Source organism: Cornus florida, unplaced genomic scaffold, assembly GCF_030987335.1.
Source record: "Cornus florida cultivar Cherokee Brave unplaced genomic scaffold, ASM3098733v1 CherokeeBrave_3.0.0_Hap2_Chr05, whole genome shotgun sequence".
In the NCBI taxonomy this organism is placed as follows: domain Eukaryota; kingdom Viridiplantae; phylum Streptophyta; class Magnoliopsida; order Cornales; family Cornaceae; genus Cornus; species Cornus florida.
In genome coordinates this window covers 115,506,011-115,568,580 of record NW_026775575.1, presented here as the reverse complement: position 1 = coordinate 115,568,580, position 62,570 = coordinate 115,506,011, and the positions used below count along the sequence as shown (strand labels likewise).

General features: G+C 33.4%; 7 protein-coding genes across 8 annotated transcripts; 3 read left to right on the top strand and 4 right to left on the bottom strand.

Annotated features, from left to right (window-relative positions):
• Positions 1 to 7,097: 7,097 nt before the first annotated feature.
• On the top strand, positions 7,098 to 12,436 carry LOC132308827 (protein NUCLEAR FUSION DEFECTIVE 4-like). The gene is made up of 3 exons (XM_059807074.1): positions 7,098 to 7,941; positions 10,085 to 11,001; positions 11,095 to 12,436. The coding sequence occupies exons 1-3, from the start codon at positions 7,501 to 7,503 to the stop codon at positions 11,558 to 11,560; spliced, it is 1,824 nt and encodes a 607-aa protein (XP_059663057.1). The 5' UTR covers positions 7,098 to 7,500; the 3' UTR covers positions 11,561 to 12,436.
• A 3,126-nt stretch (positions 12,437 to 15,562) lies between these two features.
• Positions 15,563 to 21,371, top strand: LOC132308823 (protein NUCLEAR FUSION DEFECTIVE 4-like). 2 transcript variants are annotated; one of them, XM_059807067.1, is made up of 4 exons: positions 15,863 to 15,987; positions 18,981 to 19,035; positions 19,544 to 20,469; positions 20,571 to 21,371. In XM_059807067.1, the coding sequence occupies exons 2-4, from the start codon at positions 19,024 to 19,026 to the stop codon at positions 21,040 to 21,042; spliced, it is 1,410 nt and encodes a 469-aa protein (XP_059663050.1). In that variant the 5' UTR covers positions 15,863 to 15,987; positions 18,981 to 19,023; the 3' UTR covers positions 21,043 to 21,371. The 2 variants fall into 2 exon arrangements, with proteins under 2 accessions (XP_059663049.1, XP_059663050.1); XM_059807066.1 differs by lacking the exon at positions 18,981 to 19,035 and having other exon boundaries at positions 15,563 to 15,987.
• A 255-nt stretch (positions 21,372 to 21,626) lies between these two features.
• Positions 21,627 to 24,583, bottom strand: LOC132308825 (probable serine/threonine-protein kinase PBL15). The gene is made up of 5 exons (XM_059807070.1): positions 24,082 to 24,583; positions 22,853 to 22,988; positions 22,623 to 22,759; positions 22,404 to 22,527; positions 21,627 to 22,300 (listed from the first exon to the last, which is right to left on the bottom strand). Exons 1-5 carry the CDS (start codon positions 24,493 to 24,495, stop codon positions 21,858 to 21,860), a joined length of 1,254 nt encoding a protein of 417 aa, XP_059663053.1. The 5' UTR covers positions 24,496 to 24,583; the 3' UTR covers positions 21,627 to 21,857.
• Positions 24,584 to 32,721: 8,138 nt separating this feature from the next.
• On the top strand, positions 32,722 to 33,877 carry LOC132308824 (uncharacterized). Its single transcript, XM_059807069.1, has one exon. The coding sequence runs from the start codon at positions 32,802 to 32,804 to the stop codon at positions 33,672 to 33,674; it is 873 nt and encodes a 290-aa protein (XP_059663052.1). The 5' UTR covers positions 32,722 to 32,801; the 3' UTR covers positions 33,675 to 33,877.
• Positions 33,878 to 39,894: 6,017 nt separating this feature from the next.
• On the bottom strand, positions 39,895 to 42,174 carry LOC132308822 (F-box protein At5g07610-like). The gene is made up of 2 exons (XM_059807065.1): positions 40,911 to 42,174; positions 39,895 to 40,333 (listed from the first exon to the last, which is right to left on the bottom strand). Exon 1 carries the CDS (start codon positions 42,147 to 42,149, stop codon positions 40,917 to 40,919), a length of 1,233 nt encoding a protein of 410 aa, XP_059663048.1. The 5' UTR covers positions 42,150 to 42,174; the 3' UTR covers positions 39,895 to 40,333; positions 40,911 to 40,916.
• A 5,036-nt stretch (positions 42,175 to 47,210) lies between these two features.
• LOC132310037 (F-box protein At5g07610-like) lies at positions 47,211 to 49,819 on the bottom strand. Its single transcript, XM_059808279.1, has 2 exons — positions 48,617 to 49,819; positions 47,211 to 47,432 (listed from the first exon to the last, which is right to left on the bottom strand). The coding sequence occupies exons 1-2, from the start codon at positions 49,817 to 49,819 to the stop codon at positions 47,211 to 47,213; spliced, it is 1,425 nt and encodes a 474-aa protein (XP_059664262.1).
• Positions 49,820 to 56,432: 6,613 nt separating this feature from the next.
• Positions 56,433 to 57,641, bottom strand: LOC132310036 (F-box protein At5g07610-like). Its single transcript, XM_059808278.1, has 2 exons — positions 57,484 to 57,641; positions 56,433 to 57,336 (listed from the first exon to the last, which is right to left on the bottom strand). The coding sequence occupies exons 1-2, from the start codon at positions 57,639 to 57,641 to the stop codon at positions 56,433 to 56,435; spliced, it is 1,062 nt and encodes a 353-aa protein (XP_059664261.1).
• Between the last annotated feature and the right edge of the window lie 4,929 nt (positions 57,642 to 62,570).

The window sequence follows — 62,570 nt, the reverse complement described above, 5'->3', positions numbered from 1 at the left end:
CTTAGATTTTATCCCAAAATGCCTAATACCAATTTGAGATAATACCACCATATATAAGCACTTTACATTTCCTTTACCCAAGTGATGTAGGATTGTGCAACCTATACCTCATCCAGTATGGTAGTCTATTAGTGCCTCTACACCCGCTTACGGCACACCATCCACAAGGTCGCCACATAGACACTCAAAATCACATTCACATTATTTGTCTAACCTGGCTTTATTTTTCAACTTACGTTGCATGCAAGTTTTATTCACAAGTTTTTTCAACATATGGACCAACCAATAGAAAATGAAAGGAATTAACTTGGCATTCTTAATTTTGGTTCTTAATAGAGAAAACAACAATAGAGGGAAATTGACAAAGAATAAAAGTTTATGAATCTCATAAGTCCACCACATATGTCGATTCAAGTTTTATTGTCAGATCACGTAGGCATTATGTGATTTATTCCATAGCCATCTTTATCAAAATGATATATACTTTTACCAAAATCATACCAAGGAAGGAATATATTAGTTCAGGGTGATTGGGAGGGGGTGATTTGCAACTTTTGAATAGTTTAGGGTTTGATTTGCATCCCAAGATGGTTCACGGATTTTTTTTTCCCACTCTCTTAAGGGTCATTTTGGTTAATTAATAGGAGATTATAAAAGTAATTTAATGGTTTACATGAATTAATTTAGAAGTTAAATGGTAAGTACGTATTTTTATCATAGTTGGTGGTATCTTTGTTTAGTTTACCAAACCTAGAGGAGTTACTGTTCAAAAAGTGTTTAAATTGTAGATAATTATTTTTAATCTAAACCTAAAGAGGTGTTAATGCAATTTATCCAAAGTTAATAAGACATTTTTAAAGAAAACTTAGCAAATTAAGTTAGAAAGGTGGACCAAACAATAGAAAATGAAATGATAAACTTAGCATTCTTAATTTTGGTTCTTAATAAAGAAAACAACAAGAGAGGAAAATTGACAAAGGATAAAGTTTGTGAATCTCAAAGTTCACCACATACGTCGATTCAAGTTTCTGGTCATGCAGTCATTATGTGATCTGTTCCATAACAGTCTTCGTCAAAATGATGTATACTTTTCCAAAACAAGAGGTAGGTCCACCCATCATCATAGTCCACATATTCAATTGCACAAAAAGAAAATAAAAGAAAAAGCAATGGAAAGAGAAGTAACAGATATTTTATGCATATCATATGTATAAAAGTTAAAATCCCTTCAGACTTTGAAGATTCACATATTTTAAAAAAATAAGTACAAATTTTGAAGTGATTGTAGCAATGAGTTTTATGGATGGCTTATCTAATTTATGAGTTATATGAATGGATGTATAAATAAATAAATATATATATATGTTTGTGTGTGTGCATATATATAATCATTGATATATATGTATATGTGATTTTAAATAATCAAGGATTATTAAGAAGGGTGTATACATATCTATATATTTTAAAGAATATATGTGTATATCATATATCATTTAAGATAATTAATATTATTATTCATATTTGGTATATCATGCTTTATAGGTAGTATGGTTGATTAAATCATAATAGACTAGTTATGAAATTAATGTTATGCTTTTGATATGCATTGGATGTCTATGTATGATTTCGTTTATTGTTAAGTTTTAAGTTGGTACATGGTTAAATTGTAGGTATGGATGAGTTCCAAAAACTTAAATATATGTATAAATAAATATACATATATGGAGGCATGGTTGAATTACTAATGTATAAATAAATATACTTAAGGAGGCATGGTTGAATTGCCAATATATAAATAAATATATTTATAATGGCATGATTAAATTGCCAATGCATAATTAAATTGTTATATATTAAATGATTAAAATTTTATTTATGGTTATTGTTTGTATAGGTTGGATTAAGATTAAATATTCTTAAATTAGAATAATATAGTACTTACAGGTTAGTGTATTATTTTATATATATTAATAAAATAATATTGGTGGAGACATGGATGATTTGTCAATGCATATATATTGGCTATATGATTTAAATAATTAAAATTATTATTAGATATTGGATTAAATGCAATATTCCTTTAATTATAGTTTATTGTTTAAATGATTAATTAATTGTCTATGATGGAATTGAGGTTAAGGAACTTTTCTTTAAAATAAATGGTAGATTGTTCTAGGTATGATTATTATTTAATCATTGATAATTGTTTTGGAATTAATGAACTTAGTAATAGATGTGACTGTTGTTTTTATATACGGGTGTATCACTGTATATTAAAGATAAAAACTTTAATAGGATTGTTTTGGACAGATATGATTTTTTTTATTAGCTTTCAGAGGCTTGGTAGAGAGAATTTGCTCGTGGGTCTAACCCACGATTTATTTTTCAGGTTATTAGAAGTTTCAGTCTCGAGGTTGAGGATCCGCAGCTGGGAAACTGTCATTCATCTACTCATCTTGTTTACTTTTAAGTAATATTGTTATTTATTCGATAATATTTTTTAGGGGTCTATGAATTACGGGATTCCCGAGTTGTAGTTTTGGAGAAGTATTAAATGAAATTATTATTTATTAGTTTTTTTCAGTGAGTTATTTCTTCTTCTTCTTCTTCTTTTTTTTTTTTTTTTTTTTTTTTTTTTTTGTACTCTACGTTTGTTTGGAATATTTTAATTGTTTTGATATCCTTTAATTTTGTGTGCGGATTTGATCAATCCGTATTCCGAAATTAAGGGGTATCACATCATCTTGAACCGGTTCCACTTTGCTGAACCGGTTCAAGGTCTTCAGATCTGTTTTAGTAACTTACCTTCCTGATCTATTTCGATTCATATTATGTGTAGACTTCCTTCCAAAAACCTATGTACAAATTTGACTTGGTTTATATGTATCTTTAGGTCTTTCAAACTTTTATATAATCTTTCTTTTATTTAACATTGAGGTACGACTTTTTAGAACACAATTTTATTATTTTGAGAGATATTTTTCAGAAAATTAAACCTGATTTTTCTATTTTTATTTTGAGAGCACACACATATATACATGAGTGCTTTAGTAGTGTTATTCTCTATCTCATTGAAATTGGAGCATGAAGATTCAGAAATTTCGAAAAACAGATCTATTCATTCTTCATTAAATTCAGATTTGAAGAAAATGGATAAAGCGATCATACTTTGAATGGGTCAAAGCATTCGTGGAGTATTATTTGATTTACCAGCAGTCTTTCTACAGAGGTCAAGAATAAGCCTGAGGTTGAGAGCTGTTGGATGGGGGAGTGCAAAGTCAAGGATTGTTAGCAATTGGTTTTTGATAGAACGATAGGGTGTGAGTCTGGGTAGCTACTGTTTTAAAAATAATTAATTGTAGCTAGTAACTACTAAAGATCAAGTGCATTGAAAGAGTTCTTAAGCTGCTTAATTTTTTCATCTTCTACTATTTAATAATTAATAATTTGCCATGCTTCCTTAGTCCAAATTCTTTCTTTTCCTTATGCTTAAGTGGACTAAAATTGGCAATTAAAAAGCAACATAATTTCTTCTTCTTTTTTTTTCAAATCTAATTTTTGTAAAAAAAAATTTCTTACTTCGGGAACACGAAATACCCCAAAATAATTTTTTGTGGCGAAATTGTTATAGTTGATGTATTCAAGTTAAAAACCTAAAAATATGAACACTTTAAATGTGAAAAGATATCGTTGCCCTATATTCAATTCACAAGAATCTAATTATAAAGGATATTTAAATTATTTAGTTTGAGATAAATGCATTAATCATCTCATCATATATTGTTTTGATTTGACCACCAACTACTTCAAAATTGTTTTAAATACACCACATACTGTTCGAAAATTACATACCATGTGGACGAAGTATAGGGGTAATTTCTGAGAAGGTTACTCACTCTTATTATTAAGAAGATTTTTTATTTATTTTTAATTCTTATTATTAAGATGGTGAGAAATCAAAGGAAAAATAACATTTTTTAAATACAAAAGATTTGTTCAATTACATGGATGAAATCATAAATAAATAAATAAAAAACAATAACAAAAGTAAATAAATAGAAATAAGTCATAGGTTATGTGTATAGCTGAGTATTCATGGGACCTCAATTATAGTTTACATGTGTTATATCATGTTGTCCAAACAGTGTTGAAAGATAAATTTTTAATAATTGGGTTTTTTCGATTGACTGTTAGCTTTGTATTTGAAGAAATAAGAAGACTTATTTCATGCAAGAGAGAATAAATAAATAAATTATTTGAAGAATAATATGTTAAGGGAGTAATTTTGTCCAAAAATATCCCTCAGACAACCGCTTAAACGGACATTAGTTAAAAACATACCCTGGGATAGTTGAGGGGGATTTTTTGCCAAAAATATTTATAAGGGCTTTTTTGCAACTGAGTAATAATAAAGGGTGATTTTTGGCAATTGGCCCAAAAAGAAAAAAAGAAAAAAACCACAAGTTTAAAAGGTAAAATAAGTGGGTTAGGTAAAGGTTGAGAAATATGGAATTAAGAAGACTTATTTCATGCGGAGAGAGAAGAGAGAATAAATAAATAAATTGTCTGAAGAATAATCTGTTAAGGGAGTAATTTTGTCCAAAAAGATCCCTCAGACAACCACTTAAACGGACATTAGTTAAAAATACACCCTGGGATAGTTGAGGAAGATTTTTTGCCAAAAATATTTATAAGGGCTTTTTCGCAACTGGGTAATAATAAAGGGTGATTTTTGGCAATGGGCCCAAAAAGAAAAAAAGAAAAAAACCACAAGTTTAAAAGATAAAATAAGTGGGTCAGGTAAAGGTAATAAAATAGGTAATTGCTTAATAAAATAATTTACCAAATGCCCATTTTCAATTTGTAATTGGTGTTCAGATTTTTTATACAAGGGATGTGATCAAGAATTTCAAATCATCATTAAAAATAACTATTCCCAATTAAAATAAAATAGGTAATTGTTTAATAAAATAATTTACGAAACGTCCATTTTCTCTTTGTAATTCAGATTTTTTGTACAAGGGGGGACCAAGGGGTATCAAGAATTTCAAATCATCACTAAAAATAAATAAATAAATAAATAAATAAATAAATAAATTACCATTTAAAATAAATGCTATTTATACTCTTAAAAGTTACCAATTAAAATAAATTCTATTATATCAGAATAAATCATATTATACTCTTAAAAGTTACCAATTAAAATAAATCCTATTATACTCGAAATTCTTCTTACTAAAACAATTAAAACAAGTTACCAATTAAAATAAAATAGGTAATCCTATTTTTTATGTTAGTGTTTTATGTTTGGTTGGTGACAACAATGGTTAATCTTGTAAATTTAGTTTGTATTGTGATTTATTTTTTATTATTTCAAAACTATCATGAAAGTATTTTATTTATTTTTTATTTGTATTTTACCAAAACTATATTGGCTCATTTTCTCTTTGTAATTGGTGTTGAGATTTTTCTCCCAAAGGCCGTCAATTGTCCTTCATCTGGTAAGTACTTTAGAATTATGTTTTTCTTCTTTAGTTGTTATTTTTATTTTCTCAGAAGCACCATGAAAGTGTTTTATTTTTTTATTCTTTGTTTAATGTTTGATTGTTGACAAGTGACAACAATACATGGTTGATCTTGTAAATTTAGTTTGCATTGTGATTTCTTTTTCATTTTTTCAGAAGTATCATGAAAGTACTTTATATTTTTACGTAACTTGAATTCTTTAATTTTTGATTTTTTTCTTATTTTCAATTCATTTTCTCTGTTTCGCTTTTAGAGTTGCTTTTGTTTTGTTTATAGGGTTTGCAGTAAGAATCAACAAAAAGAAGAATCATGATAGAGAAGAATAAAAAATTGTAAGTATAAAGTTATGATTTTTCTGCAAAGTTGGGATTTTTTATTTTTTAAAAAATAGTTTGTTACCTTTTCCCTGTTTTGAATTTTTTGAATAATTGATTAGCATCATTTTTTCTATTATGAGATTTTTTCAATAATTTATTAGAAACTTGACAACAAATTTGTTTTGTTTATAGGGTTTGCCGCTGAAGAAGAATCAACAGAAAGAAGAATCATGATAGAGAAGAATATAAAATCGTAAGTGTAAAGTTATGATTTTTCTGCTACTTTTTCTATTCCATAAAAAGTTGGGATTTTTTATTTTTTAAAAAATCAGTATGTTACCTTTTCCCTGTTTTGAAATTTTTGAATAATTGATTAGCAACATTTCCTCTATTATGAGACTTTTTCAATAATTTATTAGAAACATGACAACAAATTAAAATATCAGTAAATTGAATTTTTTCTTTAAAATTTTAATTTCTCTTATCTCTTTTCAATCTGGTTCAGGTTGACTAGCAAGTTGATAAATTTGGTTTCTGTTCTGCAATTTTATTTAGTTTATGGATGACAACTAATTTTATACATAAAGAAGTTACATAATTTCTATTGATTATTGTTTATTTTAATTTTCGATCACAATTATTTTATTATTAATTCTACTTGAATATTGTTTATAAAATTTATTAATAAAAGAAATACTAAACTGAACTATTATAAGTATATATTTATAATGGCTTTATAAATATTAAATATCAACTATTTAAAACAAGTTGTTAATTAGTTATTTATTAAATAAATTTTTTTTTGGTTATAAATTAACTTTTGAGTTTTGACTATTATGAAATATTGGTCTAATTTTATAAGAGATAAAAAAAAAAAAAGAAGCTCATCCTTATGAAAACTCACAAAATATGATTATTCAGAATTTCAGAAATGGTGTAATTAAGATTATATAATTATCTATAGGTAGACTAAAATATGATGCTTGTACTAGTTTTGGAGCTATGCAAAACTAGGGCAAGCATCCATTTTTATCTAATAATCAATTTTACTTGTAAGTCAAAACATTCCTTATCTTAATTTCATATAAATGTGATAACTCACACTAATTTTTATTTTTTTTTATTTTACTTTTTTATATAAGTTTTTAAAATTATTTTTAATTTCATCCCACCTCATTTTTGATTGATCGTTAATCGATCCATGCAACTATGAGCCACAATGATGAATCCGAAAGTATCAAGAAATAATGTTCATAAACGAAAGTGACAGGGAAGCCGAATTAATCATCCATGAAATTAAAAGTTATTGCAATTTGAGCATATGAATTTCAATTGCTTATGTAAAGGGAGAAGAAAGACAGAATTTTTTGAGTATATCGATTTCAATTATTTATTTGAAAATAAAGTTTTAAAAAAATCTAAAAAGAGAAAAATAAAAATTTCAAAGAATTACAAAAGATGAATAATAATTATAGTACAAGAGATTGAAAATGGTTAAAAAAATATATATAACAAGAGAAAACTAAATTTAGAAGAAAGAGGGAAAGCAAAGGGTTGTAGTTAATGAAGCATGCCATAAATATCCTAGTAGTTTAGGAGGAGCTATTTTTGGTTTTAGTGTTATCAGGAGAATGAAAACTGTGTAACGTTTTTATAAATGAGGCCACGTAGAGACGCTAATCAGAAACGGAATAACTCCCTCCACCTACAACCACAATCACGCAGATTCTGCGTTGCCACCGCCGGGAACATTCGCCACCGTAAATGGTTGCCGCCGGAGATCCTCTTCATGGCGGGTCACTCACGGAAATGGATGATTTTGGCGGTGACGATTTGGATTCAGGCGTTCACGGGCACCAACTTCGACTTCTCGGCATACTCGTCCGAGATGAAGTCCGTGCTGGGGATCTCTCAGGTCCAGCTCAACTACCTCGCGGTGGCGTCCGACCTCGGCAAGGCAGTGGGCTGGTCGTCCGGCCTCGCTTTGGCCTACCTGCCCTTGTCGGTCGTCTTGTTGGTCGCGGCCATCATGGGCTTTTTTGGGTATGGTCTTCAATGGCTTGTCCTCAGGAATTTCATTAGCTTGCCCTATTTCGTGGTTAGTTTTCTACCCTTTTCTTAATTTCTCTCTCTATATGTATATACATATATAAATATACTTTATGATTTCCATTCCTCTGCAACATGCAACTTGTGGTTTCGAATATTCAATGTTAATTTTTTTTGGCCTAATTGCAATTCACCATATAAAGCTATAACACACACATATGTGTATAGAGATGGATGTAATTTTTATCAATTCGTCCTTGATTTTTATCTCTCTGTCTTTTTAGTTTCTACTTTCTATTCTCCAAGGGTCTAGATAACCCCACTACAGTCCATACTTTTCAATGTGGCCCATTAACAATGATAGTTTCTTTATTTAAATAAAAATTGACAACCTACTATGTTGATTCTACTTATTAGACCTGCCTATCGAAGAGTACAGTTGGGTTTTCATGATTTCTTGCACTTCAATTACTCTGTTAATCTGTTCCATCATCACAACATTCTTTTAATAATATATATATATATATATATATATATATACCGTACTCATTTTAAAACAAATGCATTTTATTTCACTACAATTATTGAGAGGAACATTTTAAAAAAGTACTTTCTCTGTCTCAAAATAAGTGTCATGCTTTTTTTTTTAGTCTCAAAATAATAGTTCATTTTTTTTTTTAAATAATATATTTCACATCAATCCATATATGTTCTGTGAGTTTAAAATTTTAAATTTGAATATTCAAAACTTAAAATGGTAAGCTAGTAAATTTTTAGAGAAACAATGTATGTTCCACGTGTCCTTTTAAAAATTACTACTCCCCCAAACCAATACTTAAATTAAGACAAAAGAAATATAATACATAACATACTCATACAATTTTAAAAAGTATCATATATAACATACTTATTTCAAAACAAATGCATTTTATTCCACCACAACTTGACATTTTAGAAAAGTATCATAGAGGGGTCACTATTTGGTTCCATAGTAAAAGTTAGGATATGACAGAGAACATATTTCAGTTTTGTCCCCACTTAAAACATGTATGGTACCATGTTTTTAGAAGTGTTGTCACGCATTCCTGTTGCGTGCTGTAAATTTTTGTACATTACAAATAATTAGGTCGAGCTTGTCTTGTTTTATTTGATGAACAAACACTAACCACGCCTTTAATGAGCTGAGTCAAGCTAAACAGCTCAGCTATTCTAAATTATGTTTTTGGGGGCCTTTTGGCCTGTCATTGTCAAAATTGCTCTGTTTCAAACATAGAAAAAATGAAAACAAGACTCGAAATGCTTTTGAGGTCCCTACAACTTTAAGGTCTCTTACAACTTCAAATTCTAATCACAAGCTTTGAAATGTTGAATGCGACTAGATACAAATATTGTTATTTTTTTCGTTCAAAAATAATTGGATACTTTGAAAACTTTGTGAATCACGGTTCTCAAAGTTACTATTTTAAAACGGAAGAAATATTTATTATGCTTAATCGAAGAATCTTGAAGAGTGCAGGCAATTGTCGCTAGACACTTGCCTTCAAAGATTGATGGAATCAATCACAACCACTTTGAACTATAAACCAATCACAAGAACTGTTTTGATTGGTTTCCAAACCAAGAACTGTTTTGATTGGTTTCCAAACCAATATGGCAATATGTGAAAGCCGAGTGTCCAACTAAAGTAGCTCGATATTGCTAGCAATCATCAAGAATCTTTTTGCTTTCTAAGCAGAGCACTTAACTTGGACGCTTTAATTTTGTCAGTGTTGCATTTTACTTGAATGCTTCAACTTAAATCCTTGTGCATCACATGTGATGGAGTGATGGACTCATTAGTTCTCTTTCTTGCTTTTCCAAAATGAATTGTCAATTCTTCCGTGATATTGTGTAGGGATGGACTATATAGCTTTATTGTTTTTATTTATTTGGCATTGGTCAAAATCTTTTGGCTTTTCTTGCTTTTTTCTTCATAGTACCTGCATGATACTTACATTACAATTTTTTTTTTTTTTTTGTAGCAATTAGAATCATAATTCATTATATTACTATTGTATTATGACTTTACTGCAACAACATTGCCCTTTCAAATCTCATTTTGCACAAAAATGTTTCTACAAATTTGCATCACATCTACCTTTTAAGGCCTTTTACTAGTTTAACTGAGGTTGATTGTTTGAAACTTGTTGTAGGTATTTCTTTTGTGTGTGTTGGCTGGAGTTAGCATATGCTGGTTCAACACAGTCTGTTTCGCTCTCTGCATTCAAAATTTTCCAGATAACCAGCCTCTTGCATTATCACTAACACTGAGCTTCAATGGTGTAAGTGCAGCCTTATACACCCTAGCCGCCAATGCAATTAACCCATTGTCTGATGCATTATACCTTCTTCTCAATGCTGTCCTACCCCTTCTCACATCCATTGTAGCACTCGTACCGATTCTTCGCCAACCCCCTTTGGACCCCCTTCCCCCTGAAGCTGTTCGACGAGATTTCTTCATATTCCTCTTATTAAATGTGTTGGCCGTTGTTACTGGCATCTATCTACTATTTCTCAGATCAACAGATTTAACAACAGCTCGTATCCTTTGTGGTGGGGCTGTTGTCCTCCTCATCCTCCCCTTAGGTATCCCTAGCATCATCTATGCTCGAGATTGGTTCCCTCTTTCCATCCTCTCAAGCTTCAGCCGTGAGGGCTCAGGCTTTGTTCTCGTTGATGTGGTGGATCATGAAGAACTCATCAGCAGTAAGACAAGTAAATTAGGAAATGGAGTCTCTAAATCTGTTAATAGTGATGAATCTACGTATTCGTTTCCAACCCAAACTGCTGGAGTTAGTGAAGGGTGTTGTAAAACAATAATAGAGAAAGATCAGTTGGCAATGATTGGAGAAGAGCACACCGCACAAAGGCTTATTCGTAGGTTGGATTTTTGGCTATACTATATTGCATACTTTTGTGCGGGTACACTTGGGCTGGTGTACAGTAATAATCTAGGGCAGATTGCACAATCACTTGGACAAACTTCAATGACCTCAACCCTTATCACACTCTATTCATCCTTCTCCTTCTTTGGCCGCTTGCTTTCAGCAACCCCGGACATCTTGCGTGGGTAAGTAATCAAACGAGTTCCCAATTAGAATTATTTTCTATGGACACACACACACACACGTACTTAAAAAGGAAATGTTGATGACTTGTGCAGGAAAATCTACCTTGCAAGGACTGGTTGGTTTGCCATTGCACTTTTTCCGTTTCCATTTGCCTTCTTCTTGCTTGCTGCTTCAGGCAGTGAGATGGCACTGGTAGTAGGCACTGCCTTGGTTGGATTAACCTCAGGGTTCAGGTTTGCAGGTGCTGTTCAAGTAACATCGGAACTGTTTGGGACTAATAGTGTAGGTGTCAACCACAACTTACTCGTCACCAATATCCCAATCGGTTCATTTCTCTACGGTTACCTTGCTGCGCTGGTTTATGATGCCTATGCAACAGGAGGAGGCGTCACCAATGACATAGTAGTGTGCATGGGGAGACAATGCTATTTCTTAACCTTCGTGTGGTGGGGGTGTGTCTCTGTTGTGGGATTAGCAGCAAGTGTGCTGTTATTCCTAAGAACTCAACCTGCTTATGACCGATTTGAACATAAGCGAATATCTTCTACACCATATTAGTATTGGATTACAATCAATCAAGGAGCAGATATAGCGTTTAATTAAGTTCAATTATACAGTTGGAGAAGGTTGTAATGTATATAATTATAGATATAACATTCTTTATTTGTTTGTAATAAATATATGAATTCATTCATTCAGAGAGTGAGAGTCAACATCTTGTACATAGTTGAATTTTTTTCGAAAAGAAAAGCCAAGAGAATCAATCTCTTTGAAGTAGTTAGAATTCTGGCTTACCAATTATTGTGGACGTGGAAAGTCAATAGTTATGATGGGTTTTACTTCACAGAGGTTAGTTTGGGTTATCCCCAGCTACCTTCAATCCTCAAAGAAGCTCCGAATAATATTCCAAGATCAATTTGAAACGTTGTCTACAATTTTCTGAACAAGAGTGGAGACTTAGTTGACAAGAACTAGCTATCTGAAATTTTGTTGTCATTTCTATGTGATATACGGGATTCATGTAGTCGATTCTAAGTAGTTGAGAAAATGGTCGATGTCCTTTATTTTCTATCTTGCAAAAGGCTGGTTTATTAATCTGCAAAGCCAAGATGAATATTTTTGAGTCGCGATATGTAGAATGGATGTTGAAGTTTGTATTAAAAGGTGAATATGTTTTACTTACTCTTTTATTCAATTTTTACTTATTTTAATTTTATCGGAATAAAACTAAATCCAAACTCACAAAAAAAAAAAAAAAAAAGTACAATTAAAGTAAATAAAGTTTAAGAGATGACATTGAACTTTTGTGCGTGAAAATCCTAGTTGGAAGAAATCTGAAGCAAAGTATAGCTCACTTTGACTTACGCTCACATCATTTCACTCTATCAAGACTCAACTCGCTGAACGTCACCAGCTTTGCGACCTTCCGTCCAACAACTCATGACTTCAGGCTTATTCCTTCAATCTTGTAAAAGGATTGTTGGTAGATCAACAACAGTCTGCGCCTTGACTCCTACCATCACACTTTTCTGAATCTTTGAATCTTCAATTATGTTCCAATTCTCGTCAAATAGTGAACACCACCCTAAATTACTTTTGTGTATATATGTGTGGTCTCAAAAATCAAATTGATTTTCATATAAAAAAAAAAAAAAAAAATCTCTCAATTAAAAAAATAAAAATTTTCCAGTCCTAAAATTTTTATAGATAGAAGAACTTCCTGTTTCTACCTCACAAAATTAATTTTTAGAGATAGAATAACTTCTTGTTTCTACCTCTAAAATTTTTTTAGAGATAGTATAAATTTTCAAGTTAATTTTGTGTATGATCATTATTGCAAAAAATTATCCAAAATAGAAAGCACAAAACAGACAAGGATTGAAATTTTCTTTCCGGTTTCATTTTACCAGTGAGTTTTTGTTGTTTTGGAATGCAACGTGTGCAACTGGTTCCATGGGGAGGAACCAATTCCGTTTTACCGGTACGCAATTTAATAAAAAGTACTTTCCAAAAACACGTTGCGCAACCAGTTTCATTAGGCCGGTATTAAAATTCCAAACTATGAATTTGGGTAACAAGAATATTACTATTATCGCAGTAAAAGATAAGGTTGCTTCCCCAACATAAGGATATACCTTCTCTAATGTGATGTTCTCAACTGAATAGAATCGAAAGCATATGAGTTGCATTTATTACTTCATTACCATCGAGACACAAAAGATTGAACAAAAATTACAATTCGATGGAACAAAAACTATAATTCGATGGAACACATTTTGACATTAAAATTTATCAATGAAACCCATTTGATATATCTTCAATGTGTTCCATGCATCTAGAAGGAACAATTTTAATACAGATGAAAAACAGAGGATTTTAATACACTGTTTTTTTTTTTAAGCAAATGGATTCCCATTCCTTCGATTTCATGCCTACAGCCAACGCACAAATGGATCTGGTGGTGGAACATTTTTGGTAGTAAAATTATCTCACGCTTTTGTGCATAAAAAATTACGCTTTGAGAAGAAAGGATTAGAGATGGAACTAATTGGAAAATGTAACAAGTACAATGACTATTTATTTATTTATTTTCTACTCCCTCCATTTCATTTTAGTAGTCAGTTTTTTTTTTTAATTTTTAGCCGTTCAATAATAGTTGTTCTATTTTAAAAATTAATGTATTATATTTTTTTAAAATCAGGATTAAGTTTTTTTCCCACACAAATAACTTGTACACCCATTTCTTTCTTTCTTATTTATTTTATATATATATAAACTAAATCTTAACTTTTCATGAAAAAAAAAAAAAAAACATTGATGAGTCAGCACAAGCAATTTAAGCACATGGATTAAGCAATTTAGGCGCATAGGACTAGTAGTTGGGGACAACCACATGCATGGATTCTCCGGCAAAAGTGCTATATAACCACATGGATTAACCCACTTATAAGCACATGCATGGGTTACACTTAATTTTGTTTTCATGAACCTTGAACTTCAATGATTTGTAATTAGCTCTGTATTTTTACTATTATTATAAGCCTCATTATATGCAATTATTAGATGTAATCCTTTTTTCAACCCTCCTTTTTTTGTTACTAAACCAGGAGTAAGGTCATACTAAGATCCTTGATGAGTCAGCATATACAATTTAATATGTAGTTGTAATGTGCAAGAATTTGTGTGCCTATTCATTCTTGCTGTCGCACCTCCCTTTGTTTCTTCTCTTTTGGACAGCGCAGCCTAATGAAAGCCCAATAAAAATTGGTTGTTAATCGTACAAAAAATAGTTTAATTTTCTCAGCACTGTCCCAAATCATGAGCATTATGTTTATTTGGTAATTAATTAGTCTAAATTAGTATAATTAATTCAAATTGTTAATATAGAAATATATAAAATCTCTCTCTCTCTATATATATTAAGAATGGGTTTCAATTATAATAAAGTGGTATATGTCATTGAGGGACGGCTTTACCTCATGGACTGACCCTTCCAGAAGAATGCTCAACTTTTAAATCAAAACCAACCTCCTTTGATTTAAAAAATGTACAAAATATTTGAAGTTATACAGAAATCTAAATTCAAACCACACTTTGCACGTTCAACATTTGATTTAAAAAATGTGCTAATCTAAGAATAACATTTGAAGTTTTATAGAAATCGAAATTCAAACGACACTTTGCTACTTCAATTTTCAAACCAATTTTCAGTTGCATTTAAGGAACTGCATTTATTGTAAGCAAATGCTTTCGGTTCATGTTTCTAACAATTTTAATCCAATTAACTTCAGGTATTGTTAATTGATCCACAACCATAAGCCACTTCGTCTTATAATTGAATCCAAAATTTATATTTGTATACTTTTTAATAGACCAAATAGTTTAGCACCATTAATAAATTCTCCAAAAAATACTTCTTTAATTAAATAATTTATCTTAACTTAGAGTGATAGGGATGGCAACATGACGATTTAAGGAAAGTGCATTTCAATTTCTAAACTTTCTAATGTGTTTAGCAAAACTTTTTGTTCAAAATCGTTTATTATCGAATACTATAATTTAATAATACTCTTAAACCTATTTAAAAAACTAAATAAAATATCTTTTTCCTAACATATTTCAATAGATTCCTAAATCCCAACTTCGCTCGAAACCATTTAAATAATCTCACAATCAAGATTCAAGGTTGTGATCTGTGAACCTTCCCAAAAAAAGAAAAAATAAAATAAAATAAAATAAAATTAATGGCCTTATTTCATGTCCTATGTCCTAGTCAGTTCCTCCTTAGTGGCATCACAGTCAAGCAGTTGTCCTGTTATTGCAAACTGCTGAACACATGCTGCCACGTGAAGCAAGTTCATTAGCTTTTTAGCGGAGTACAACATTTTTATCATACAAAAACTTATTTATTTATTTATTTATAAGTGATACAAAAACTTTTTAAAAACATCTTAGCAGTAAAAAGAAAATACGGAGTAAGAGAAAATAAATACTATGCAGAAAATTACCTTTTTTTTTTGTCGTTATTTGGAGATTGGAAAGTGTGCGACTTATAAATGAGGCGAAGTAGAGACACCATGAACAAACGCAACAACTGCCTCCACCCACAACCACGCAGCTTCTGATTCGCCGGGTACATTCGCCGCCGTGGGTAGTTACCGCCGGAGATCCTCTTCATGGCGGGTCAATCGCGGAAGTGGATGATTTTAGTGGCGACTATATGGATTCAGGCGTTCACGGGCACGAACTTCGACTTCTCGGCCTACTCGTCGGAGATGAAGTCGGTGCTGGGGATCTCTCAGGTGCAGCTCAACTACCTGGCCGTGGCCTCCGACCTCGGCAAGGCGGTTGGGTGGTCGTCCGGCCTGGCGTTGATGTACCTTCCCTTGTGGCTGGTCATGTTCGTGGCGGCCGTCATGGGCTTTTTTGGGTATGGTCTTCAATGGCTCGTCATTCGGAACATCATTAGCTTGCCCTACTTCGTGGTTAGTTTTTTACTCTTATCTCTTTTTCTCTCTCTGTGTATAAACATATATATATATATATGTGTGTGTGTGAATTATATAATTTATAATTTCATTTTCTCTGCAACATGCCATGAATGGATTTTCATCGTAAGTGGCAATTGTGGCTTGGAATATTGCTAATTGCACTCCACCATATATATATATTGATATGATGAGTAAATAACTGGAGTATAAAGATTGTGTTGTTTGAGATAATTGTGAATCTTGATAATTTTTTTTGGTTGGGATAATTGTGAATCGTTACTTGATTATGAGGGGATTAACAAAGTATAAATAATTTTCCTTATTAACTCTGGTTTTTTATAGTATTTTTTTTGAGTTATTTAAATATAATATTTTTTTCAGTTATGTTCCTTTCCATCTTCAACTCAAGTCCAAACACTCCAACCAAACCAATTTCATTATTGGGTGGTTTTTAATAGCCAGACAGGCCATTCACACGTTCCAGTCACATAGTTCCTAGTGCCAGCCCACCACTGTTTGTTTGTTTGTTTAGTTAACATCAGGAACTCTCCTGGGCCCTCGGGACTCACCCTAGGTTACAAACATGGGGTGTAGAGGCTCGTTCCAAGAATACACTGAGTAAGGCAGGGGTGATAATGAGATTGGCAGGGATCGAACACTTGCCTAGTGTGAGCCACTATTGTTTCTAATAGGCAGCCAGTCCCTTTTGTAACTTCAATTCGATGTCACACGGAGTATCTTCTCCTATATTTTTTCTTCTAATTAATTTTAGTTTTGATTTTTTGTAACTAACAGTTTGGACGTTAATGCTTGACTTTCAATATATATATATATATATATTGTATAACAGGACAAAATCAGCATCATGTAAAGATGTGGTTCAGGTTAAAAAAAAGAAATAGAAAAAGATGTGGCTCAGGTTAACCAACTATTCAGAGATAAACCCACAGTTGCAATTACAGTGACCGTGCAAGTTCAGTAGACTTGTGAGTATCACAGTAGGTCTGCAGATGCAAGGACTAAAATTGTGTTACATAATTTAAAAAACATAGACTCTTCATTTAAAGATTCTCATGATAATCTAAAAAGAATCGATATTTTTCATCTAGGAGTATCACAAACATGACTCCATAATTGGATACGTTTTAAAATTTAATTATTTTATAATTTTCTTAGATACATGACATGTTTTGGACAGATTCAAAACACAGTGGGGTAGTTTGGTTATTTTCTTTTTAAAGAATGAGATTTAATGCAATTTTAAATATATTGAGTTTGAGTTAATTAAAAAATAATTTAAAATTTTAAAAGAACAGAAAAAAAAAAAAAAATCTAATTGTAAGCTCTAAATTAGTGAGAATTATAAAAAAGGAGGAGGAGGAAAGTGTAGGATTTTAACGAGGATGGATTGATGGAATGTGACTTATTTTAATTTCTTTATTTTTATAAAGATTGACAGCCTACCATGTCACTTTTACTTATTAGACCTACTTTATTAGACCAGGCATGACTTCTTCCACTTTGCTAATTATGAACAAAGTGGATCAAGAGAAAATTTTAGAAAGTGGACGGAAAAGATTGAAAACACTTTTCAAAACAAATGCTTTATATTCACCTCAACAATTGGGTGGGGATATCTTAGAAAGTACTATATAAGTGTCACTATTTGGTTCAATAATAAAAGCTAGGACATGACAGAACATATATGTATATATTTTCATATGACAAAACATATTTCAAGTTTGCCACTTTATACAAGTGTGCTAGTAGGTTCTTAGACAAGGTCGGAAAAAAAAAAAAAAAGTGTCACATAGTTTTGAAGTTTTTTTTTTTTTTCACTTCTGGCACTATACTTGTGTGGAACCAACTTTGCGTAATGGTTAAGCATATGTTACTATCATCTATAAATGGAAAAAACAAATGTTATTATCTATTATATTGTTTTTGGTTTTCACTCCTCCAATGGAGGTTCCTTACTGTACACTTGGAACTTTTATTAGCACGCCCATGCATTGCATTGGCGTAACAAAGGCTTCAAATGTCAAGGTGATCTAAGCGAAATAAAGATACTTGTTCCGTTCCAACTGTGTTGTGAGCATTAAATCTGTTTGACGATAGGATTCAACTGTCAAGGCTGTCATTGTCAAATAACTCCTATGAGAAGAAAAAAGAAGGCGTGAAGAGACCCTCCTGGCCAATCCTTGACATTCTCAGATCCTTTTTCAAACCTGCCTCTCCAGTTGCTGAGCACCAAAGTTTCAAAGACTGGTTGGTGTCTTCTACTTTGGCAGCTAGTTTCAACTTTCAAAGTCAGACATAAAAGACATAAGATTTCAGTTCCTCATTACTTTGATCATATGCATCATGGCCCTCTATTATTTGCAAAACACATAAAACTCATTTGACAATCTAACATTTACTCCAATTTTTTTCATTCTTTTTTTCGTTTTCTTCATTTGACAATGTAATTCCTTATCTAACCCATTAGGCTATAATGACAAATCACAAGGACTTAAATGTAACCACCATGCATTATTGACCAAATCCACCACAGCTTTGCAAATATATCTATGACCTAATTAGTTTGTTCGTTTCAGTATGTCCAAGGATGAGGCAACTGCCTTTCTCTGGTTTAGAAGACCAGATATACATTTTCTTATTCTTGGTTCCTCGATAAAATACAGAACTCATGGTCAACGTCTATGCAAGTTTAGCATATTATTATTTGAGCTTCAACCGGTTACTTTTGAGTATGCATACATATGATTCAGGTTCGAGCGTGTTTTGTTTTACTTAATGAACAAACACTAAACAAGCCTTTAATGAGGCGAGTCCAAGCTGTTCCTAAACAGCTCAATTATTTCACAATCATGATTTTAGGGCCATTTGGTCTGTCCTTATCAAACTTGCTCAGTTTCAAAAACAGAAAAAATGAAAATGGCACACGAAATGCGTTTGAGACAGATTTCCTTGTAAACTTGTTTCAGAGACCCGGTCCCCTACAACTTTAAATTCCAACCAAGCTCTGAAATGCTGAATGAGGTTAGTAATATTGTTATGCTGAATAAAAGAATTTTTTTGCTTTCTAAACAGAGCACTTACATTGGACGCATTGATTTTGTCAATTTAGCATTTTCTTAAATGATTCAACTTAAATCCTTGTGCATTACATGTGATAGACTCATTAGTTCTCTTTCTTGCTTTTGCAAATTGAGTCGTTAATTCTTCTAGCTTTACTGTGTATGGGATCAACTATATAGCTTTAGTTATAATTTTTATTGTTTTATATTGGGACATTGCACTAAATCTTTTGGCTTTTCTTGTTCTTTTCTTCATAATACCTGCATGATATTAAGATCACTATTTTGTTAGAATCATGATCTTCATTCTGTTTGTAAGTAATATATCAGTTTATTATTTCATTAGCGCAGTGACATTGCCACTTCAAATATCATTTTGCCCAAACATGGCACTACAAATTTGCATCACATCTACCTTTTAAACCCTTCTACTAGTTTGATTGAGATTGATTGTTTGAAACTTGTTGCAGGTATTTCTTCTGTGTTTGTTGGCTGGATGTAGCATCTGCTGGTTCAACACAGTCTGTTTCATTCTCTGCATTCGAAATTTCCCAGCTAACCAGCCTCTTGCAATAGCACTAACAGTGAGCTTCAATGGTGTAAGTGCAGCCTTATACACCCTTGCTGCCAATGCAATTAACCCATCGTCCGATGCATTATACCTTCTTCTCAATGCTGTCATACCGATTCTCACATCCATTGCAGCACTAATACCGATTCTTCGCCAACCTCCTTTGGACCCCCTTCCCCCTGATGCAGTTCGACGTGATTCCTTTATATTCCTCCTATTAAATTTCTTGGCCGTTGTCACTGGCCTCTATCTACTATTTCTCAGTTCAACGGATTTTATGACAGCTCGTATCCTCTTTAGTGGGGCCGTTTTCCTCCTCATCCTCCCCTTAGGTATCCCTGGCATGATCTATGCTCGAGATTGGTTCCGTCATGCTATCCACTCAAGCTTCCGCCTTGAAGGCTCAGGCTTCCTTCTTGTTGATGTGGATGATCTTGAGCTTCATAAAGAACTCATCACTCGGGAGACAAGTAATTTAGGAAATGGAGTCACTAACTCTGTTAATGGTGATGCATCTACTTATTTAGTTCCAAGAAAAACTAGTGGAGCTAGTGAAGGGTGTTGTGAGACAATAATAGAGAAAAATCGGTTGACAATGCTTGGAGAAGAGCACAACGCACAGATGCTTATTCGTAGGTTGGATTTTTGGCTATACTATATTGCATATTTTTGTGGAGGTACAATTGGTCTAGTCTACAGTAATAATCTAGGGCAGATTGCACAATCACTTGGACTAAATTCAATGACCTCAACCCTTATCAAAATCTATTCATCCTTCTCCTTCTTTGGCCGCTTGATTTCAGCAGCCCCGGACTTCATGCGTGCGTAAGTAATCAAACGAGTTATCAGTTAGATTTTCTATTGATGCTGACATAGCAATGAAGAAATTTATATAATGACACTAAAGAAAATGTTCACTTGTGCAGGAAGATCTACTTTGCAAGGACCGGTTGGCTAGCCATTGCACTTTTTCCGGCCCCAATTGCCTTCTTCTTGCTTGCTGCAGCAGGCAGTGAGATGGCGCTCCAAGCAGGCACTGCCTTGGTTGGATTAAGCTCAGGGTTCATATTTGCAGCTGCTGTTTCAATAACATCTGAACTGTTTGGGCCTAATAGTGTGGGTGTCAACCACAACATACTCATAACCAATATCCCAATTGGGTCACTTGTCTACGGTCTCCTTGCTGCGCTGGTTTATGATGCCAATGCGAGTTCTAGCACAGGAGGCGGTGTAATGAATGACTCAGTAGTGTGCATGGGGAGACAATGCTATTTCTTAACCTTTGTGTGGTGGGGGTGCATCTCTATTTTCGGGTTAGCAGCAAGTTTACTGTTATTCTTAAGAACTCGACATGCTTATGACCGATTTGAACAGAACCGGATATCTACACTATATTAGTGAATTGCCATCAAGGAGACCCATGGTAACAAATTAAATGGTTGGAGAAGGTTCCAATGTATAGAAATGTCAATGTTTACCTATTTTGTTTCATATATATTATATAAATTCATTTTATATAAATTCATTTTCAATGAGAGAGAGAGATCCTTGTAGTTGAAATGAAATTAACAAGAAGTAAAGCCAAAAATTTGATCTTCTTGAATTAGTCGAGTTGAGGTTTACCAATTATGGTGGACATTGAAGCTTGTGAAGGGTTTTACTTTACTGAGGTTAGTTTGAAATTTTCTGGTGATATTCAAGCACAATGTACTGTTTTTTTCTTTGTTTGTTTTGGTTTTGTTTTTGTTTTTTTTAAGCAAATGGATTTTCATTCCTTGTGATACTTCAAAACTTGACATAGATGGATCCTCCTCTGCCCGAGGTGACTCTCTCTCTCAAATCCCCCAAATTCTTGAAATTTCCATGGAAATCAATCTCAAAATAAAAATTTCTATAAACAGAGATAAATGGTCTGTGATGATTGTAGAAAAATGCAAGACTGTTTGATTTAACCATATATCAATTCCTGAGTTAATCTCTGCAAGATCAGTAGCATGAACTCGGATAAAATGTTCTTGAAGTAGAAGACACTATGAAAGGAGAATATATGTAAAAATATATGTAGTAGACATAAGCACCGTTCACATATATACTTGCACATATAGGAAGCTAGACATGCCTTAAAAATTCATGTTTGTGTTCTTCTAACACACAAAATGTACACACACTTCTTTATACTTACTTAGGCCTCCATTTGATTAATTTAGAGATCACTAGCTTGCAGCAACTGGAGAATGCTTCCTATGAATCCCAGCTGCTCCATTCTCTCTCCTTCCTTTGGCAGAATAAACTGCTTTTCTGCTAGGTTTGGGCGATGCTGGCCACTGCCCACAACTTACTGCCATGTCCTTGAGATGTTGCAAGGCTTCAAGAGTTTCGATAATGGTTGGCATTTTTGGCCTGTCTTTTGGGTTCAAACTCACACAGTGCAATGCGAGAAGAGCCATTTCTTTGGCTCCCTTGACAGAATATTGGCCAGAAAGTCTGTGGTCCATAATGCAACGTATCCTTCGGCTGCTAGTCAAGTATGGTTTCGCCCAATCAACAAGGTTTTGCTCGCTCTTTGGCCTTGTTTTATCCATTGCTCTCCTTCCTGTCAGCAATTCTAGAAGCACCACTCCAAAGCTGTAAATGTCACTTTTGGTGGTCAAGTGCCCTGCATTAGTTTGGCACACTACTTTAGCATATATTTTGGTATATATACTCTGCTGAAGCAGAGAAGTTAATAATAATATTATGGTTGATTGTTGAAACATTACCTGTGCTGACATATTCAGGTGCAGCATATCCATAGGTACCCATCACTCGAGTTGTAACATGGGTGTTTGATCCTTCAGGCCCCATCGTCGCGAGTCCAAAATCAGACAATTTGGCATTAAAATCCTGGTAAAAGAAGTAGTGAAGATTATATATATTATAAAATTTCAAACAAATAAGTGCAATGAAGCTAACAAGATGGAATTGAATTGAAAGCATACAGAATCTAACAAGACATTGGAAGTTTTGAAGTCGCGGTATATGACAGGCTTCTCAGCACCATGCAAGAAGGCAAGTCCTTTGGCTGCTCCTATGCTAATCTTCAATCTGGTGCCCCATGACAATGACACTGAAAGCCCTGCAATCATTGTCGTCATACAGTTATGAAATTGGATTAGATTATATTGTTCAGAAAATCAAAATGAATTGGAAGGCGATATTGTAAACTCACTCTTAAAAAGATGATTCTCTAAGCTGCCGCGAGGCATGAACTCATACACAAGAAGCCTTTCTTCATCCTCACAGCAATACCCGATCAGTTTAACTAAGTTTGGATGCCTAAGCTGCCCAAGAAATATCACTTCCGCCTTCATGGACAAAACAAAACTTAACATCATAATTATAAATGGTTATGATTAATAACATGCATGAGAATGAGAGTTTGACCCTATTAACATCATATTTATGTCTACGTGGGAGTTCGAACCCCACCTTCACTTTGGAAAGGTTAATTTGTACTGATTGGGCTATTGCCCATTTAATATATAAGTCCAAATATTTTTATTTTATTTTATTTTTTAAAAATTAAGTAAATTTACACATTCATATTTTCGTTGGAACCCATTTGTACCAAACATGTTAATAAGGTAATGATTTTTAGAAATGCTCTACTTTTCTTTGTTTGCCAAAGAGTCACCCTCTACTCCCATTAAAAATTAAAATAATCATAATAGGAGTTGTGGGTCGGCTGAACTCTAAGTAATTATTTTATTTTTTATTTATTTTTTTTTTTTGAAAAGAAAATATACTACTTTCCCATGTTATAGTTCATGGGTGGGCATGGGCCGAGTAGCTTGCACAGGCCAACCTTAGTCCAATCAGAGAAGCGGCTTGGACAAGCAATATTCTGCATCCTGCTGGGCTGGGCCGGGCTGGGCTTAAATATTCTCAAGGCCTAACAAATTGTCGGGGCGGTTTCTGGTTCTATTAGGTATTAATTAAATATGCTGAGATATATATATATATATATATATATAAAGATTGTTTTATTAATTATAAATCTTATAATCTTTCCAATAAGATTACATTTATAGGTTGTATTGGGGCAATAATTATTCATGCCTTGCCAATGATATAACGGAAACATGCCTAGACCTATGAAATATCTTCTTATAACAACACTTTTATGAAAAATTACTGTGTACATATCTATTTAAGTTTTAACCTTTATTACATCATATGATTTGGTGGATCATAAAGAAACTATCTAAATACAACAACATTATTTTTTTCATAAAAAATCCCATTAAAATTTTGGTGATATTATGATGAAAGGCTTTACGAAGAAAATCAATTTCTTTGTAAAATATTTCACTTTCGAAGGGGAAAAAAAACATGAAGAAGTTATTTTTTATATATATATATATTCGGAAGATAAAGAAGAAGTTATTATATTCTTACAAGCCATTCGCGATGTCCTTGCAGGCCTTCAATGTCGAGAAGCTTAACTGCAACAGCTTGAGCCTTTAAACCCTGCCTTAAATTCTCATCAAAATAACCCTTATGCACTGTCCCAAAACCACCTTCACCCAACAAGAAATTGCTCGAAAAATTCTGAGTTATACCACGTAACTCACTCAGCTGAAAATCATACAAGTCCGGCCCAAAAGACTGTGCCAAGTCCTCATTGATGCGAGTCGACGAGGAACGACTCAAATCGGAGAATGACAGGCGACGAAAGGACGGTAATGGCGCCACGTTCTTAGAAAAATCCGACCGGGAGGACCGGCACCGGCTAAAATTGCCGAAAATTGTATTGTCTTCCACTGAACAACAATTTGCTGTGAAGGGTCTCCATGGCTTAGAGTCCTTCATAATTGCAACAAAAGTTGGAGAGGTTGTGGAGGAAGAGGAATATATTGAGGATAATGGTTGATCATAGAATTAAATACAAACTACTTTTCTTATCTTAAAGCTTACATATATATATATATATATATATATATATATATACACAAATTATACATACAGACATTCTTTGTGTAACTACTCCAACCACTCTACTAAAATGAGTGCTTTGTTATAATCTTTTCTTACACCTATAAAATGTCTTCATGCAAAAGTACTAAATATAGTATACACTATATATAGGTAAAGTAATCACATTTGATATGTGTGAGAGAAGATTAGAAATAAAATCCATTATATATAGCTGTGAAAATAGCATTTACCTATATATATATATAGTATATTTGAGTCATATCCTAAATTGGGACCACCAAAAAATACCTAGGTTAATTTAATTGGTCTAAAATTTCACAATGATAATGCAGTGGGTATATGTGTGTTATTTGTCAGTATTAAGAAGATGGTAGTATAAAATTCGTTAATGGTTTTTATTTTATTTTTATTTTTATTTGTTTTATTGATTATGTTTTTACTTTTTTGGATAAAATGTCAACGTTGTGACAAGAGGGCTGGTATGACTGCCAAGAGACTTTATTCTTCATTCTTACTTAGCGTATGAACAAAAAATTTGCGATATTAGCGTGGAATAATATTTATGTACACCAAGATGTTAGCGCTTTTATTGGTTCTATTTCTTTTTAAGTTGTAAATATAATATTGTGAAGCAATAATATTGGTTAAAATTTTTAAATTAGTCTGGTGACTTGAACTTAGATAATTATTTTTTATTTATTTCAGATTGATTCACACTCAGCTAATTTTATTGGTCCATATATGTATATATTTTATAACTTATTTTCTTATTTAATGAAACTTTAAAAGCTGAATTTATTTTTCACTTCTTAATTTTTTTGGGAAGAATAAAACTATGATGACCTCGTGAAACTTCCGTTCTAACCATTGGATTGTGATGCAAAATTACGAAAAAATACTTTAATGTTCTTGAAATATTGATGACTTGGTATCAATGATAAAATTTATTAAAATAAATAAAATTATACATATTGGACAAGATATAATCAGCTATGAAATTGAAGTCGTGAAACTTCCCTTCTAACCATTGGATTGTGATGCAAAATTACGAAAAATACTTTAATGTTCTTGAAATATTGATGACTTGGTATCAATGATAAAATTTATTAAAATAAATAAAATTATACATATTTGACAAGATATAATCAGCTGTGGAATTAAAGTCGTGACAAATTTTATGAATTTATATGTGCAAAGTGGAACCCCTAAAATGGGCATGATATGGATGAGCAGCAACAAGAGATCAACCCACTTGATTGATTATATAAACTTATAATATATATATATATATATATATATATATATGAGTGTGTGTGGTGTGTGGGAGAGAGAGAGAGAGAGAGTGTGTTTGTGTTTATAAAATATCGAGGGGGAGCAGTTAGAAATGAGGTGATCGGTGACGCTTGGTCTATTAGCCCTTTCCTGCTCCAATAACAAGCACCAAAGGCTTTGGATGCTCTAATCTAAACTGTGACGCCTCTCATAGCGTCGGCAGTCTTAGGTTTTTGACTTTTTTAATTCTCGTTTTTCTCATTAAATGGTAACTTAGTGTAAACACCTATTGATTTAGGAATAATCACTTTACAGAAACTAATGTCAAATGTTAATAATGATAGTCTTTTTATTCATACTTCTAGTATTTCTCTTGACTTGTTAACTTCCATTTCTAGTGCATCGGTATATGACCTTGTCAATGACGGACCATTATATTGTGAATTGATGACGTGGCTCAAATATGAGTTACATATACACATCTGCAAGCTTCTGCGACAGAATTCTGTGGGACCACGTCTCTCTGTCTTCCCGCTTATGGGTTAAAAGAATGAGACAAGTTAAAAGGAAGTGAGAAAAATGGGGAAGGAAAGAAGAAAAGAAAGCAATCAAATGTATGCGGAAATATATATATATATATATATATATATATATATATATATATATTTTTTTTTTTTTTTCTCCTTATTGTTGAACTTTAAGTATGTTCAGTATTTATAACTCCATAACTCGACTTTGTTACTTGACTTTCCTAGGTTTAAGTTTCTGACACAAATTGTTAGTCTGGTTTTGGCAAATTCAAAGCTATAGAGCCCACCCCAATCCAATGTTGTACATCATTCACATTTTAATTTTATGGAAGATATATTAAATGTTAGGTTGTAATTGGAAAACTTGAATAAGATATTAGCTTCAGCCCATGCCCATTGGAGGCTAATTTTAGGGGTATATCATAATAGGCCTATATATAAACTTTTTTTGAAGTAAAGAAAACTTGTACAAATCGTTGAACTGATGGTAACATAAGTTTCAATGCCTACGCACTAACCCAAACTCCATCCCAACCATTCAATCTAAATCACTCTATATTTTGTCTAATACAAATCTTATAACAAGAGCGCATGGAATAAAAAATACTACTACCTTCTTGTCAAATTATATGTCTTGTTTTTAGAAATTTAACATTTTAAGATGATAAATTTTAATATTTTTTTAATTTATTATACTGATAGCGAATTAATTATCAAATATATGCACCTGATGTGATGTATTATATTTTATAAGTTTAATGTAAGAAAGTTAAATTGGTAATATTACAAAAAATAGTATTTTGACTTTTCAAATGTAATATTTATTTTGGGACAGCAAAAATTGTAAAGATGGACATTTAATTTAGAATGAGTGAGTAGTTTTCTCAAAACCACTATAATCCTTTACAATTTTAATTTCTAATTCTAATAAATAATGTATGATACATTTATTTTATTACAATTTTTGCAGCATGATTGATTAAATATTTTGATACATTGACCGATAGAAGCTGATGAAAAAAACATCATATGAGATCCACCTGAATTTATTCATGACTCATTTTTGTGTCAATGTTAAAATTTAAAGAAAAGTGGCCAATAATTGATATTATGTGAGACTCATGTGAATTTATTCTTAAATATTTTATGTGAATTTATTCTTAAGTTTTTTTTTCCTGTCATGTCGTTTGTGCAAGCTTGTTTGCGTGCAAGTTTTGACGAGCTAATTTTCTTTGTGGGTTTCTTTTGGTTGGGATGTTCAAGTGAGGATGTTGTAATATATTTCCTCTGTATTAATTCAGATGTCGTTTTCGAGAGAGTAGAAATTTTTAAAAGGATATGTGGATATGTCTTATTTTTTTTAAAAAGTTACTAATATGCCCTTCTAAATTTTAAATATTTAAATTTGAAATTTTAAAAAAACATGTATAGGAACATGTAAAATATATTATTTAAAAAATATATTGTTTGGAAATAATAAATAATTTAATTAATACGTAGTAAAAGACTATTAACTGATACATCACAATCCGTGTGAGACCCACACAATGTCTATCTCAAATATTCTGCTTACACACTTGGACAATTCAGTCATAATATTACTAAAATAAAATAAAATTTCAATCATGCTATCGAAGGAAATGAGATAGTCATTGTATGGTTTGACAAAATAAATTAAAAATTGGTAAAAAGAAAATATAGTTCTATCTATATCTATATATAAGATGTGTGTGTGTGTATATATATGTGTGTGTGTGTTTGTGTGTGTCACCGGATTTATTCACCATCATTTGATTCATCATAACACAAACCTTTGTGATTTCTTCCTCACAAACTTGACAACCTTCTTGGCTTCCTTTATAGCTATCTTCTCATCCTTGATGGCCTTCTTCACCACTCTTTCTTCTTCTTTCCCTGAAAAATTAAAAATCTTATCATCCATGCCCCAATCTCCATAGTAGCTATTTGACTCAGAAATTCCACCATTTTTGCTCTCCTCACCCTCCTTTTTCTTTGAAGATAGCCTGAGACAGCACGTCATTCTCGGCGGTGACGGCGATGACTCCATGCACCAAGTGATTAGTATGGAAAGGCAGAGAAAGAAGAAAGAACCCCACCGTATGTGAGACAAAGAAAGAATTCAGTGTGTGTGAGATGACCACATATTAGTTCTTGTAATGGTAGAACTACACTTTCAAGTTTCAATAGATTTTTAATATACTAGGAATAAATGCGACATAAATATCATATTTTTCTATAATATATGTATATAAACTCACACCAAGCTTGCTTTTTAATATATATATATATATATATATATTTATTTATTTATTTAAGTAATGCTCTTAATAGAGTTTCTTCCTGATAAGAGGCATAAATGCGATATAAATGTCTAATTTTTTAACATATAAAATAGGTTTGTAAACTCTCTTTAAATAATTTTGCCGACACGTACTCTCTCACATAAGTATGTCTTGTCTCTCAATTAGGACCTGCTTTTGTTGATTGCACGCACCATCACTATAATTAGCTTAATTTCTACACATTCATTATTTACAATAAATTTTGGTTTCACCCAACAAAATATTGACAAACTACATAAATTCAAATTGTAATACTCTTTCCTCTCCAACAAGATATCAGGTTTTGCAAAATCCAATATCTCTGTTGCAATATTTTGAAACTGTAGAAAATTTCCAAGAAAAAAGCTTTGGGAGGCTGTCCACAATAGATCCAAAATCTTAGAAAATAGACTATTTCAAAATATCTAAATTTTTTTGTCCATTCTCAGTTTTTAAAGTTACACTTATTTGCGAGTTTTTCATAGTTCAGGGACAAAATAATTTTCCAGAAGAAAAACTGCGGTGTTTTTAGCAAATAATCCTCCTAGCTTTGCATTTAGTGATCATGGGAAAGAATAATGATTTAATTTCAAAACCACCATAAACCTTTATAATTTAATTTCTAATTTTTTTATACACTTGATTTTATGACAAATTTTATAGCATGGTTGATTAAAATATCTTTACACGAAACTAAATTCAATAACCAAATTAAAAGACAAGTGACCTATAACTGTTGATGAGATGATATCATGTGAGACCCACATGAATTTATTCATTAGTCATTTTTGTGTCATGTTGCTGAATCAATTTAAATATTTTAGTTTGTGTAGGTCTCTGTGTGTATGAGCTCTATTTCAAATTTTAAAATCTTTATAGGCATATACGTGCACGATATGCCTGCCAAATGCGTGAAATTTTGGGCACGCTCTTCTTCATGCATGTGTCCATTTCAGGACAACAAAATTAATGCAAGGAAAACTAATTTGTTTATATATTTATTTTGTTTTACCATATGAGTTTCAAAAAACATGGTTTACCTATAAACAATATATCTCCAATACTCTCCATTTTAAATGCTACTAAATTTAATGCTATGTTTTTGGGATCGTTTTTCCATTTTATTTATGTTGGACCATGGGTCCCAAACAATACACGCCCTATCGCTGGACTACCACCGCACCTGCATGATATTATATTAATGGAGAATGTATATCCAACCATTTTAATTTTCTACAAATGCGATAGCATGATGGAATAACAATGCAAATGACTTGCTATTGGAAATTTTCCATCACTGGAGGTGCATAGAACAGAAAATCACTTATTTATCCTATGCAGATGGCTTGCTATTGGTGTGCCATAAATACATTATCTCAATTTTAGTTCTGAAATCTGCACTTGATCTTCTTTCTGGCTATATGTTTGCCCTTGATATCAACCTCTCAAAAAATTCAATTTACTTCTCTAGAATTGATTATCACACACAAGAGGCAATCACTTCACTACTTGGCATTCAAGTTGGCACTCTCCCAGTGATGTATCTTGGGGTCCCATCGATCACTACTAACTTAAAATCACAAGATTGTAGCTTGTTGATTAACAAAATCACCCATAGAATTTCCCATTGGACATCTAGAACCCTCTCATATGCAGGAAGACTGCAATTGATCAAAGCAGTGTTGGTCTCTATATAAAACTACTCGTGCAACATCTTCATTTTAGTAAAAGGAGTTATTAATGAACTCAACAAGATTTTCATATTTGGTTAGGACCAGAAATGAAACCTTCTGGTGCAAAAGTTGTTTGGAGTGGGGTCTGTAAACCTAAAGTCTCATATTGGCGATTCCTAATTTGGAGGTTGCAAATAGAACAAGCATTATAAGGTACATTTGGGACCTGCAATAAGATGATTCAAACGGACTTTAGATCAATTGGTGCCAATCTCACATCATCGAGTCTAGAAATCTTTGGACCCTCAACCTTGTTCTTGGAGTTAGAGGAAAATCCTTCAACTTAGGCATCATGTAAGGCTACTTATCAAACACACCATTGGCAATGGTGCTCACACATCCTTCTGGTGGGACAACTGGGCTCTAGGAGGTATTCTAAGCTCAAGATTTCCACATAATGTACTCACATATGTTGAACTAAATGATGGCAAAACAGTGGACAATTTTATTGTAAACAATACATGGTTATTCCCTGCTAGTATCATCACTGTCATACCTGAATTACTCTCCTTACCTCCGCCATACTCGTCCACAAGAGACACAAGGAAGTAGACTACGTCTCCATCTGGGTTGTACACCTTCCATTAACGATTAATCATGCCGTTAATGGTGGTTATCTACTTGGATTATTGGCTGGGTGTTGTCCCAGGACTGGGCTTTGCCCTTGTTTGCTTTTGGGCTTCTACTTTATTTTCTCTGGCCTAAGGCCCACCATTGTAAATTATCCACTTATGCATGTATTAAAGTTGCTCAGTTTTTCGGGAAAAAAAAATGATGGAATAACAATAACAGCAACATGCAGGCAACACATTGTTTGTACCATAAAGAATTAGGCCCGATGATAGTTTATAATTAATTTGTGATGAAAGGGGCGAGTTTGAACGCAGAAGCATAAAAAAAATAAAAAATATTGGAGGATAAGTACCGTAGAGAAGAGAGACCATAAAGAGGAAACGAAAGATATAAGCGAACTTATAATTTATGCTAAAAGACATATTCAAAGTTATTTTTGTCATTTCAGTTAGAGTGGAGCGTCTAAGTTTATATTAGAGTGCGAATATTAACTGTCATTTTAGTATTTTCTTAAAATAAAATAAAGTTAAATCATGGTATCAATAGAAAATAAGATAGTTATTATATGGTTTCACAAAGTAAATTAAAATTGGAAAAGGAGACAACATAGTTGTTTATCTCTATACTATGTATTCCTACACAGGACAGATATAAACTCGCTTAGATGAAAAAATCACACTCAATAATGACCTTTATATAGATGGTATTTGAAACGATTGATTTCAATATGGTAGGAATAAATGCAACATAAATATCATATTTCTCCATATATATATATAACTCACTTATTGTTTTTAATATTTTAAATAATCTTTTGTTTTAAATAAATCATGCCAATGTTCTCACACGTGAGCATGTCTTCTTTCTCAATTATGGATAAGAGCACGCTTTTTTATTTTTATTTTCTTTAACACATTTATTATTCACAATATATTTTTTTGTTTCACACGAAAATATTGATATGCTTTATAAAAGTCAAATACTAATTTCAAATTGTAATATTCTCTCTCTAACAAATTATGGGGTTCCTTTTTCAAATGTAGCATCCGTTGCGAAGGAAAATGAACTCCTATTTAGAAATAGTGAGCACAACTTGCTTATTTATTAAATCAATGATGATTGGGTAAATGAGTTCATATTAATACGTGGTCTATCATTTTTTATTTAATAATTAAAAAAAATATACATAATTATTATTAATCCACATTAATAAAATTGGTATAGAGTAAGTTTGTCTAAATTTATACTTGCCTTATTTAATTATGGCCGAATTTGTACTAGCAACCAATTTAAAATTTAAATTTATATCCGGCTCTATAATATATCGATCCCGTACTCAGGCAAGGGTGGGAAGGGATACAAATTGCCATCCCAATTGTCATTCGCGAAATGCCAAATTTCCATTTTACTTCTTAAAAAAAAAAAAAAAAAAATTTCCATATTTCCATCTTCTAATTGGTCTAAAATGTCATTTTCCTGTGTAATTTCTGAGTTCGTGTACCTAAACTTACGCATCTTTTCACTAGTGGGAGCACTGTGATGCCATATTAATCTCAGTGGGTCCCATGGTCTAAAATTGTAGGCAAAATTTTCAAGGTGATGGATGAGTTAGCCGTTAGACCATGTGTAAAGGAAGTGCTTAAGGTTGAAGAAAATCCTAAAAAGTGACCAAAAATAAAAAATCATATAAACCTCCCTTTCTCTATCTAGAATCTGATTCTCTCTGTGTCATGGCCGATTTCTCATTTCTTTCAGATAGTGATGAGAGTGCAGTTGAAGAACTCCTCTCTCAGGCACTGGACCACTCTGTTCTCGAACAGGTCGCAGCCATTAACTGCTCTGGTTTCACCTCCGACTCGGTTCTTCCATCCAACCTCGAAACTCGGTTCCAAAAACTCAAATCGTTCCCAGTCACGAAGACGCCCAAGTCTCCATCTCTCTCCACTGCCAAAAACTCTGCATCTTCAAGCTTCAATTCACAGCATCTGTCCGTCAAATCCCTCAAACCCCAATCCCATAATGAGTTGACGAAATCAGATGGGCCAAAAACTGAGTTGGACTCGCTCTCTGATGATGAAAGCATGTTCATTTCGCCTTCAAAGGAAAACCCAGTTGAGAGAAAGGGTCTGAAGCCGAAATCACAAGCTGGTTCTGTTCCTTCGCCTTCGAAATCGTCAAATTCGTCACCAGAGAAAGCAATTTTTCCGCCTTCGAAGGGAAACACAGATAGAAAAATGGGTTTGAAATCAAAAACGCGATCTGGGTCATCTCTCTCCCCTTCCAATTCATGGAATTCGTCAATGGAGTTGCAATCTCCACCTCGGAACACCGGTTGTTTCTGGTGTTCGCCGAAAAAGGTTTCAAGGAAAAAGAACAAGGAGAATTTTGGTCTTGATTGGGGAAAGAACGATGAGTTTTTGTCGGAATTGAGTACTTTCTCAGCGAAGGGGCAGCAGAAAATGCTGAAGAAGGCAATGAAGGAGGAAGAGAAGATTAATCGCGAAGCCGAGAAAATTGTAAAATGGGCTAAACAAGCTTCTGCAAGAATGGAGGTTTCTGGCCTTGAAGATGAACTGATGAGTGACAATGAGAGTACTAAATGAATGTAGTTTGGAAGATTTTCAACTTTATATTAAAGATACAGGATGTTATGGTTGTCTCTATAGGTTAATATACAGGATATACTAGATGTTCATCTTGTTGAAGTGCTTAAAATATTGATGTCTAGATGTTTGTGAAAAGAATTTTGTTGGTTGCCTAAGATTTGTGATTCTCCATGATTTCAAAAGATTTTTGTTATTGTGAAGTTTGTTTGTTTATATTTCTTAACTTTGATTTGCGTAGCTTATCACAAGAATTGAAGGGAGTTCTGAAAACCCTGTATTATATGGCCTAATTAATATGTTTTCTAGACTCTGATGATGTCCATATGGATATGATAGACCAGAGGGAATTGTGCTTTTGATTTTATTTTGCCAGTTGTAGAAAGAGAGAATTGTGTAAATAATAGCAGCATCAGTGGAGAGTGCAGTAGTATTTGGGAACCAAATATTTGCAGACTCATGCAAGTTCCCTTTAAATCTTCCTCTCGCACTGCTCAATGGATTCATCCAATGGCCCAGTTAAAGTTTTATTTCCAGTACAATAATTAGATAATCAAAAGATTGGAAAGAGGAAAATTCACTAGTTGATGGGATTGAAGCTCGAAATTTGGGGAAAATTCAAATATGTTACTAATGCTGATACACTGGAACGAGGAAAGAATGAGCTTAGGAGGGTAAAGAAGGATTAATATGAGATTAGTATGTAGGAATGGTAAGAAGATGGTTGAAACAAGCAATGACAGCAAAGGAGAAGAACAAAGACGACGAGAAAAGTTGAGGTTTACAGCTCCACAATCATCATATTCCTAGTTTTTCTGTTCCACCGTGTTTTGATCTCTGTAAGCAAATATATGTATATGTTTGCTGAGCGCTGTAGAGAAGCTATTAATAGAAAGCAGATGTTTGTTTATATATTCTGTTATCATATATAATAGTAGCAGTGTTACAAAGTTATTATATCATGTTGTTTGGTGAATTGAGTCCCAAAAGATTTTGACTACTTATTTTCTTGCAAATGTAATGTATCATAAATTGCTAATGGCATTGCTCAATGATTTTATTTTTCTTTCATTTTCTGGAAGAAATTAAATATGGTATAATATCTTTGAATTAAAACTATAAATTATTATCTAGTACTGTCATTTTCTTAAATAGGCTACACAAGGCAATTGAAGTATGAAGAATTTAAACCATACCCCAACAAAGTGGATGAAAACAAGTTTAGAGATGATATCAAGTAACATAAGCTAGATACTTAAATAGGCTCCAGCCCACTTCTTTCACTTAAATAGAAGGTAATCCCCTGCAACAATAAATTGTAAACTAGATGGAGGTTGAAATACAAAACATTGACCACCCAAGTGATTAAAAATACCTTCAAAATGGAAAGAGTGTCTGGATGTAGTTATGGACACGAAAGTGTCCATGCATCGAACGCTCTGACAAAGAAGAAGAACAACCATGGTTGGCTAAATCTCCAAGCTTCTTGAAAGTGGGATCGTTAATGTTGTAGGAGATGATTAAACCGCTGCCTATGTATAGCACCAATGACGTGGAATCATCTTCATCTTTTTAAACTGATCAACGCTATACTTTAAGAACCACTTGGAGTCTATCTGTTTCCATCTCAAATACATCGAATCTGAAACTATAATTAGAGATATACTCAACAAGATGCAAATGATCTCCAGACTCCCCAAAATGGTGAAACTTATAACGATGCGAAAATGATGGAAATGGCATTGGGCACAATCTTTCTTGATCAACATCAAAGAATGAAGAAACACTTTCATAGTAGGATATTCAATGGATGGAACCATTGGAAAAGACTCCATAAGTAGCATTGAAATACACCGGTGACAAGAAAGGATTTCTAGAGGGTTTCCAGGCATTGGTTTCGGACGAATAAATATGTATTTGATACAAGTAGTCCTCCTTACGCGCGACCTTTTAGTTTGTGAAGGTAAACAACTTTGTAGTGAAGTGATTTCAAAGGATCAAAAGCCAAATATAGAAGAAGGTGAACATGACAAGTTTGGGGAAAAGGCCAATGAAGAGCAGAGAATTGCTTGGTAGTAGGATTGTAAACGTGATAACACCTGGAAATACCAATACTAACGTGGTCCATCTTAATTGAAAAGCAGAGCAGTACCCATAATGTAATATGTATGGCCCTAATTAATTTATTTTCTAGATACTGTTAGTCCATATGGATTGACCTGAGAGAATTGTGCTTTTGATTACAATTTCGACATTCGTATTTCCATTTCTCAGCCGTAGAAATCATCATTCATAGTGCAAACAATAGCACCAAAAGTGGAGAATACTGCAGTAGAAGAAGTGAACAAATATTTGCAGTGATACTTTCGATCTAACTCATGCAACTTCACCTTAAATCTTCTTCTCACACTGCTCAATGGATTCCCCCAATGGGCCAATTCAAAATTTATTTCCACTATGATAATTACAAATGTCAAATTTTTTATTTTTTTATTTTTATTGTCCTAAACCAGATTATAAGTTTCTGTTTCTCGCGCCCTTCTAAAATTTTAATATTTAGTGTTGTAGGATGTTATATGCAATTCGACATAAAACACAATAAACAAAATCAGTAGGACATGAAACTTTTGAAGCCAAAACCAACTTAGAGTATTATTATTATTATATATAATGGAAATTAGATCGATTTTGAGAATGAATAAGTTGAAACTACTGAAGCATTGAAATAGTGACCACCCAATCAAATAGAAATGAGTGTCTCAATGTATGGATAGACATAACAATCTTTAAACCACGTAATCTCACATCTGCTTGCTACACCATGAATCTTCTTAAAGGTTTTATCCTTCAGGTTGTAAGATATGATCATATTGGTGCCTATAAATAGAACTAAAAGCACATCTCCTTCATCTTCTCCATGAATCAAACGAACAAAAGACACCTCCTCACTCAGCAAAATCATCTTCTGTGATACAAAATCAACCATGGTGCCACCCGATACTTCAATGACCACTTGGAGTAATCACTTTCCATCTCGGAGACAACCACACCAAATCTGTCATAGCACTCAGTATAGCACAACCTTTCTTCATCAACACGGAAGTATCTGGAAGGTTGAGCTGTGTACCAGGAAAGTCAATGCATCGAACCATTGCAATAAACTGAATTACACCAGTCTACTGTCAGTCCCGAGAAACAATCACCAACGAGTCTCCACTTATTGGTTTCTGACGAATAAATATGTATCTGATGAGAGTTTTTGCGAACAACGTTAAGGGACAGCGAAACAACATTGTAATGAAATGAAGTGAATTCAAAGGGTTAAAAGCCAAATTTAGTGTTGTCAAAGGAAAAGGAAGTTTCCAATTTCGAGGATGAGCAGGGTAAGTTCTAGGGTTGAGGAAAGGCCAAGGAAGAGTAGAGAATTGGTTGGTAGTAGGATTGTAAACGTTAAACATAGACTCCAATCTAAACCTAGGCGTTGAACCGCAGAGAAGAAAACCATTACAGGAATCTATGATTGTAGTATGCATATTGGGTAAGAGAGTTGTTGAAAAAGACTTGTTTTTTGTCCTCCTCCACCATTAATACAATTACCATCATCATCAATATTGACATTGAGAGGAATGTATTTGATTTCAGTTCGGCATTTAGAGCTGAAGAAAAGACCTGAGATTTTGGGATGTGGTTGTGAGTGCTCTGATTGCCAGAGGAGAGAGAAGCCACGACTGGAGAGGAGACAGCCCCATGTTTTTGAGACTGACTTCAATCCAGTGAGGAATTTCGCCGGTAGGCGCTTAAGGATCTCTGCCACCAGATCCTCGTTGCGGCCGATGATTTCAGCGGCGGAGGAGATTTGGCCGGACGACGGTCTCTGGCGGCACCTTTTCATGTCACTACCCATTCTTTCAATTACTTCTTCCGTCTCTGTCGCTAGTTATTTATGTGGTTACCAAATTCTAATAAAATCCTGAAGAAAAATAATAGGTCTTTCGATGTTAATTGTCGATTCTTTCTACGAATGTAAAGTGGTTGAATTTTATTAGAATTTTTTAAAAAAATTTCGTAAATATATCTTTCTTTTCGACTTATTCACAACCACGTTATATTCGGATTCGGAGGAGTAATCAGTAACTGAAATCGAAAGATCTATCATTTCTCAATCAGGAAATACTATTTTTGCTATAAATTTTAACCTTTTTTCATTTATTTATTTATTTTTTCCTCCTCCTCCTCCCGCAAAAAAACGAAATTTAGAATAAATAGTTGCATCAAAAATAAAATTAATCAAGGATCAAAGGAATTCAAGATGCAGTAGAATATATATTATTATTATTATTATTTTTTATCAATTTGACAAGTATATATATATATATAAATTTTCACTCTTATTTATATCAATTGTGTACATGTTTTAAGGAAACAAACTTCCATTCATGGTTTCGAAATATAGAAAGCGCAGTTTTGATCCTTCAATGAGTGAAGGATTAAATATAATTGTGAACATTGTAGCCCAAAGCCATACAATGTTAAAATTAAAAGTAGACAAACACGTTTTGATTCAATGCATACTGCTTTGGTGCTTGTTGATTGAAGTGCTTTCTAGACTTTGAGCCCTTTCTTACAATGCATTGGGTACTCATATCGACCTTAATTGATAAATATCAAATTAAAATATGAGTGGCGCTCAAATAATTTTGAGGCGGGCTAGAATATGAGGAGGATAGAATGCATTGTCTCGTTTTCATCTTCTGTACATGATTGTCCATACTAATTTGCAGTACAAACAATAGATTTTATTAACAGTGAAAAAATCACATCTTTGGAAGGGTATTTGAGAAATAAAAATTATTCACTTATAAAATGAGGATTAGAAGTGTCAATCCTTTAAAAGTGTAGTACAATAGTATAAAAAATGGAGTGCCTTCCCTTTTTATTACCCATATTGTCTGTTAATTCGATCATTATTTGACAATTAGATGTTACAACTCAAACATTATATATATGGTCACATATCAGTGAAAAAAGAAATATATTTTATTCTCTACATGAGTCTGTCTGTTACCCTCTACTTCTCGTTTTTAGATATTTTCCGGCAGCAAAACGTCGACATGGTTATCCCGTCTTCCTTCGAAAGTAATGAGAGGAGCTCTTAATGTGAGTGAAAAGGCCAGTGAATTGGTTGGTTGGTGGTAGGATAGAAGCCTTGCTTTACTTAAAACCACATAGTAGAAAACCATTACAGGAATTAATGATTCTATATAATGAATATTGGGAGAGAGCTACAGCCCTTAAAGACTGGTTTCGTGCACCATGAATGCAATTACCGGAAGAAGACTGGAAGAGGAATGTATTTGATTTCAGTTGGGGATACACTACAGCTGAAGAAAAGACCAGAGATTTTGGGATGTCTATAATTGCCGGAAGATGAGAGAGAGCCATGTTCGAGAGACTCTGACTTGAATCAAATCGGAAGACGAGAGAGAGCCATGTTCGAGAGACTCTGACTTGAATCAAACAGGGATTTCAGTGGCAGACGAAGAAGGATATCCGCCACCTGGTCCTCATTGCTGCCCGATGATTTCAGCAGCGGCGGCAGAGAGAGATTTGGCTGCCCGGCCGACAGTCTCTGCACATTCTGGTGGCAACTTTTAATGTTATAAGTCACAACTCATAAGGGACTGTGTAACCTTTGGCCACAAGGCAATTAAAGTATATGATCATCTCCAACTTTATTGATATGCGCATTGTGTTCCAAAGACGCAATAGTAGGACAGAAAATTTTCCTGTAAACTAGATAGATTTCAAGATTGAGTCAGCTAAAACTAAAAAAACATTGACCATTCAACTAGTGATTCAAATGTACCTAGAATCAAATGGAAAAAAGTGTCTCCGTGTATGGATGGACTTTCCAGTGTCTAAACCCACAAAATCTTATCCGAACCAGGACAATCTACTAGTACAATGTAAAGTAGACAGATTTGAAGATTGAGGTTGAAACTACAAAACAATAACTGCCTTCACAGTGATTAAAAATACCTTTAAACAGGAAAGACTGACTCGATGTATCTATGGACACGATAGTTTCCATTTATTGAAAACTCTCGGGTAGAATGATGGGCTAAATCTCCAAGTTTCTTGAAAGTTTTATCCTTAACGTTGTAGGAGATGATTATATGGCTGTCTAGATATAGTACCAAAGACTCTCCATCAATCAAACTAAGCACAAAGAACAATCCATTGCTGACAATCATGTTTTGAGATTTAGGACCAGCCAGGAGCCTAAGGTTAACGCAATACTTTAAGAACCACCTAGAGTAATCTCTTTCCATCTCCAACACATCAACATTATAACTGAAATTACAACCCCAAGCAACAAGATGCAAATGACCTCGAGACTGTCCAAAATGATGTTGAAATTGATAATGATTCGGTGGAGATGGCATCGTGCACAATCTTTCTTGATCAACATCAAACTATAAAGAAGGTTCTTCTGAGTGGAAGGAAATCCAATGGATGGAACCATTGCAATCAACTCTGTCATAGAAGTCCACTGTTGTTTCCAAGAAAGGATCACCGGAGGGCCTCCAAGCATTGGTTTCTGATGAATAAATATGTATTTGATACAAGTAGCCGCTGGGCACCTTATTTTGTAATCTCTGAAACAAAGCAACTTTGTGGTGACGTGATTTCAAAGGATTAAAAAGCAAATTTAGAATTTTATTTATTTATTTATTTTTGGAAAGTAAGCATGTTAGAATATTAGCAATTGTAGTAAAAATACAAACAGATTAAAGAGGGCGTACCCCTCTCCTGTACAATTATGCCACTGCAACAAAAGAAAAAGAACAACCTTATTAACCTGAAAACCAGGCCCTTTTGCTAACCCTTGGGGCAAAATTGTGGGGAATCAATTAAAGTATATAAAACATATTTGAGATGATCTCCAACTTTATTGTGAAATATGTTTCATGGTAATAAGAAGTTGTTTCTCTTTCCAATATTAACTTTTCATAACTATATAGTGTTATGCATTTCCATTGTATTGTGTTTTTATCCCCACTAAGGGGGTGCATTATAATTATATGAAATTGGACATGAAGACACAATAAACAAAATCAGTAGGAAAGTAAACTTTTCAAGTTAACCAACTTCAGTATTACTAGATATAATGAAAACTGGATAGATTGAAGTTGATACTACAAAACATTGAAATAGAGATTAAAATTCACTTACCATGAATCAAACAGGAAAGAGTGTCTCGATGTATGGATGAACATGACAACTTAATAACCCCAAAAGCTCATCCGCATTAGAATGAGGACCGGGTACTACATCATGAAGCTTCTTAAAGGTGTTATCCTTGATATTGTAGGAGATGATCATATTGGCGCCTAGAAATAGCAGCAGAAACAAATCTTTTTTTTCTTTCTTCTTTTCCCCATGGAAAGCTAGGCAATCTCCATATTCTCCATGAATTAAACTGATCACAGACAGTGCACCTTGAACAATCATATCCCGCGATACAAAATCGACCATGACCTCAAGGTTAACCCGATACTTCAATGACCACTTTGAGTAATCTCTTTCCATCTCAGAGACAGAGACTTTGAAACCAGCATTGGGATGATAAGAAAGAAAATGCAAATGACCTCGAGACTCCCCAAAATGCTGGTGCATACAACGACCGGGACATTGTGGAGATGGCATTGGGCACAATATTTCTTTATCAACATCAAAGTAGAACGAAGCTTCATTCGGACGCAAGGAAATCCAATGGATGGAACCATTACAATAAACTCCGTCCACGTCCCGGTCTAGTTCCGAGAAAGGATCAGCAAAGGGACTCGACCACGCATTTGTTTCTGACGAATAAATATACAAGCTTGTTTCCACCTTATTTTGTGACTGAAGCAAAACAACTTTGTAGTGAAGTGATTTCAAAGGATCAAAAGCCAAATTCAAACTGCGAGTAAGACAACTTTGGGGAAAAGGGCGGGGAAGAGTAGAGAATTGCTTGGTAGTAGGATTGTAAACGTGGTAAGAATCATAGCCTGGCTTAGCTAAACATAAACAGCATATCAGTAGTAGACCACTACACGAGTCTATGATTTTAGTATGCCATTCACCAGACTCACCACTTGAGAAATCCGGAAATTGGGTTAGAGACTTCTTGTTTTCGGAGTCCATGGTTGGAATATAATCGATTTCACCTACATATCCACAGCTGCAGAAAAGGCCGGAGATTTTGGGATGTCGCCGTCGTCGGTTCTGTTGTTGCCAGAGGAGGAGAGAGAAGCGACGACTGGAGATGAGAGAGAGCCATGTTTTAGAGACCGACTTCAATCGAATCAAGGATTTCGCCGGCAGACGCTGAAGGATCTCTACTACCAGCTCCTCGTTGCCGCCGATAATTTCAGAGGCGGCGGTGATATGGTCGGACGCATTGGGGCGCCGTTGAATGTTAGACGCCATTCAACTTGTCAAAGTTCGTAGGTCAAACGAAGGACTTGTTATTTGTTAAAGGAAAACCTAAATTACAGAATTATTCTACTTAGAATAAAATGACAGTATTACCCTTCCACAATTTAGATAATCCTGGCATAGATAGAATAGGGTTAAAATTATAAAACTCCTATTATTTACAAATATTGATCATAAAACTTCAACTTCTCTCAAAAAAATTCCTATGCTTTTAACAAGTGATCATATTGTCCCAATATTCATATTCGATCTAGGGTATAAAATGACACATTTAACCTTACTAAATTAAATTAAGGGTTAAGTGCAAAAAAACCTTTACTATATAAATAATGTGCAAAAACACCCTTATTAAAATAAAAATAAAAAGAAAAAAATATGCATATAACTCCATGTATTATTATCTATCTTTTGAGCAAATTGTCCCTATTGAATAAGTTAGTGATGTAATTTAAAAAAAAAAAAAATTCCAAAAGTACAATTACCCTTCCACAATTAAGTCTACCAAGGCTAATAGAAGTAACAAAGTATGCAACCCTCTGCACCCTGAAATATCCAATAAAATTAAGGTTAAAATCATAAAACTTCTATTACATTCAAATATTGATCACAAAATTTCAACTTGTTTTAAGAAAATTTTTATACTTTTAAAAAGTAATCATATTCTCCCAAAATTCGTATCCGATCTGTTAATTGAGCTATGAAATAACACATTTTACCTTACTATTCAATGTTAAATTAAAGGTTAAGTGCAAAAAAAAAAAAAACCCTTCACTATGTAAATAATGTGCAAAACACATCCTTATTAGAAGGGAAAAAAAACGCAAAAGAAATGCATACAACTCCTTGTATTATCTATCTTTTGATAAAATTGCCCATATTGAATAAATCGGTTGAAAAATAGCGGTTGGTGATGTAATTTTAAAAAAAAATTCCAAAAGTACCATTTTTGTGTAACAAGAATGCCCTGCCAATTTTTTATATATTTGAAAAGTGAATGAGTTTGTTGGGATGTACTTGAAAACCATGAAAATCTCTCTCTAATCTTTTTTTCTGTCTCTAAAATATCTCTATGTTGCCCGTTTAGCAACCTTGTTACCAAGAAGACATTCTTTTTATTTTTTATTTTATTTTTATAATACTATATTTTATTTGGTTTGGCAAATGAGATTCTCGAATCTGTACATCATTTTTAATTTTTTAGAATATTATATATATATATATATATATATATATATATATATATATATAGAAACATAATCTTTCTTGCAAATATTCTTTTCTAATTTTATATATTTTCCTTCAATTCCTATAACTCTCTTCTATAAGAAAATATAAATATATATCTCTAATATATTTTTTTTCTCTCTCTAAAATTTCTATGTGTAATCTCTCTCTAAATTTCTTTTCTCTCTCTAAAACAGAGCAAGTCCCAAGAAATTTCATAGTATCAACACAGAGCATAACCCACTCTAAAAAATCAGCAATCCAATTCCAATCTCTTCAAAAAGATCAAGAGAAAAAATTAAGAACTAGTTTCAAGTTTTCGGAATAAATAGATAAAAATCATTGAAAAAAAGGATATATGAGAAATAGAGAGAAAATTAGATAAAAAAAAATTACTTTTTGTATTCAAAGGATGCCACGTCAAAGCAATATTTGGAGCTTTGGCTCAATTCTATGAGTATTTTCATTTGTGTGAACTTGTTTATTTTTTATTTGCAAATTTTTAAACCTACGTATTCTTTATTCAAAATTTAACTTTGTGCGTCTCAAATTTTTATAAATAGTTGGATTTATTTATGGCTATGAAATAAAAAGGATAAGGTTGGTGGGTGCTTGAATAAAGTGTACATATATAAAGAAGATGTAAGACATGTGAATTGAGATTGAAGAGAGATATTGAAGAGAGACTGTATTTGTGTGTGTGTATTTAATTATATAGAGTATTGTTAAGCTATGGAAATAAAATCATATATGAATTTAAGGATAATTTTGACATTTTGTCTTTTGCCGTTTTTGTTTTTTTCATTTCTTTAACGATAAAGTAAGGTTAATTTAGCAATTTTACTGTCAAAATTATGTTTTGTCCTTATTTGCACAAATCGAAAAAGTATAGGGTTTTCCGAACAATAGGAGGGTAATTGCACATTTTGTATATTATGAAGGATTTTTTTGCACTTAACTCTTAAATTAAAAATTAAAAATTATTTTTTAAAATTTAAAAAATACCTTTTAAAATTAATACAATTATGTTTGAAAGAGACAGAGAGGGGTGAAAGTTTCATATTTATAAAAAAAAATTAATTTAATCTTAAATAATAAAATTAAATTTGACATTTCATAATACCAATATTGGGCAATGTTATCACTTTATAGAAGTGTGCGAATTTTCTGAAAAAGATTCGAATTTTACGATCAAAATTTAAAAGTAATCGGGGTCTTATGATTTTGATCCATGAACTTATGGGCGGTTTACTAACTAAATTATAATTTTTTTTTTTTTTTTTGAACACACAAATTCCAATTCTTTTCAAATGACAAAAACTATGTTAAGTCCAGTCCGATGAAAATAATGATATTTTTACATAGTGGATTTTAATAATACTTAAAAACTAATAGGAATGGTAAGAAAATAGTTGGATTTTTGTGAATTGTTTGGGTCTTCCCCGATGTGTTATTAAGGTGGGAACAATTGAAGATCAACGACTGCCTAGTATTTGAGTCCGAAATTTTCCTGGCTGGAAAAACTACAAAACAGTAATTAATGAACAAATACTCAGAATTCTGCTTGGTTGGAAAAACTACAGCCGAGTTTTCAGATAACAAAAAAAAAACAAACTGAATTTTTCAAAGATACAATCTTAAGTTGAATTCTACAAAACCAAAATAAATAATTAAGGATACCTGAATTAAGTCTCAGGCATCCATAAAACCTTCTTTGGTTTAGGCATCCTAAAGTGCTTTCAGGGACGGTGATAATGCCATTGCCTGATTGCTTTCCACCGAGGTTTTTACAACACAGAATCCAAGTGCCATACTCAGCCCACAAACTCGGTAGAAAAGCCACTGAAGATGCCATTTGCTCCCTTCAGAAAGAAATATGTGAGCGAGCGAACCAGCTTTGTGGGCTTTCAAAGTATCACCCAAGAAGAGGACCACAAGTACATGTTCAGTGTCTTTGTTGTACCACCATGTAACAACACTAAAAGAGAGGGCAATGGCAACACGTCACCCTTCTTTATTGCGGCTACTTTCTCTTTCTTCTTCAGGAAGTAGAATGCCAACAACACCACTGCCTAAAGAATGCAAAGATAGAATAGAGGTTAGGCGGAACACAGGGGACATGGATAAGAAAAAGAGAGATTCGAATCAACAGCCAAGTACTTCATCAATTCATATCACTCCTCAAACTTAATTTAACAACCGTGCAGACGAGAATACAAAGACAATCCCAACAACTCAACCAAAACACTCAGAAAACCAGGTACATGAATGGATTCCATTAAAAAATGCAGCTGAAGCTTTAGAAATAAAAGTAGAAAAATCAGCAAACCTCAATATGGGCTATATAGATCTAAGTATATAGTAGAATTTAAGTGAGTATAAGTGGCCTCTTGCATACTCTAAGACTAAGAGAACAATCCCGCCACAACCAGATAGAGCAATTAAAAAAAAAAAAAATGAATGCTCTTCTCAGCAAATTAATCAACCTCAACCCAAATCGGAATTACGAGACAGAAATAAAATGCAGCAAATCAAATTGATATCGGATTGATAACATATAATATTCTTCATGGATGTGAGAATAAAGTACGAATCTTACAGTACATGCGCGGCAGAGAGACCTGAACAAGCTTCTGACTTCTGAGCTTAGATTGATGGTCTCACCTAAACAAAAGGGCCTCTCATTAACAAAAATTTCAGCGGAGAGACAAGATGATGATGATGGGGCTCTCATTAGCAAGCTTCTGACTTCCGAGGTTAGATTGATGTTTTGGGATCTGGCAAATCAGCAGAGGGAAGGAGAACAAGGTGATGGCCCTAGAAATCATGAGCAAGAAAGGGAGATAGTGAGAAGAGAGAGAGAAAGGGAGGGAGGGGGGATAAGGAGACAGATATAAATGACGTTGCACACTGTCAATTTTTTAATGAAAGTTGGTTCTCTGTGTTTTCAATATAACAGAATTTGGATTTCGGAAAACTCTGAGATTTCCATAGTGTAGTTCTCAAAAAAGGCAACTCTCGTTACTCAATTTTTTTGAAAAGTGTTTCCACAAATAGATCCAAGCAACCTTTATATCAGTTTTTTTGTCAAAACTCTTTTCAAGAGTGACAATCCAACCAAGACCTTAGTTTTGAACATAACTTAGGGTTAGAGGGTAACCACCTTAAGTGGTGAACCTTACCCTGATCAGATATGTCTTCTGATTTATTTTATTTTCTATTTTTTTAGAAAGTAAGCATGTTAGATTAATTTGATTAACAATTGTCCTATTAACATATACATATTAAAGAGAAGCATACACCCTGTAAAAAAAATGCCAAGGGCTGAAACTATAACAAAAGAAACGAACAATCTCATTAACCAAGAAACCAGACCTTGGGAAATTAATAGCTATATTGACGTCAACAGTCATACAAAAACATATTTACATAGTTGGTGATCTTTTAACTGATGTAGAATCTTTCTAACCATTGGGGTAAAATGCAATCGTGGGAAATCAATCAAAAGTAGGAAAAAACAAATTTAAGATGATCTCCAACTTTATTGTGAACTGTTTTTCATAGTAATAAAAAGTTGTTTCTCTTTCCAATATGCATTTCCAGTGTATTGTGTTTTTCCCCGGTTAGGGCATGCATTATATGAAATTGGACATAAGGCACAATAAACAAAATCAGCAGGGCAGGAAACTTTTCAACACAACCAACTCAAGTGTTATTAAATATAATGTAAACTAAAAGATTTCAACATTGAATAAGTTGGAACCACAAAACATTACAATAATGACCACCACTCAATTAGTGATTAGAATGTACATACCATACCATGAATCAAATAGGAAAGAGTGTCTCAATGTATGAATGGACATCACAATTTTTAAACCACAAAAGCTCATCGTGGTGGGCTACATTATGAAGCTTCTTAAAGGTGTCGTGCTTGACGTTGTAAGAAATGATCATACTGGTGCCTACAAGTAGCACCATAAACACATCTCCTTCATCTTTTCCATGAATCAAACGAAGCACAGAAACCTCGTCGGGCACAATCATATCCTGCCACACAAAGTCAACCATATTGTTAAGGTCAACCTGATACTTCAGTGACTACTTGGAGTAATCACTTTCCATCTGAGACACGTGGACACTAAATTTGCTATCTTTGCTATCATAATACTCAGTAAGATATAAATGACCTCTAGACTCCCCAAAATGCCGGAATTTATGAGGAACCTGATATGGAGGAGATGGCATTGGGAAAAATCTTTCTTGATCAACATCAAAATATATGGAATTTTCTTCTGGCCAGCAGGAAAACCAATGGATGGAACCATTGCAATAGACTCCATTATTAATGTCCAGTCCTACAGGTGCAGAGAAAGGACCATGATGACCGACGGGTTTGCGCCACGCATTGGTTGCTGAGGAATATATATATATATTTGATACAACTTGCTGACCAAATTTGGTGGTGTGTCAAGTAAAACAACTTTGTAATGAAGTGATTTGAGAGGATCAAAAGCCATATACAGAAGAAGGTGAACAACACTAACACTAGTACGGAACAAAAGGCTTCTGTGAACAACACTAACACTAGTACGGAACAATGGTTTTGGTTGCTCAACTCTCCGTGCCAGAAATTTCAAGGCCACCTCAGCCTCTCAAAAGCCAATCTTTTGTTGTTCAAAATGGTCCAAGTGTACCGTATATATATATATATATATATATAGTATTACTATTCAAATATTATGTAAAAATATAACATAACTGTCCGGACCAATGACAAACAACCAGAGGGCACTAAAGGCAACAGTGATATCAACAACCCTACAAAAGCATAGCTAGTGATCTTTTAACTGCTGTAGGATGCCATGCTCGCTAACCGTTGGGGCACAAGGCAATCGGTGGAAATTAATTGAAGTACAACAACAACAAAACAATATTTAAGATTATCTCAACTTGTTGTGAAATATGGTTGGTATCTTTCAATATTTTCTTCTCATAACAATTAGTGTTATGCAAACCAGTTCCAAAACTAAGAGCAGCCATTAAGGGTATGCATTTTGTGAAATTGGACATGAGATGCAATAAACAAAATCAGTAGGACAGGAAACTTTCCAAGCCAGCAAACTTGGGTATTATTAAATATAATGTAAACTAAATAGATTTCTAGATTGAAACTAAACTACTAAATACTGACTATCCAACCCAACTAATTAAAAATGCACCATGAATCAAACATGAAAGAGGGTCTCAATGTAGCGATGGACAGGATAGGATTTCAACCACGAAAAGTTAAACGAACAAGAATCAGGATGTTGTGATACACCATGAAGCTCCTTAAAGGTGTTATTCTTAATGTTGTAGGAAATGATAATATTGGTGTCTACAAATAACACCAGAGACAAATCTCCTTCATCTTCCCCGTGAATTAAAGCAAGCACAGACCCCGCATAACGGACAATCATCTCATGCGGTACAAAATCAAACATGGGAACCCGATATTTCAATGACCATTGGGAATAATCACTTTCCAGCTCAGAGACGTCGATAATAAATCTGATATCATAATCACCGTACTCAGTAAGATGCAAATGACCTCTACACTCGGATAATTGCCGGAAATGGCATTGGCCATCGGGCACAGTCGGAAATGGTGGAGATGGCATTGGGCACAATCTTTGATTATCAACATCAAAGTACAACGAATAATTAGTCCCAGGTTTGGAAATCCAATGGATGGAACCATTACAATAGACTCCATTTGCCGTCAAGTCCAGTCCTAGTCCTAGTCCCCAAAAAACATCAGCGCATGCCAAGGGACTCCACCACCCATTGGTTTCTGACGAATAAATATATATGTGATACCAGCATCCAACATTAACATTAACTAGTGTGTAAAGCAAGACAACTTTGTAGTGATGTGATTTCAAAGGATTAAAAGCCAAATATAGAGGGTCAGAAGGATTAGTGTAGTAGGGAAAAGGCCATGGAAGAGTAGAAAATTGTTTGGTAGTAGGATTGTAAACGTGGTAACTTTTTCTGCTACACAAGTTGTTTGCTGAAGAACAGAGTAGAAAACCATTACAGGAGTCTATGATGGTAGTTTGCCAAGTATTGCCAACACTAGAGAAATCGGGAAATAGGGCTAGAGACTTGTTTTTGGAGTGGATGTCCACGGTTGGAATATATTTTATTTGAGTTGCAAATCTACAGCTGAAGAAAAGGCCGGAGATTTTGGGACTTCGTCGGCGCTGTTGCCAGAGCAGAGAGAAGCGGCGATCGGAGATGAGAGAGTGCCATGTTTTAGAGACCGACTTGAATCGAATCAAAGATTTCGCCGGCAGACACTGGAAGATCTCAACCACCAGATCGTTGTTGCCGCCGATGATTTCGGCGGCGGCGAATTGGCCCGACGGTCTCCGCTCATACCGGCCAGACATTCAACTTCTTCTCTCACTGCTTGTTGATTGATTGCATCCACAACAATACAATTGGAGGTGACTGAAGACTTACAAGAAACCCTGAATTACATAGAGCTCCAAAGTCCATTCTCCTACAATGACTCTCTTACCCTTTTAGAAGTTCCTTGCAAAGATAAGAGCAAGGGTGCAAAAATGGCCCATGGCCCGAGCTTGTAGAGGGCTGGTTCGGTCCCTATGATATGGTGGGACAGATTTTGGTGCGCGGTACAGCCCGTAAGCCCGCCCACTCTGGCCGGTATGCATTTTTATTTTAAAAAAGATGTACATATTATTGATAACACCACACATTGTCTTAATAAAAACACACACACTGAATAAAAAAATAAAAAATAAAAATAAAAAAAGTTGAATTCTGAACCTTTTATTTTAAAAGTTTAGAAAGTGTGTTAGGTTACAAAGTCCTATAATATGAATATTATCGAAAATGGTAAACATCATTTTAAATGGGATAAATTATTAAATGAGAGGGATATGAGTAATAAAAATATAAAAAAATATTTATTTTTTAATTATTACTTAAAAATTTTAAATCACTGTTACAATTTTCAATTTTATTCAACTAACACCTAATTCAAGGTTGAATGAAACTTAACGCCCTTAAATAGGAGTCTAGTAGTGTGGTAATTGTTCACAATATTTCATTTTAGCAACCCTAGTAATATGTAGCCAATGTCGCCGGCTGAAGTTTTAGGTGAGTTAGGCGGTCGTCTAAAGCCTTAACCAATAAGAAAGTCTCATAATTTTTTATTACTTTATATATTATAACTTTCTTCAAATAATTATGTTAATTATTAAATATCAACAAATAAAGGAATTTGACAGTGATCTAAAAGATTTTTATTATTTATCACCTTCTTAGGGCTCCAAATTTTTTTCCTTATATATTATAAGTTATCCAAAAATTTTATTTTCTTCTATTATTAAACCCCAATTAATAGAGAAATTTAATATTAGACCCAAAATATTTCTATATTCTATTTCTATATTTATATTACATATATAATAGCCCATGTTATCATTACACCAACTATAAATATTATTCATTATGGTGGGACTTGTGAAATTTTCTATATTTTTTTAAGAAACGTATTAATTTTTGTTTTCTCTTTTTTTTTTTTTTTTTTTTTTTTTTTTTTTTTTTCTCACATTTTTTTTTCTCCTCTCATTATAATATATATTATTTTATTTTCATCTTCTCCACTCCTACAATTTACAACCTCACTTCGTCACAAGGCTTTGAATGAACTTTTATTTTATTAAAGAATTTTTTGGAGCATTGGACCAAATTCTTCAAAATCAGTTTCTATTATTCTATAACTTCAATTAGTTTATAGTTTTATTAAATTTTGTTATCATAGAATTATTTATTTTGTTTGTGAGTTGTCATCATTTTTATTTATATTGTTGAATATATCTTCTAAAAAGTACAAAGTCAATTAGCTAATGGTAGAACTAGGGATTGAAATTTTTTTAATACTACGCTTAAAAATCACAAAACAAATAATGAACATATTGTTAGCATTAACATATGAGTAGACCCTATTAAAAGACCATTTTATTTTTTTTGTCGCTTAAAGTCTCAAATTATACTGAGCCGCCTTGACGCTGAAGGATTTTTATCACTGGCTCTTTGTTGATTTCAGCGGGGGTGACAGAGGAGATGTGGCCCAAATGTCTCTAAGCACATTATAATATTAGAAACCATTCATTAAACTTCTTCTTGGATTTATCTTAGTTGTTGTTGATTGAATCCATACACTTGTGTAAGATTTGCCGGCTCTTATGGTTACTTTTCCATTTTCTTTTCCTTTTGATTAAAATTTGTTTATGATTGTCCATTATTTCAAAATTAAGATTTTTGTTATTGTGAAGTTTTATTTATTTATTTTAACTTAATTTGCTCATCACAATAATTCAAGGCACTCATGAAAATCCCATAATGTTATATGTATGGCCTATTTAATATATTTTCTTGACAACTTCATCCAAATGCAATGTACCATAAGACTGCTATTGGCATTGCTCAATAGTAGAACCAAAACCACATTTTCTTCATCTATTCCATGAATTAAACCAAGCAGACACCACCTCGCGGACCATCATCTACTCCGAGATTGCAGTTAAAGCTACACAAAACACTGAAATAGTGACTACCCAACCTGAGTGATTAAAAATGTACCATGAATCAAATAGGAAAGAAAGTAGCGATGTACCGATGGACGAGATAATATTTAAACACCAATAACTTAAAAAGCTTCTTAAAGGTGTTATCCTTCATCTTTCCCGTGAATTAAAGTACGCACAGGCACTGCTTTGCAGAAAATCATCTCCCATGGTACAAAATCAAATCAAATATGGGAACCCAATACTTCAATGACTACTTGAAGTTATCACTCTCTAGCTCAGATGCGTCGAATCAATTGACCTCTACACCCTGTAAACATCGGAAATGGCATTTGCCATGGGGCACATTCGGAAATGGTGGAGATGACACAATCTTTCATTATCAACATCAAAGTATAACGAAGCTTGTTCCAAAGGCATATCCAATGGATGGAACCATTACAATAGACTCCATTAATACTGAAGCCCAGTCCTAGTCCCATGAATGAATCACCACCAAAGAGAATGTAATGAACTCGTGGAGGATCTCCACCACCAGGTCCTTGTTGCCGCTGATGATTTCAGCGGTGGAGGAGATTTGGTCTGGCGGTGTCTGCGCATTTCCGCATCGCCTAGTGTTAGAAGCCACCATTCATTCAACTTCTTCGATCTCTCACTAGTGGTTGATTGAATCCACAACAATTTAAGTAAGTTATAATATATTCAACTTCAGACTTATGGACATGGAATGTTACGCCATCACTACAAAGGCAACCAAATCCTAATAAATCCCTAACACAGAAATAGTGAAACCTAATAATACACTAACAAAGAAAACCCAAATTACAGAATAATCCAGGTTTAATGATCCTCGTATGCATGAATTGGAAAAATTATTGAAGCTAAATATAAGGAAACTATAAATTCTAGAATAAGAAAAACTATGATTTAGTGACTTTGGACCTAAAAACAGTTATTTTTCATGGACATTGAGAAGCAACAAAACAAAAGCAAATTTACCCAAAAAAACAAAAAACAGAACAAAAGCAATCCTATCATTTGAATCATTGCATTACAGTAACCTAACTATTTTTAAGTTTACTAACTAAAAAAAAAAATTATTTTTTGTTTTGAACACACAAATTCCAGTTCTTTTCAAATGATAAGTAGGATGAAAATAATAATGGTTTTACATAGTGGATTTTAAAAATACTTAAAAAGTAAGGCGATGATGGGAACAATTAAAGATCAACAACTGCCTAGGAGAAAGAAAAATAGGGAGAGAAGTTGAGTTTACAGTTCCACAATCATCATATTGCTAGTTCTTCTGTTCCACTCCATTTTGAGTCCAAAATCTGCTTGGAAAAACTACAAAACAGTATTTAATGAACAAAAATTCAGAATTCTGCTTCGTTGGGAAAACTACAGCCAAGTTTTCAGATGACAAAAAAATTTGAATTTTTCGAAGATACAATCTTAAGTTGAATTCTACATAACCAAAATAAATAATTAAGGATACCTGAATTAAGTCTTAGGCATCCATAAAACCTTCTTTGGTTTAGGAATCCTAAAGCGCTTTCAGAGACGGTGATAATGTCATTGCCTGATTGCTTTCCAACAACGGTTTTTGCAACATAGAATCCAAGTGCCATGCTCTGCCCACAAACTCGGTAGAAAAGCCACTGAAGATGCCATTTGCTCCCTTCAGAAAGAAATATGTGAGCGAGTGAACCAGCTTTGTGGGCTTTCAAAGTATCACCCAAGAAGAGGACCTCAAGTTCAGTGTCTTTGTTGTACCACCATGTAACAACACTAAAAGGGAGGGCAATGGCATCACACCCTCACCCTTCTTTATTGCAGCTACTTTGTCTTCTTGTTCAGGAAGTACAATGCCAACAACACCACTGCCTAAAGAATGCAAGATAGAATAGAGGTTAGGGACAACAAAGGGGACAGGGATAAGAAAAAGAGAGAGATTCGATCAACAGCCAAGTACGTCATCAATTTATGGCATGCACAGAACAACATAAAACATGGTTCTATTTTATCTTTTATATGTTCACTCCTCAAACTTAATTTACCAACTGTGCAGACAAGAACATACAAAGGCAATCCCAACAACTCAACTAAAACACTCACAAGGCAATTTACAAATCTGATGTACCATTCTAGAACTAGGTGAACTGGTTTCAGCAAAAGGTTTTATGTGAAGACTCAATAAATATTATAAGTGCATCTGTTCATATTGGCAGGATGCTCCAAGTAATCTCTCTCATATTGTTTCGTCCAATCCACATAACAAATATCACTTAACCTAAAACATGCATTTTGAGCCGAGGACGAAGCTGATTCACTAGACAATTAATCAGGTGGCACTAATGCCCATTTCTGATTATAATATATAGATATATATATTTTTTATAAGTATTTCTGATTATAATAAATATATATATATATATATATATATATATATATATATATATATATAGCTAAGATCTTACTCACTTTAATTCATTTGAGACTATAATGCACAGATAAAGAGAGCAACATTTAACATTTGTATTAAATGGGACACCATCAAAAGGGTGATTAGAATGAAACCTGAACAAGCTTTTGATAAAGAGTGAAACCTGAACAAGCTTCTGACTTCTGAGATTAGAATGATGGTCTTACCTAAACAAAAGGGCCTCTCATTAGCAAAATTTTCAGCGGAGAGACAGGATGATGATGATGGGTCTCTCATTAGCGAGCTTCTGACTTCCGAGGTTAGATTGATGTTTTGGATCTGGCTAATCAGCAGAGGGAAGGAGAGATAAGATGATGGCCCTAGAAATCATGAGGAAGAAAGAGAGATAGTGAGAAGAGAGAGAGAGAGGGAGGGAGGGGGAATAAGGAGACAGATATAAATGACGTTGCACACACTCAATTTTTTAGTGAAAGTTGGTTCTCCGTGTTTTCAATATAACAAAATTTGGTTTTTGGAAAACTCTGAGATTTCCATAGTGTTGTTCTCAAAAAATGCAACTCTTGTAACTCAAATTTTTTGAAAAGTGTTTCCACAAATAGATCTAAGCAACATTTATATCAGTTTTTTTGTCAAAACTCTTTTCAAGAGTGACAATCCAACCAAGACCTTAGTTTTGAACAAAACTTAGGGTTAGAGAGTAACCACCTTAAGTGGCGAACCTTAACCTGATCAGATGTGTCTTCTGATTTTTTTTTTTTTTAGAAAGTAAGCATGTTAGATTAATTTGATTAACCATTGTCCTATTAACATTAATTTGATTAACCACTGTCCTATTAACATATAGGTATTAAAGAGAGGCATACACCCTGTAAAAAAAATGCCAAGGGCTGAAACTATAACAAAAGAAAAACGAACAATCTCATTAACCAGGAAACCAGGCCCTGGGATATTAATAGCTATATTGACGTCAACAGTCCTACAAAAAAATGGTGATCTTTTAACTGCTGTAAGATGTTTCTAACCATTGGGGCAAAATGCAATCGTGGGAAATCAATCAAAAGTAGAAAAAAAAAAAACAAATTTAAGATGATATCCAAGTTTATTGTGAACTATTTTTAATAGTAATAAAAAGTTGTTTCTCTTTCCAATATGTACTTTCCATAACAATTAGTGTTATGCATTTCCAGTGTTTTGTGTTTTCCCCCGGTTAGGGCATGCATTATATGAAATTGGACATAAGACACAATAAACAAAATCAGCAGGCCAGGAAACTTTTCAACACAACCAACTCAAGTGTTATATCAAGTGTTATTAAATATAATGTAAACTAAAAATGATTTCAACATCGAATAAGTTGGAACTACAAAACATTACAATAATGACCACTCAATTAGTGATTAGAATTAGGGATGGCAAAGGGGGCGGGTTTGGGCGAGTGTACCCTCCCCCGCCCCAGCAACCGTTTAAAAATTTCGCCTCCGTCCCCACCCAAAATCGCAAAAACAGGGGAACTTTCCATCCCATCCCCATAACCGTTTAACATTTTTATCTCGCGGGTACCCGCCCCGCCCCGTCCCGTTTAAGATCATAATTTATTTATTATTGAAATATATTTGCTCATTTTTTTTTCTTCTCATCTTCTATTCTTTGCCATTGCAACTTTCCTTTTAATAAGATTCATTTGTTACTTTAATATTGTTATACAGGGTACTTAATATATAGTGGGAAATATATATATATATATATATATATATATATATATATATTAATGAAATAAGAATATTTAAGTAATTTGCTATCTAAACGGGGTGGGGCGGGGCAGTGCGGGGCGACCTACCCCCTCACCCGCACCAAACATATGCGGGTTTTTATTACATCAAACCAACCCCACCCAAATAAGTAAAACAGTCCTCAAAACCGCCAAAAATGGGGCGGGGTGAGGCGAGTAACCGCAGGAGCGGGTCAAATTGCCATCCCTAATTAGAATGTACATACCATCAATCAAATAGGAAAGAGTGTCTCAGTGTCTGAATGGACATCACAATTTTTAAACCACAAAAGCTCATCCGAGTGTGCTACATTATGAAGCTTCTTAAAGGTGTTATGCTTGACGTTGTAAGAAATGATCATATTGGTGCCTACAAGTAGCACCAAAAACACATCTCCTTCATCTTTTCCATGAATCAAACTAAGCACAGAAACCAAGTCGGGCACAATCATATCCTGCCACACAAAATCAACCATATTGTTAAGGTCAACCTGATACTTCAGTGACCACTTGGAGTAATCACTTTCCATCTGAGACACGTGGACACTAAATTTGCTATCTTTGCTATCATAATATTCAGTAAGATATAAATGACCTCTAGACTCCCCAAAATGCCGGAATTTATGAGGAACCTGATATGGCGGAGATGGCATTGGGAAAAATCTTTCTTGATCAACATCAAAATATATGGAATTTTCTTCTGGCCAGAAGGAAAACCAATGGATGGAACCATTGCAATAGACTCCATTATTAATGCCCAGTCCTACAGGTGCAGAGAAAGGACCATGATGACCGACGGGTTTGCGCCACGCATTGGTTGCTGAGGAATATATATATATTTGATACAACTTGCTGACCAAATTTGGTGGTGTGTCAAGCAAAACAACTTTGTAATGAAGTGATTTGACAGGATCAAAAGCCATATACAGAAGAAGGTGAACAACACTAACACTAGTACGGAACAAAAGGCTTCTGGGAATAATAAAGAATTGCTTGGTAGTAGGATGGTAAACGTAATTACCAGAATGCAAATCAGAGCAGACTAGAAAACCGTTGCAAGAGTGTCTGATTGTTGTAGGCATATCCGGAACGAGAACTAGAGACGACTGGCTTTTGCCACCATTACCATTAATATTACTGTTGCAGGAGGAGTCTTTTATGTCTATGAGAGGAATATATTTGATATTAGTTTGGTATGGGGATGGGCAGGTGAAAAAAAGGCCGGAGATTTTGGAATAACGATACTGTAATTCCTAGAAGCGATGACTGGAGATAAGAGAGTACCATGTTTTTGAGACCGACGTCATTCCAATGAGGGATTTCGCCGGCAGAAGCCGAAGGATCTCCACCACCAGGTCCTCATTGCCGCCGATTAGTTCAGCAGCGGCGGTGGCGGTGGGCGAGGAGATTTTGTCCACCGTGTCTTCCCATTCCGGCGGCATCTTTCAATGTTAGAAGCCATAATTCATTCAACTTCTTCGATCTCTCAAAACTTGCTGATTGAATCCACAACAATTGAAGTAGGGTTAAAATATATCCGAATCTCTTTCTTTCGATTGTGTTGTGGAAGGTTGTCAAACACCGACGCCAACACTAAAAAGGCAAATCCTAAGCCAATCCAAACCAGGAAAAGAGAGTGAAATCCTAATAAAACACAATCTAAAAATAAGAAAGGGGGCGCAATATTTTATTGTTGTACTCTTGATCTTAAAAACCTTAACAAAGTGAATTATCATTTTTACTGGGGTAAATGCAAAATAATAATAATAATAAAACTCTCAACTATTGGTGAATTAGCAACTAAACTTCCTAGATTATTAAAGTTGCAACTAACCCCTATATTATGCACTTTTATTGTAGATAACTCCATCCAACGAATCTCCGATCAAGACTTATGGGCAAAGTGACCATGTTCGTCACCCGGGGGCTTAGCAGTGATGGTAAGGTGTTGGCTTGGGTCATCACTCGACCCAAGTTCAAGCCTTCCCCCCCTGCTAAGATTCTCTCGACTCACCCGGTGTATGGTGGGGGCAACCCTACACCTTCAGTTTGGTGCTACGTGTTGGGGTCCGTAACGGCCTCTTCGTGGGGAGTTCTGGGTCAAAAAAAGAAAAAAAAAAAAGGTGACCGTGTTTGGTCACATGACACACATTATATTTTTAACTTCCATAATACCATTATGAGCATGAAAAGACACTAATGACCCCTTATTATAACAACTTAACATAAAAATTGTATTTTTATTTATATAATTTTTTTTATCATATATATATATATATATATATATATATATATATAATTTTACGGCTGTGTCAAAAGAGAAAATTTATTTAATTGATATAACCTTTTTTTTTTTCCTTTTTTTTATTGTCCTTTTTATTTTTTAGTCTGTTTAAAATAGATAATTTATTCAAGAGATAAATTTTTTGGCTCCTTTCTTTTTGGTTAATGTCAAATTAGATAATTTATTTATTTTGTTAAAAGGGATAATTTATTCAATAGAAATAACTTTTTTTTTTTAAGTCTGTTTAAAATAGATAATTTATTCAAGAGATAATTTTTTTGGCTCCTTTCTTTTTGGTTAATGTCAAATTAGATAATTTATTTATTTTGTTAAAAGAGATAATTTATTCAATATAAATAACTTTTTTTTTTCCTTCCAAAAGATGATTTTTTTCAACAAAGATAACTCTATTTTTGGGTTTTTTTTTTTTTTTTTAATTATATTTTTAATGAGAATTTAGTCAAAAGAGATAATTTATTCAGCTAAGGATCATTTACTCAATATAGATTTTTTTAGCCTTCTTATCACCAAGTCAGGAAGTCAAGAAATAAATAATTTATTTTTATTTTACCATATGTATGAATACCACTCTATACGCTCTATTTTATACAATATATTATACAGAATATATTATTAGGACAATACTTAGCTCATCACTAGTGATGATCTACAACATACTAACCACTGAAGTGGACCAATGAAAAATGGACACATCCTATCTTAATTATCAAATCATATATGGTAATCAAATCAATATCCGATTTGGTGATTTGGTAACTAAGTATCTCCCCACCATAACATACTAACCACTGAAGTGGACCAATGAAAAATGGACACATCCTATCTTAATTATCAAATCATATATGGTAATCAAATCAATATCCGATTTGGTGATTTGGTAACTAAGTATCTCCCCACCATATTTGATTTAGTAATTAAAATAGGATGTGTCCATTTTTCATTGGTACATTTCTGTGGTCAGTATGTTGTAGATCCTCAAACGCAAAATAACTTCACTTTAAAACAATTCAACAAAAATTAAAATATGTATACAAAACATTCTACTAAAACAAAATTAGAAGGAAGAACCAATCATATAATTATGAGTGAAATTAAAATAAAAATAAAACGCAAAATAACCTCATTTCAAAACAAGTGAACAAAAATTAAAATATGTATACAAAACATTTTACTAAAACAAAATTAGAAGGAAGAACAAATCATATAATTATGGGTTATTAGGGTTAGTCAAATCACTCAATTCTCAAAACTTTATAAGATTCCGTCAAATTGAACAACTTTTGTTCTTAATTTCTAAAGAGAATGATTGGAAAAAAATAAAAAATAAAAAATTGGCTAAGGTTCTGTTTGTTTGTTTGTTTTCTCTTCCTATTATGATTATGTGTTCTTTCCCTTTTTTATCATTTTCTTTTATTATTTTTTCCCTTTCCTTTTCCACCTCTCTCCTTATATATACACAGATATGTGCCACGAAATTAAGGCAATTAGGTTACTAAAGTTTGCTTGAAACGCCGAGGCAAGCAAAATTAGCAAATAATATATATATATATATATATACATCTACATCTACATCTACATCTACATCGTATTCATGTAGTTCTTCTTCTGTTCTCGATCGGTTTTTTTGAGTTTTTATTTTTTTTGAGGATTTTTGTTCTTTCTTTTGGAGTTGTTCAAATTTCAATAAACCGATACCCATGATTCCATGAAATGAAAGTCAATTCATTAAGGAACTGATATTAGCACTCTATCGATATAATATACTCAGGCTCCATTCTCCTATTTCTTTAAAATGAATTTTAATACTTTATTCTTATATTTTTAATGTTATAATTGTCATTCTCTTTAATATTTAATATATAAGTAAGTAATTAAATAGCATAGGGAGTTTACCTTTACTATTTTTCTATGTGATTTGGATAAAAAGATAGGTGAAAAAAAAGTATTTGAGTTGAAAGCAAACTTTATGTCAGTCAATTTTACCTAGTTCATTAGGAAACACAAGTAAACAAATATACGACAAATCTTTAGTTGATATTTTTCTTCCTTTTACTTTTATTTATTTATTTAATGTATTTGATTGAATTGAAAGTATAAGGAAAACCTAATTTTACTTAAATAGAAACTACCTTAAATTGAAAGCAAACCAATTTCTACAATAAATAGTAATTTTTAATTACTTACAATAAAATATAAAAACAGTAATTTTTAATTGATTTATTTCTTTTTTCGGAAGGTATATCTAATTGACTTGAAAATCAATAGAAACTACGTCATATAGTTCAATAAGCAAGCCAAAAAAAAAAAGAAAAAAAAAAAAAGAAAAAAAAATAAATTAGAAACTTTTAAGTAGTATATGATATGGTGCACATATTTTTACAGTGTATGTATATAAATAATTCCTTTTCATATGTAGAGCAAGGAGATCAATGTTATTCATAAGATATTCTAGCTTGTAATGTTCATACGTTTGTAGTGAAGTGATTTCAAAGGATTAAAAGCCAAATGTACACCATCAGCAGTACAAGTGTCTTGGGGAAAAGGCCAGGGAAAGTAGAGAATTGGTTGGTATATAGTAGGATTGTAAACTGTGTAACCAGACCTGGAATAATAATAGCATACTAGTATATCAATTAAACAGCAGAGTAGAAGACCATTACAGGAGGATATGCGTATATATATGACACTCACCATTATAGAAATCGGGATTGGGAAATAGGGCTAGAGACTTGTTTTCTCTACCATTACTAGTATTACACAAGGACTCCATTACAGTAATATACTAATTGATTTCAGTTCGACATCTACTGGTGAAGAAAATGCCCTAGACTTTGGATTGTTGCTGTTGGCGCCAGAGTTGGAGAAAGAATCGATGACCGGAGATGAGAGAGAGCCACGTTTTAGACATTGACTTTGTAACAATCCGAACCCGAAGGTCCGAATCGCTAACTGGATCCTTATCCGAACCCAAGGTCAACTAAGAACACTATCGTCATTTGCTAACTGGATCCTTATCCGAACCCAAGGTCAACTAAGAACACTATCGTCATTTCCTACATCAATACATAATATACGTGTCATTTCAAGGTTTATTAAAAAAATAGTAATAGCAATAATAATAAAATGAGATCATAGCAACAAAATATGTCAAAACAGTCCACTAACCTATCGAACCCTGTGGAGAAGCGTTTTCCGCCACTTCTTTTTTCGTATCCTGAAAAATGTTAATAATAAAGGAGTGAGCAAATTACTCAGTAGGTGGTGTCTAAGACACACCTCTTGTGACCCCGTGAATCCAGGCAATGAATAGAGCAAAAGAGAACGGGATCATACAACTCCGGGGAGAAAATATAACCATATTATCAATGACAAATAATCCAAGTCCTAACGAGCTATGCCATGCTATGGAATGCAATGCTATGCAATGTCACTCTCCATTTCCAAAACCTTTTCCGTCATCATTTCCAAATCGTTAATGCAACCCGTCCCATGGCAGCTCCATAGCGGCACGAGAGAAGGATTGGCTAACTATCCCCGACCACAAGGCAACTCCAGGGCGTCATTTGGGGCCCAGTTAACTCAACCACGCTAGGGTAGTTCCCTAATTCCCTCTAGGTCACATTAATGCCACGGACCCATAAGCAACTCCTAGGCGACCAGGGTTTTCCGCAAAACCTCCTTTCAAAACTTTTCCCAAAAAAAATCATTTTTTTCTTTCTTTTTATTTCAAATCAAAATTTTCCCCTTTTTATGCCCAATGTCATGCATGAATGCATCATGCCTTTCCATACCATAATTCTTCACATATTCACATTTAAACCACATATTATACTTAAGAGAAATTTGTGTAATACATGTACCATGCTTTCACATTATAATTACGGTAATTTAAATACACAAAGTATGGAACAAAATCACTTAAAACATGTTTTTTCATAACACAATAATCAACAACATAGTTGCATACATTTAATAACACATAGAGTCGTGTATATACACATGAAATTCAAGCATTTAAATTCAACTTTAGCATGTCATCTCATACAATTCAAATAGGCAATACACA

Bases quoted from the DNA above. Each gene is read 5' to 3' on its own strand.
- LOC132310036 (XM_059808278.1), bottom strand. From the start codon at position 57,641: ATGCCGCCGGAATGGGAAGACACGGTGGACAAAATCTCCTCGCCCACC. The intron at 57,337-57,483 runs GTACTCTCTTAT...CTCCTGCAACAG, and splicing joins ACGTCGGTCTCAAAAACATG to TAATATTAATGGTAATGGTG.
- LOC132308824 (XM_059807069.1), top strand. From the start codon at position 32,802: ATGGCCGATTTCTCATTTCTTTCAGATAGTGATGAGAGTGCAGTTGAA.
- LOC132308823 (XM_059807066.1), top strand. From the start codon at position 15,679: ATGGCGGGTCAATCGCGGAAGTGGATGATTTTAGTGGCGACTATATGG. The intron at 15,988-19,543 runs GTTAGTTTTTTA...AACTTGTTGCAG, and splicing joins TTAGCTTGCCCTACTTCGTG to GTATTTCTTCTGTGTTTGTT. The intron at 20,470-20,570 runs GTAAGTAATCAA...TCACTTGTGCAG, and splicing joins GCCCCGGACTTCATGCGTGC to GAAGATCTACTTTGCAAGGA.
- LOC132308822 (XM_059807065.1), bottom strand. From the start codon at position 42,149: ATGGCGTCTAACATTCAACGGCGCCCCAATGCGTCCGACCATATCACC.
- LOC132308825 (XM_059807070.1), bottom strand. From the start codon at position 24,495: ATGAAGGACTCTAAGCCATGGAGACCCTTCACAGCAAATTGTTGTTCA. The intron at 22,760-22,852 runs GTGAGTTTACAA...CAATGATTGCAG, and splicing joins AGAGAATCATCTTTTTAAGA to GGCTTTCAGTGTCATTGTCA. The intron at 22,301-22,403 runs GTAATGTTTCAA...AAACTAATGCAG, and splicing joins ACCTGAATATGTCAGCACAG to GGCACTTGACCACCAAAAGT.
- LOC132310037 (XM_059808279.1), bottom strand. From the start codon at position 49,819: ATGTCTGGCCGGTATGAGCGGAGACCGTCGGGCCAATTCGCCGCCGCC. The intron at 47,433-48,616 runs GTTTGATTCATG...TTTGTGTGGCAG, and splicing joins ACATTGAGACCCTCTTTCAT to GATATGATTGTGCCCGACGA.
- LOC132308827 (XM_059807074.1), top strand. From the start codon at position 7,501: ATGAGGCCACGTAGAGACGCTAATCAGAAACGGAATAACTCCCTCCAC. The intron at 7,942-10,084 runs GTTAGTTTTCTA...AACTTGTTGTAG, and splicing joins TTAGCTTGCCCTATTTCGTG to GTATTTCTTTTGTGTGTGTT. The intron at 11,002-11,094 runs GTAAGTAATCAA...TGACTTGTGCAG, and splicing joins ACCCCGGACATCTTGCGTGG to GAAAATCTACCTTGCAAGGA.